The following is a 72,089-nucleotide window of genomic DNA, read 5'->3' on the forward strand; positions in this document are numbered from 1 at the left end:
ACACTATTTGGTATGGTTCATAAAACTGAACTTGAATTTGCAGTTCTAAGCAGCAGCATTTTTCTACACCACGCAAACTCGATTTCCCTTTAAACCCGCATTACACGCACTGTTATAGAAAGCTGCATTGCAATCAGTTCGGAACAACACACTACATGTCCCTTAAAGGTTACAGACTGTTTTGTATCTCTTTGTCTTCCTGTGCCCTTTCCTGGCAAAAAAATGGAGACATCATCTTGCCCAGAAGAGGCCTGTATTTATGAAGGTTTTCTGACAAATAGGCAGGCTGGCCACGCTTGGATGGCTGCCTTCATTCCGCACTTGGCTTGTTTACATAGGACCAGCACCATTTCCACGGATTAAACAAATCACTGTTAGAAGGAGACATTTATAATCCGCCAAGTGGACCACAAGGCAGTTAAAAATGTGTGTGATTGTATAAAGAAAAATACAAATGTCTATGCCCGGAGTGCAGGAATGACCTTTGATACTGTAATGCAGAAAACACATGGAGAAAAAAATACCAACCTTGCTTAACACACTCATCACCCGGAAGTATTTCCTGAAACTTGTTCAGTACAAAGCAAAGCATTTTATTTTATTTTCCCCCAAATACAGTTGTCCATTTACGATCTCCACTTCAGAAAGATAGATGGTAATGGCTACTAGCTATAAGAGGAAATGTTGCTTATCATCTTCTGTCAGCAGCCACGACAGTTAGATGGGACTTTTATGGCACATATCATAACAGTGGGGGGGAAGGAATTTCTACAAATAGAGAGGCTTTCGAAGTGGATCAGAAAAATATTGAATAAATTCCCTTCTAATTTATTTGATCATTCCACATTACGGGACTATGAATTGCTCAAATTTGATAACAAGTACTCAATTCAGCTCATTATGTAAGTTAAATTAGACTTCGATAAAATTTCAGTGGTGCGCAGTGGTTCCTCGAATGAAATGTAATTTGTGAGAGAATTTGTTGTATCTGTCACAAATATTTCCAATTAGCGGCCGTAATTATTTGATAGTTTCTGCAATTATGGCTTAAACGGGTGAATTTGGAACTGTGGAGGACCCTAATTGGCCTAAATTTGATATTTTGCATATTTGCATAATGAGGAAATTGGTAGAAAATTGTGTTCATTCATTTGTAAAAAATCCTATGAATTTTATGAATTTGAAAGCTCTGTTGATGCAGCTCATGACTTTGCCTACTGATCCCAGAGGAGCTGACGGAGAACGCGCTAGAATGGGGCGGGCATGGAAGGCTGTTTGCTCCTCCCGAATTCAAAGGCAAGTAGGCGCGTGCCAAGAACACAGCAATAAACAAGTGGAAGTTGTCCGAGCCATCGCCGCGTGGGTGCGCGCTTGAGGGCAGTGACGTTAGTGAGCGGGAATTGACACGTGACGGGGCCAAGACTGTGCACACTCTGAGGCAAGCAGCTTTTCCCATTTTCTTTGTTTCGTTTAGCATTCCATCTGCACTTATTTTAAAGCAGTTACTGTTCTGTCAGTATATTCAGTTGCCACTAGACTGAAATTATGTGAGAGTTTGCTTCTGGTTTCGAACTTTCAGCACTTTTTATTACCATCGTAATGTTCCAAGGTGTCCAGGCACTTGGTATTAAATTACATTTAAATGTTTAATAATTGGCGTATATGGTAGATACTATGCAACACTTAGCTCGGTCAGAACGAAACTAATTGCTAGATCGATATATTAGTCCTCTCGAATTTTAAATTCCAAGACGCATTCCTCTGGTGCGCTTTGAAGGCCCACTTACTTATCACGGATTAGTCTAGTTACATAAAACGACAATAAATTGACGGATTTTGAGTAACTGTTAGTAAATGCTCATAGTGCACTAACGTCATTAAGACTAAATGGAGATTGCGATCTAGAATTTGCTTTATTGTGTCTTTGCTGTAACCAAATAAAGCTGGTCTTGGACAGCTGTCGGATGCTACTTAATTGGGCATTAAGTGGACACATCGATTCCAAGGAAACTGGCAGTGTACTTCCTTGGTTATACAAAGTCTTGATGTGGTGGTGGGTTTAGGGGGAGAGGGGTCTTACCTTATAATTCTTAAAGCAACCACACACTAGAGTCACTCTGAGCACTGGTCTTGATTTAGGGGAGCCTTTTGTAATACCATTCTTACAGTCTTCCAGCAGTGTTTTGTGGATATTCACTCTCAGAATCACATTAAAAATGAAAGTAACTGTTTTTTTTTAACATTAGACTCTGTAGGGTTAACAATTATGAGAAACCAACATGGTAGTGGGAGTACTTTTTGTAAGTATTTTGTGAAATGTGTTATACATTTGGCTTTTGCAAGTTCTTATTATCTCCAATACAGCAAAAATAAAAACTGAAAGGCTGCAGGTATAATGAAAGCAACCATTTTTTCTTTTAATATCCCAAATGCAATGTATTAATTTCTTTCAGTCTCGATTCCTGAAGGGAAGAAAAAATACTATATATGCTTGTGTGCGCGCGTGTTTTTCACCTCTTATTTACTGAGATTTTTTTCAGTATGGTAATGACACAAAGTAAAATGCATTATTTTTATGACATGCCAACTAATATTTCAAACTACATCTGGTTAAGTATATCTAAGATATATTATACTTAGGAATCATAGTGAAGAGAGATGCTACATCTTGACAGTCCAAGTATTTTTAGATAGTGAACCAATTTCTGACAGTGTCACAGATTAGATCACATTATCAGCGGCTTAAAATAAACTTACTTGTATTTTCAGTTATAAATATAAGCTTTTTATATAATAACAGGAGAGAGTTTGTGAACCAAAAATTCAACGTGCTTCAACTTCCTATGTCATCTGTAACTGAAGAAGTGTGTACTTTCAAGGTTTTTGTAATAAGGGATGGTGCATCTGACTACAAAGGTAAAACTTAACATGGATTCTCCATAGCAACATAAGATTTACAGTCAGAAGCCATCCCTGGTTAACTTGGTGACATAAATTGTAAAGCTAAACAAGATATGTTTGTATGGAAAAGTAAAACTTGTACGATATGAAACCCGTTAAAAGTAGGTCTAATTAAGGATTGGCATTTATTCATCAAATAACTGAAGAGATCCCCCACACTGTTGTCATCTGAACCTTGAGGCACAGCCAGTGTGAACTCTAATTCCATATTCATTAGGAGATCCAGTACAGTCCTTTAAGCTACGAAGTACACATTTATAAGGAATGCAGTAAATATAGATATACGCAATAGTCCACATGCAGCATGCTGCTTATAGTAAGAATAAATATTGCTTCTCATCCTTCATTTCACACTTTGCCTCTACTGGACTTGGCTCAGCTCACAGTCTTTTCTTTCTTTCCTTGGAAAATCAGTATATTAGCCATATCATCTAGAAAGTATTGAATTCTTATTCCACTCACTCCTAAAATTATTTAAAAAGTTATTGAAAAACACATGTCTGCTTTATCCTATCATATGGTGCAGTAGAGACAGAATCTACTGTTGCAAACAGTGGGGCAAGGCAGATGACCTCAGGTGAGAGGTAATGAATGTTGTGTTAAGCTTTGCTAACTCTTGTACCTTTCTGCTGCCTGATTGCTGTTTCAGTGATGTGAAATATAGAAAGTAAATGATGTGATGATTCTTAACAGCATTTTCGGTGAGACAGACAATTTGAAAATACTCTTTGAGCGTGTTTCTTTCTAGGTATGGCTGGTGAGATAAGTCAGATATAGTGACTTGTGTTATTGAAATTTTACAGAATATATAATGCCACATCATACAATGCAAAAATGAGCAGGCAGATGGGGTGATTGTGCAGTGCACTTCAAATGAGGTGACTTTTAAAGGGAAGGAGGCGAATGCAGAACAGAGAAATGAAAGATACCTCATTTGACGTTTAAGAGGAATGGAGAGCTACTAGTTCCAATAGATACAACTGGAGTGAGTGCTAAAGGGCAATGACAACAAAGAAAGAAAATTGTGTATTTAGATTATACAACAGGAGCGACTAATATTTTGTACATATAGTAGCAAGAGCAATAGTGCATTCTGCAAAAAGATTCCTGTAACAATGAGAAACATTTTTGTCAGGATGCATAAATGTAACAAATACATTTAACCATTTTGTTTGAGAAATGTAAACTAACATACTGGCAATTGTCATTTTTTTTCTTTGCTTCCAGTCCTGCAACAATCAACCCTCTACAAAGTCTTTGGTATAATATGTTGTGTATAACATAAAGGTATTACTTCAACCAGGTCAACAGAGATGATATTTTGTATATTGCTCTGCAAGACAGGTGACACATCAGCTGTAATGATTTTATTACATACAGTAAATTGTGTCTGATACTAAATTAAATAAGAAACAATAATTCATATTTGTAATAATGGAGAATGTACCAGTGGCACTTAATAGGAAACCATAAGTTTTACAGCATCATATGGCAAGATAAATGACAGTTTGCTTGAAACAGTAGTGAAGAAAGAAATAAGCGTATCATGTGTTTGGAAGAGCCTGTTGCATTTTATGAAGTAATAGAAAATACAAGCCATTATTTACATAATAGTAAATCAATTACTGCTGTAATTTTATTTCTAGAGAAGGCACTTGAATCAGGTTTCTACATTTTTCAGTGGTCCGTTCTAATAGTATAGCCAGTAGTAATATTCTGATGACATAGCTCAGTAAGGAGCTTGTTAATAAATGCCAGATATAATGGTCAGTGGGGATCTATCCTTTTGTGCTGATACCAGTAATTTGCTGCCTCGGGTTCAGTCGAGTATTATTGTGGTCATTTTATATATAAAAAATACATAAACCAAAATGTTTTTATGTTTTAATTTCTGATGAAATTAGAAAATGAAAAATGAAGATGAAATATCTATCTCCATAGTACACCCTACATGCGCGCGCACACACACACACACACACACACACACACACACACACACACACACACACACACACATTTTAATCAGGTAGGTGAACTGATTACCATGGGCACTTTTCAGCCATGATGAAAGTAAATGCAGTATATATGGAGAGTTTAGAGTAGCCAATCAATCTGCACGTTTTTGGGAGGTGCAAAGAAACTAGAATAGCCTGAGAAAACTTCCACACACATGGGGAAGTCTTGTGAACTGCGCTCAGGAGACAGTGACAGAAAGTTGAGAGCTTGATATAGTGATGCAGAGCTATTGATACTGAGCTACAGTGCTGCCCAGATACACAACAGCATTGAACATACCATAAAATTAGCCAGTGACTAAAAGGTTACCCTTATACGAGAAGTTCACTGCTTTATTCTTTGAAATAAATCACCTCCACACAATGGAAAAATTATAACATGTTTTGTACTCTGTGGGAAGAACTTAGGGAAGTGATGGCTGCAATACTGCTGATAGACCATTGTATCCATGTGGCTTTGAGTGTTACCAACATTACCAAATATGTGCTTTAAATAAGTAGGGAGGAGACAGGAAATGGGAAGCGATGTGTAGCTTACGTACTTTGCCTATGTTGTTTATGTTTTTGTATGTATGTGTGCATATGCAGAGATGTTTAAATAGCAAACTATGCCTTTCATATGTCACCCTTTTATTACTAGTATCCGCTAGTGTTTTGGAGTCCATCCTTGAAAACTGTATCTTCACTGCTGTTATAGTTTAGTAATGAATTCCTAAATAATTTATATGAATCTGTTTAATTATCAACTCTGCCATTTCAGTCCATTTAGCAGAAAGTTTTATATCAATGCAGTAGTCATACTTTATATTTTATAAAATATTGTAGGCTCAAGTACTATAGTAAAATAACACACTTTTAAGACCAGAAATAAAAATATGTACATCGAAGGTGACTTGGTATAATGCACTTGCCAACCATATGTCTGTCTTCAGTTAGCTAATGGTCTTCAGAGTTAAGCTTGCAAAGCCTAGCTACCTCCACACTTCCACAAGCTAACAAAAAATACATAAAATATATAGTTCACAAGCAAAGTGTTTTATCTTATTTTAAATGGAGACATAAACCATTACAAGAAGTATGTATTTTAGTTTGGGTTCTGATAACAAAACTGAGTATAGGATTGTGGCAACATTTTATCAGACTGTCTGGTGTACATAATTAGTTTAGAGTTCTTTATACTCCAAACTTAATTCTAACACTGTGGAACCTTTCTCCTCAGATATGCATTGATCTAGTAGTTCTAATGGATTAGCGTGACTTTCTCAGCTTACAAAACGAAATGAAATAAACAGATAAATAAATGCTACTACTACACTATTCAAACATCATATGAACTGCTGGAAGAAATATAAAGAACTTATTTCAGTATGAGTAACTGTGGTGTCTTATTACTGACTGGTCACTTTATGTGGTTGCATATGTACAAGGAAGTGGCACGGCTCACAGCATGTATTAAGCTTGTGGTACAGACAGAATAACCGAGGAAAATTAGAATGGAGAATATTATTTTAATAAGCTAACTACACTTATTCTAACTGAGTTTTAGAAAAAAGTAAAATGGCAGTATGGAAGATAAGGAGCATTTTCAAAAGCATGGTTTGAGAAGGTATGAATAATGGTGATCATATCTGCAGTAACATGGCATGCTGTTTGTAGGAAATATTTATAAAAAACAGTGACATCATCAGAGGATGGCCCCATTGTGTCAGCAGTCTATATACTTGCATCAGATGTTTGGGGTACTGACACCCCACACAAGTTATGTGGAGTCATACTCTAAAGCTGTCACTATAGTACTATGTATGAATATGAGATACTGTATACAAAGTGCCAACCTTCAGCTAACAAGCTATGATTTTAGCTGCTTGTCCTTCCAGTTTTTGAGGCATCTATTAAAGCTTTTGTAGCTTTATTTTGGACAAGAGTGCACATAGCATGTATTTGAAAAACACAGATAACCTGACAGATTAGTAAACAGTTAGTACTAATAACAAAATGAGCTATACTGTGTCCAGTGGAATTTTGTACCAAATGTATTTTAACTGTATAACAATTTTTAAATAGCCTATCATTTCTTCAGAGGGTTACTATTGTATACAACACTGGTTATATATTGTACTTTCAAATATGTTATATACATAAATGGTTCAGATAAACAAAATTGCTTGCTTGATATAACACAATTAACTTCCACAAATGTGGTATTCATATTATCTCTAATTGGTTGATTACAATGCTGAAGGCAGCCATTTTGGTAAATGTCTCTAGTTTTTATATTGCATTCAAAAATTTTCATAAGTTGTAAAGCAGTGTTCTTAGCGTACTGAAACTTGGATGCTTTATGGACTCTGGTGGGAGAGTCATGATCATTTTCATGTTTTACATAGTAGAAACATTATTATGTACTGAAAACTGATGCATCTCCAGGGTAAACATTAGGAACCCTACTATCTCCAATAAATAAGAAACACTTTAGAAGAGCTAAGTACATGCAGTATTTTAAGTGCTTAGTTTGTGCATTCAGTGAAAATTGAGGGAGCTGCAGAAATTCATATTTATAGTGGCACCACGGTCTCATCTGTAGGGGAAGAAGGCAAGATTTTAAGTAAGAGGTATAATATGTTTTTCATTCATTAGCACTTAAATATGAGTAGGGAGCAGTCATAAAATGGCATCAGTTTGTTTCTAGCCCTTGCTCTCCCAAACAGTGCAACAGGTAGTAATGTGAATTAGAGTACAGAATTCTTACAGAATATTGGGAACACAAGGAAAGAATTGTGGTAAAGTAGGAGAAAGATAATGTGTACATGGTTTAAGCAAAACAGGAAATGGAAGACAGTGAGCATGAATGCCCATGGTCTTAATAGAAAGTTGTCTGAATTAGTGGCTTGGATTGAAGAACACAGTGCTGACCTTGTAGCACATATTGAAACACGGTAGACAGACAGAGACCCTGTAGTGGGACATAATGTACCAGTATACATAGTTTATAAAATTGATCAGGGTGGGGACAAAGGCCAGAGGTACAGCTCTGTGAACAAGAGAGGACCAAAATCACCACAACTAATGAGAAATATGGAGGAGGGTAGCCTTCTGGCAGTGTCAGCAGTAATGGTTCATAGGTTCATAGGTTGGTACTAGGCTATCAGCCCTAGGGCCTATACAAGCCTAGCCATAACAATTCCCTGGCTATTTCTTCCCACATTATTTACTTTCCTGGACCCCTGTCTAGCAGGGCGACTGACGTGATCCCTGGGGTGAATTTCCTTTCTCCCATCCAATCGTCAAGGTTCCTCTTGAAGAGGTCCAAAGAGGCACTCTGCTTGACATGTATGGGCAATCTATCCCAGAGTCTGGGGAGTCCCTGGGTCAGGAACCCATCCCTCCAGCATGTTTTGTTTATTGTCATGACAAGGTTTAGATCCCTGAGCGTGTAGCTCTGAGGGATTGGGATTTCTTTAAGTGTAGCATGTCCAACAGCTCTGGGTTTGGCATGGCCTTGTATGTTAAGCAGAGATCGCCTCTGAGTAGACGATATGCGACAGAGTATAGCTGGAGTTTTTTAAGGCGGTCAGCATAGGGCATCTGCTTTAGGCCTGTGATTCTTTTAGTGAGGTATTTCTGAGGCCTTTCCAGTTGTTGAAGATGTCTTGAGAGGTACATACCAAATGGGGCGTTATATTCTATAATGGGTCTAATGAGGGATGAGTACAGTGGGACAATGACCTCTTTTTTCTGGATGAAAAGCCCTTCGTGATGAGGTGTGCCACATAGAAGGATTTCCTGACTGTTGTGGTGATGTGGTTATCGAAGGTGAGACCACTGTCCACCTGTGTCCCTAAGTCTCTTATCACACTTTCTGTGTTTAGTGTACTGCCACCTATATGGTAATTCATGGATACATGTTTTTTCCCAAAGGGATAACAATACATTTCTTGGCATTGAGCTTGAGCCCATGGCTCTGGCAAGCATCTGTTTCTGTAAGGCCCTTTTGTAGAGTATCCACATGATTTGGGGATTCAATAATAGCTCCCAGTTTGCAGTCATCTGCAAACTTTGTCAGCCAGAGTCCCTTAGTGTTGACCTGTACTTCAGAGAAGTAGATGCCAAACAAGATGGCCCCAGGACTGAACCCTGAGGTACTCCACTTGTCACTTGTCTGGAGCTGGATTTGGAGTCGGCTACTTTTACAGTGTGGGTTCTATCAGTAAGCCATTTAGCAACCCATTGGGTGACATAGGGATTAATGCCCAACTTAGTAAGTTTATCTATGATTCCAGAGTGGGGGATGGTGTCAAAGGCCTTGGCAAGGTCTAGATAGGCTGTGTGTACCACCTTACCCTTGCCCATGGCTCTGGAGACTGATTCAAAGAAGTCAATCAGGTTCAGGAGACAAGATCGGCCCTTCACAAACCCAAACTGGGTGGGGTCCAGTGTTTGAAGGTTGCCAATGTCTTTGTTTATAAGTTCCATGATAATACGCTCCATGGCCTTGCAGATAAGGCTTGTCAGACTGATGGGACGGTAGTTTCCGGGATCCAAGGTGGATCCCCCCTTGTGGATTGGGATAACTGTAGCTCTACGCCACTCAGTGGGCACGAAACCTGAGGTGAGGCTATGATTGCATGCACAAAATACCACCTCATGGGAGGAAAAGGATACAAAGTACGATCTATGGAATGGCTAAGGAGGATGTTTAACATGCCATGTTTTTTTTGTAAAAGTGTGAGAACAACAAATCTATAGGTATTAAGCTATCAGAAGTGAGGTGTCTAGATTATAGGTTCATAGGTTCATACTAGGCTATCTGCCCAAGGGCATTTATAAGCCTAGCCCATAGTTATGTGGCTTTCGCCACCCCTTTAGTTTGAATAAAAACTATGCCTATCATTTTTCTGTGCCTCTGTCAAGCAGTGACACTGAAGTAATCCCTGGGGTATATCTGCGATCTCCCATCCATTGGTCAAGATTCCTCTTGAACAAGGCCAGCGAGGTGCTCTGCCTCACATGTACCGGGATTTTGTTCCACAGCATAGGGAGTCTCTGGGTGATGAATCTGTCCCTCCAGCACGTTCTATTTATAACCGTGTCAAGGTTAAGTCTCCTGCCCTTGTGGTTCTGAGGGATCTAGATTTTTTGAGGTGAAGCATATTCATCAAATCTGGGTTTGACATGGCCTTATATGTCAGGCACAGGTCACCTCTGAGCAAGCGGTATGAGACTGAATAAAGCTGGAGTTCTTTCAGTCGGGCAGCATAAGACATATTTTTGAGACCCTTTATCCTTTTGGTGGGGAACTTTTGGGCCTTTCAAGCTGCATCAGGTGTCTGGTCAGATACATTCCCGAACGGGCATTGTACTCAATCATAGGTCTAATGAGTGATGAGTACAGGGGCGATGACCTCCTTGATCTAGATGTGAATCCCTTCATGATCAGGTGGGCGATATAGAAGGTTTTCCTAACTACTTTAGCAACATGAGTGTCAAACGAAAGACTACTGTCAACTTGGGTCCCCAGATCCCTGATGACTTTTTCTGTGCTCAGTGGATTGTCACCTATATGGTAGCTAGGGGTAACCTTGTTTTTCGAAGGGTATGACTATGCATTTTTGGCGTTTAACTTCAGGCCATGGCTCTGGCACCAGTTATCCGCTTCTGTGAGGCCCTTCTGGAGGATATCTGTGTCAGATGTGTTTCGACTATGGCGCCCAGTTTGCAGTCATCTGCAAACTTTGTCAGCCATAACCCTCCTGTGTTTGCTTGTACTTCAGAAAAGTAGATGCCGAACAAGAGTGGACCCAGGTCTGAGCCCTGTGGGACACCACTTGTGACAGGCTTTGAGTCTGACATGGCTCCAGCAACTCTGACCCTGTGGGTTCTGTCGCTAGCCAGTTTGCAACCCATCTTGTGATGTATGGGTTTACATTCAAGCTGATGAGTTTTCGATGATACCTGAGTGGGGTATTGTGTCGAAGGCCTTTGCCAGGTCAAGGTAGGCTGTATGGACTGCCTTTCCTCATCAATGGCCTTGGTGACTGTCTCGAAAAAGTCAACCAAGTTTAAGAGGCAGGATCTGCCTTTGACAAAGCCAAACTGGGTTGGATCCAAAGTCTGCAAGTTCCTATGTCTTTATTTATGAGTTCCATTATGATCCTCTCCATGGCTTTGCAGATAAGGCTTGTCAAGCTAATGGGGCGGTAATTTCCAGGGTCTGTGGAGGCACCGCCCTTATGAAGTGGGACCACAGTCGCCAGGCGCCACTCCTTGGGTACGTATCCTGAGGTGAGGCTAAGATTAAACAGCTGTCCTAACTGTGGGTTTAATGTCCCGATGAGTCCTCGATGCATACTGCCGTGGACATCTTCCGGTCCCATGGATGCTGTGTTTTTGCCTTAGTGAGGGCAGTTTTCACCTGGCGTTGGAGATGTTTGGGGGCTACAATCCTCTGGAATAGATATCTCTCCTTTGGGGAGGGGGGAATAAGTTAGCACTGAACCTGTCAGCCAGTATGTTAGCAATGTGTGTAGGTTCAGTAATTTTCACATAATTTTGAACTAATTCTGAGCATATCTGGGAGTTTCCTCCTAGGTTTCTAACATAGCTAAAGAAGGCCTTATGATTGTCTTTAGAGTCCTTGGCGATTTTTCTCTCAAAATTTGCCTTGGATGATTTTATGAGAGCTCTTAGTTTTTACTTATAATGATCAAAGGTGTCTTACCTTTCAAGGATTTTGCTCTATCTTGTAGTAGCTTCCTCCTTTGTTGTAGAGCTTGTTTATGGCTGGGGTCCACCAGACTGGACGCTTGCCTTTGGTACAGAGAGTCTTAGTTTTGTTTGGGATTGCCTGATCCATGCAGTCCTGTAGGTGCTGGTAGAAGGCATTTGTAAGTGATTCAGCGGTTTGAGTAATGTTTACCACTGGCTCAGGGGCCTTAAAGGAGACCACACTAGTTTTTAGAAGTGTGAAATCGGCTTTTGAGAAGTTTTTCACTGTGGTCTTTTTTGTTTCAGGTGGGGCGGGATGGGGACCTCCAGCGAGATTAGTTTATGATCTGATCTCACCAGTGAGGGGTATACTTCGGTGTTGAACATTTTGATCCCATGTTCGTGATGATGAGATCAAGTATGTTTTCACCTCTTGTGGGGATGGTGACTAGTTGTTCCATGGCATTTGAGTTTATGAACTCCAGGAATCTTTGGGTTAGAGTGTTCAGGCTTGAGTAGTGTTCCCAGTCTATATTAGGGTAGTTGAAGTCACCTAGTATGATGGTGTTTGGAGATACATTTATCCCTCCAATGTTTTCAGGAAGGCCATGTGAGGTTCCTGAGTTTGAGAGGGTGGCCTGTAACATGCTACAAATTGCAGAGCAGTCTTGCCTATGGTTAATTGCACCTGGATGGTCTCCGATGCATCGCGCGTTGCCACCAACCTTGAGGTGTGGGTGTCCTTTATGAATATGGACACCCCCCCTCCTTTCTTGGTGTTGTCCGGATTTTGGGGCCGGAACGTATGATATGAGGTGAAACCTGTTAGTGCTGGGGTGCTCTCAGGAGCCTTGAACCAGGTTTCTGTCACAGCACAGACATCGATGTTCTCCATATTGAGAAGGGCCTCGAGTGCGTGCATCTTGAGATTGAGACTTCTGGCATTGAGCAGCATTACCCTTAGTTTTTTCCTTTTGGTGTTCTAGGGTGGTAGGTTTAGAATTTGAGCCTTGCCTAAAAAGGCACTATGGGGTGGCAAGAGCCTTTGCCAATATCCGAAGCCCAGGGTGACAGGTGCAAGCCGTCCCTTAGAAGCAGCGTGGCTTGTCCAGCATGTCATCCCAGGCAGACAGACATTGATCCCCTTTGAATGACACCAGAATTTAAGCCAATTATTAAAGCTGATCATCTTATCACTGTATTGTGGCATCATTCTAGGTGAAGGTAGGATACTGCTCAAGGTCAGGGTCATACCTGCCTGGGCTACATAATCAGAGAGCTCCTCGACGTCCCTTTTCATGTAGTCCAAGGAGGCGTCTCAGGTCGTTGACACCAGCGTGGACAATGACTGAGTCGTACTTGTACCTGCTGTTGAGAGACCTGAGTGCTTGCGTTATGTGGCGGATTCTAGCGCCCGACAGGCAGCTTACTGTGACCTTCTCCTTACTCAGTCTGGTGAGCGGACGCCAGTGTGTCTGACTATGGAATCACCAATGACAAGTGTGTCTGGCATTTTGTTTGGCCTTAAGGGCTGTGACTGTTTGACACTCTGACTGTGTGGTCTATGTGTTGCATGTGTTGGGTCGTGAGGTGGTAGTTGTTTGGGTGTCTGCTTTGGTGGCCTCTGCTGTTTTGGTAAATTTTGACCAGAGCCTCTGAGTATGTCTTTGTGTGAGTATGTGTATGATTTGAAGTTGTGATGGTACCATGTGTGACTGGGTATGTATTGTGTGTGGTTGCCTTCTCCTCCTGTCTGGTCTTGCCAGTCCTATGTTGAGAGAGCTCAGCCTCCAGTTTGGCCAGATAGTTGCATCTCTCGCATGTATTTGTGTTTTGTGGGAGAAGGAGAGGATTGTTCAGGTACATGAGGCAATTGTAACATTGCCTCAATATTCCCAGGTTCACCAGTTGAGCTGGAGAGGACACTAGCAACTGATCCCTCGACATACTAGAAGTAGTAGATAAAGAACTTTCAAAGGACTCCGGGGAAGTGGGTTTTGGGCTGGTGGGGTACTATCTATAATAAGAGTGCTTTATCAAGGTGCAAGTACTGTAGGAGTAAGTGCTAGGCTTTACAGATAGAGAATAGTCTACTTGGGAATCAAGTAGAGATGAACTTTTCAGTTATAGGATATGCTGGTTAGATCAGCAGTACAGTTTAGCGTGTTTTATAGCAGTGGGCTGAAGGGAGCTAGGAATTGGCCCAAAACGACCAATGGACTACTAGTTTCTGGCTGAAACTTCACCAAATCGGACAAAAGGGCGCTCAGTGCTTCCCACTCCCACTGGTAAGCAAAGAAACTTCCTCCTTCCTAATAAGGCAATGGATCAGTAACAGGAACTAAAAACAAAGCCCAGGGATCAGCAACTCTGAAACTGGACTACTCTAGTTCAGTAAAGTGGGAAAACAAGAAATTTTTTTGTTTTATTACAGAGATAAGGAAAAACAGACAGTAAATGCTATAAATGCTGTAAATCATAGCGACTTTAGTGTGTAGCCTACAGAAACAATTTGCAACAATTAGTAACTTAAAGTGCAATAAACAGTGTAAAATGCAGAAATCACTTAAAGTAGCAGTAAAACAGGCGAAATGCAGTCGCTAGCTTAATAACAGTGGGAAAGCCACAAAAATACTTATATCTGGTAGAAAGTCACTCTTTTAGCTCTCTGCTGCTTGGATCACTCTGCAGGCCACCACGAGGATCTGTGCAGAGTTGGTACAAGCTGGAAAACACGTGTTTAGCGTGTTTTATAGCAGAGGGCTGAAAGGAGCTAGGAATTGGCCCAAAACGACCAATAGACTACTAGTTTCTGGCTGAAACTTCACCAATTCGACAAAAGGCTGCTTAGTGCTTCCCACTCCCACTGGTAAGCAAAGAAACTTCCTCCTTCCTAATAAGGCAATGGATCAGTAACAGGAACTAAAACAAAGCCCAGGGATCAGCAACTCTGAAACTGGACTACTCTAGTTCAGTAAGGTGGGAAAACAAGAGATTTTTTTTTTTTTTTTTACAGAGACAAGGAAAAAAAACAGACAGTAAATGCTATAAATGCTTTTGGCTAGCACACTTGAGTGTGTTAGCCTACAGGTAAAATTAAGCAACAAATAACTTTTAAGAGTGGAAAACAGTTAATCAACACAAAACAGTTTAAATAGAATGCAGAGCTGTATAAACAGGCTAAGATGCAGTCGCTAAGCAGTAAATATTCAAAAAGCCAGAAAAATACTTAAATCAGTTATAGCAAATACAGTTATAACAAATGCTCTGAAATATACTGTATATTTCCAATATGTTTGAGAAGGACAGTCAGAACACAAGAAGGTTCAGGCGAAGTAGAAAAAAAAGTTTTGTTTTACTTTTTGAAAAGGTAATAAGGAGAAACAGAAGGCCTTATCAAATGTTCTCTCTGTATTAAGAAGAATGAGCTAATGACACTAGACTGGGAGGTGTGTCACAGTAGGGCAACTGCAAAGCCACCAGGTAAAAAAGCAAGTCACCAACAGGGGGGGAGGGTGGGACAAAATAGCCTAAGACAACAAGCTATGAAAGTTTTTAAACAGAAAAGATTTCTGAAGATTCTGAATAGACAAAGTGCTTTATATATATTAAATTATAAAAACAGTAATCTGTTAAAATAATCAAAAAATACTTATATTTTGTAGCTCAGGTAGGGTCAAACAACTTCTCCAGCATGCACCAAAGACCAGAACAACAACTTTTTTTTACAAGAACACAAAAGAACCAGCCCCACTAGCCAAGAGATAATTACACAGAGTAAATGTTTCAGTTTATACAATAGCCTAAGACAACAAGCTATGAAAGTTTTTAAACAGAAAAAGATTTCTGAAGATTCTGAATAGACAAAGTGCTTTATATATATTAAATTATAAAAACAGTACTCTGTTAAAATAATCAAGAAATACTTATATTTTGTAGCTCAGTTGGTCAAACAACTTCTCCAGCCTGCACCAAAGACCAGAACAACAACTTTTTTTACAAGAACACAAAAGAACCAGCCCCCACTAGCCAAGAGATAATTACACAGAGTAAATGTTTCAGTTTATACAATAGCCTAAGACAACAAGCTATGAAAGTTTTAAACAGAAAAGATTTCTGAAGATTCTGAATAGACAAAGTGCTTTATATATATTAAATTATAAAACAGTAATCTGTTAAAATAATCAAAAAATACTTATATTTTGTAGCTCAGTTCTTGGTCAAACAACTTCTCCAGCCTGCACCAAAGACCAGAACAACAACTTTTTTTACAAGAACACAAAAGAACCAGCCCCCACTAGCCAAGAGATAATTACACAGAGTAAATGTTTCAGTTTATACAATAGCCTAAGACAACAAGCTATGAAAGTTTTAAACAGAAAAAGATTTCTCAAGATTCTGAATAGACAAAGTTCTTTATATATCTTAAATTATCAAAACAGTACTCTGTTAAAATAATCAAAAAATACTTATATTTTGTAGCTCAGTTATGTGTCAAACAACTTCTCCAGCCTGCACCAAAGACCAGAACAACAACTTTTTTTTACAAGAACACAAAAGAACCAGCCCCACTAGCCAAGAGATAATTACACAGAGTAAATGTTTCAGTTTATACAATAGCCTAAGACAACAAGCTATGAAAGTTTTTAAACAGAGAAAGATTTCTGAAGATTCTGAATAGACAAAGTGCTTTATATATATTAAATTATAAAACAGTAATCTGTTAAAATAATCAAAAGATACTTATATTTTGTAGCTCGGTTGCGGTCAAACAACTTCTCCAGCCTGCACCAAAGACCAGAACAACAACTTTTTTTTTACAAGAACACAAAAGAACCAGCCCCCACTAGCCAAGAGATAATTACACAGAGTAAATGTTTCAGTTTATACAATAGCCTAAGACAACAAGCTATGAAAGTTTTTAAACAGAAAAAGATTTCTGAAGATTCTGAATAGACAAAGTGCTTTATATATATTAAATTATAAAAACAGTACTCTGTTAAAATAATCAAAAAATACTTATATTTTGTAGCTCAGTTGCGGTCAAACAACTTCTCCAGCCTGCACCAAAGACCAGAACAACAACTTTTTTTTTTACAAGAACACAAAAGAACCAGCCCCACTAGCCAAGAGATAATTACACAGAGTAAATGTTTCAGTTTATACAATAGCCTAAGACAACAAGCTATGAAAGTTTTTAAACAGAAAAAGATTTCTGAAGATTCTGAATAGACAAAGTGCTTTATATATATTAAATTATAAAAACAGTAATCTGTTAAAATAATCAAAAAATACTTATATTTTGTAGCTCAGTTGCGGTCAAACAACTTCTCCAGCCTGCACCAAAGACCAGAAGAACAACTTTTTTTTTTACAAGAACACAAAAGAACCAGCCCCCACTAGCCAAGAGATAATTACACAGAGTAAATGTTTCAGTTTATACAATAGCCTAAGACAACAAGCTATGAAAGTTTTTAAACAGAAAAAGATTTCTGAAGATTCTGAATAGACAAAGTGCTTTATATATATTAAATTATAAAAACAGTAATCTGTTAAAATAATCAAACAATACTTATATTTTGTAGCTCAGTTGCGGTCAAACAACTTCTCCAGCCTGCACCAAAGACCAGAACAACAACTTTTTTTTACAAGAACACAAAAGAACCAGCCCCACTAGCCAAGAGATAATTACACAGAGTAAATGTTTCAGTTTATACAATAGCCTAAGACAACAAGCTATGAAAGTTTTTAAACAGAAAAAGATTTCTGAAGATTCTGAATAGACAAAGTGCTTTATATATATTAAATTATAAAAACAGTAATCTGTTAAAATAATCAAAAACTACTTATATTTTGTAGCTGAGTTGTGGTCAAACAAGTTCTCCAGCCTGCACCAAAGAGCAGAACAACAAGTTTTTTTTTACAAGAACACAAAAGAACCAGCCCCCACTAGCCAAGAGATAATTACACAGAGTAAATGTTTCAGTTTATACAATAGCCTAAGACAACAAGCTATGAAAGTTTTTAAACAGAAAAGATTTCTGAAGATTCTGAATAGCCAAAGTGCTTTATATATATTAAATTATAAAAACAGTACCCAGTTAAAGTAGTCACAGACTACTTATATTTTGTAGCTCACTTGCGGTCAAACAACTTCTCCAGCCTGCACCAAAGACCAGAACAACAACTTTTTTTACAAGAACACAAAAGAACCAGCCCCCACTAGCCAAGAGATAATTACACAGAGTAAATGTTTCAGTTTATACAATAGCCTAAGACAACAAGCTATGAAAGTTTTTAAACAGAAAAAGATTTCTGAAGATTCTGAATAGACAAAGTGCTTTATATATATTAAATTATAAAAACAGTAATCTGTTAAAATAATCAAAAATACTTATATTTTGTAGCTCAGTTGGTCAAACAACTTCCCCAGCCTGCACCAAAGAGCAGAACAACAACTTTTTTTACAAGAACACAAAAGAACCAGCCCCCACTAGCCAAGAGATAATTACACAGAGTAAATGTTTCAGTTTATACAATAGCCTAAGACAACAAGCTATGAAAGTTTTTAAACAGAAAAAGATTTCTGAAGATTCTGAATAGACAAAGTGCTTTATATATATTAAATTATAAAAACAGTAATCTGTTAAAATAATCAAAAAATACTTATATTTTGTAGCTCAGTTGGGGTCAAACAACTTCTCCAGCCTGCACCAAAGACCAGAACAACAACTTTTTTTTACAAGAACACAAAAGAACCAGCCCCCACTAGCCAAGAGATAATTACACAGAGTAAATGTTTCAGTTTATACAATAGCCTAAGACAACAAGCTATGAAAGTTTTAAACAGAAAAGATTTCTGAAGATTCTGAATAGACAAAGTGCTTTATATATATTAAATTATAAAAACAGTAATCTGTTAAAATAATCAAAAATACTTATATTTTGTAGCTCAGTTATGGTCAAACAACTTCTCCAGCCTGCACCAAAGACCAGAACAACAACTTTTTTTACAAGAACACAAAAGAACCAGCCCCCACTAGCCAAGAGATAATTACACAGAGTAAATGTTTCAGTTTATACAATAGCCTAAGACAACAAGCTATGAAAGTTTTTAAACAGAAAAAGATTTCTGAAGATTCTGAATAGACAAAGTGCTTTATATATATTAAATTATAAAAACAGTAATCTGTTAAAATAATCAAAAAATACTTATATTTTGTAGCTCAGTTGCGGTCAAACAACTTCTCCAGCCTGCACCAAAGACCAGAACAACAACTTTTTTTACAAGAACACAAAAGAACCAGCCCCACTAGCCAAGAGATAATTACACAGAGTAAATGTTTCAGTTTATACAATAGCCTAAGACAACAAGCTATGAAAGTTTTTAAACAGAAAAAGATTTCTGAAGATTCTGAATAGACAAAGTGCTTTATATATATTAAATTATAAAACAGTACTCTGTTAAAATAATCAAAAATACTTATATTTTGTAGCTCAGTTGCGGTCAAACAACTTCTCCAGCCTGCACCAAAGACCAGAACAACAACTTTTTTTTACAAGAACACAAAAGAACCAGCCCCCACTAGCCAGGAGATAATTACACAGAGTAAATGTTTCAGTTTATACAATAGCCTAAGACAACAAGCTATGAAAGTTTTTAAACAGAAAAAGATTTCTGAAGATTCTGAATAGACAAAGTGCTTTATATATATTAAATTATAAAAACAGTAATCTGTTAAAATAATCAAAAAATACTTATATTTTGTAGCTCAGTTGCGGTCAAACAACTTCTCCAGCCTGCACCAAAGACCAAGGCAGATTTTTTAAGAAACTGGGCCAGAAGTTTATATATGAGCTAGCAAAAAGTCATAGTGATGATGTGGAACAGCAATGATCTGCCATGGTGGAAGCAATAGACCCTTATGCAGAACAGATACATGAAATAAACACACACACACACATATATATATATATATATATATATATATATATATATATATATAGAGAGAGAGAGAGAGAGGTAAGTACATCTACGGTTATTTTGTCAAATTCTGTAAGTTTCAAATAGTAGTCTCATTTACTGTTATTGTGGTGTGGTGGCTGTGCATCTATGGATGTAAGTGGGAATTTCTTTTAATGCAGAAATGTTTGGAAATAGCAAAAACTTTGGCATTAGTAGTAGGAGTGTTTGTGAGTTAGGGTTAAATTTAGGGCTAGGGGAAGGAATGTATTTATTTTTTTTTTCAAACATTTCTTTATTAAGTTTTCCAAGTAGAAATAGTAAAATAAAATAAAATAAACTTCCATTATGCACATCATTCCAAATGGAAAAACATACATTTACAATACAAACAAAACAATAACAAAAATCTGAATCAACAACCTATATACGTTATGTACAAAGAAGTCACACTAACAGCCAACTTGTTAGAAAGTCAGTCTTAAGTAAAAAGAGAGGATCTAGGAGTACAACCAGTAGTTGGATGTTGCCAGTGGGAGGGAGGGGGAAAAAATAAGGAAAAATAGAATGTATCCTATATATACAGGATCGATCCTTATGCAGTCAGTTAATTACCAACAAACTAAAAAAGATGAGTTCTGATTAAAATTTCTTACCAGCTTCTTATAATAAGGAGATCTTTTCTAACATTAAGTAATATTTTTCACTTCTTAAGGATGACATCCAGCAAGTATTCCCAATATTTGCATAATATTTGTGTTTGGTGGTTATATATAGTAATTTTTGGGAAGAGATGTATTTAATGGCTAAATTGCTGAAGCGTTCCCACGAAAGGGGGGAAGCAAGAGTCCATTTCTTTGAGATGTAGAATTTAATAAGAGCACAAATTGTGATGAGAACGTGCTGTAGGAGTTTTGGGAGATTATTTGTATTAATGTGTAGTATAACCGTTTCCCATAACAGGGTGCTCTTTTCGTAACCCATTTTTTCAAGCCTAGCTCTTAATGAACACCATAGATTATGGATTTTGTTGCACTCCCACATAACATGAAGGATATCTGCTGATTGACTAGGACAATGCGGGTATTTAGGCGAGTGATTAGTATTGAATTTATTAATTTTTTGTGGGGTGAAATAAGCGTCATTATTAATCATTAGCTAGGTGTATAGTAGCTTTTTGAATGGAGTAAATTTGACTGTATTTTCAGTGGCAGTCTTTATGTTTTGCTCATTAACGTGTTGGGATTTCCCTTGCCAGAATGCAGAGAATAATAGAAGATTCCGACATTTTATATCCAGTACCAGTTTGTATACTCTAGAAATTGTTTTCTTCTTAGTCGTCAGGTTATCGAGAATTAATTGAGATAGATTTACATCCTGCATAACACCGTTATCTGGCATGAATTTACCGTTATCTGCTATGAATTTGGCATTTATAACCTATTGCAGCAAGTTAAGAATGCTTACATATTTCTTTGGAAGATTAAGTTGCATTCTAAGTTGTCTTAAATCGTATTCTCTCCAATTGTAGATTTCCCAAACTGTAAGGTCCCTTAATAACAGATACCCTTGTAAATTTATAAGTTGATAATTTCGCCTCAAATTTGGATTAAGGTGAAGGGGCTGGAGGAGGGAGAGGGACTTGGATAGTTGTACTGAATTAAAAAGCTTTTGAGTGGTTACCACCATGTGCTTAATAACTGGATGTAAATTCTTTACATATTCAGACTTTTGGTTTAAGTAAAGAAAGAGGAGATATTTGGGATTGTACCCAAGTGAGTTAATTTGTTGAAAATTTTTGACCATAGGGGGGACCACGTTCTCATAGTTGGGTCATAATTTATTATCTGTTGTAATTTGTATGATGTAATAACACTATAGTATAATTTAAAGTTTGGTAATCCTAATCCTCCCTTATATTTTGGAAGTACAAGTTTGTCATATCCAATTCTGGTAGTTTTAGGATACCAAAGAAATCTAGATATATTTTTCTCCATATCTAAAAAGAATTTTTTGTGAATATTTAAAAAGGTGGCGTTTAGTTGGAAAAGGATTCTTGGTAACAGATTCATCTTTACTATGCTAGCTTTTGACAACAAGGACATTGTTCTTCCATATATTTAAGTCATTGTCAGTAGCGTCCCACATACGGTTTAAGTTATTTTTAATAATTTCCTCAAAGTTCAGGGTATATATTATTCCTAGATATTATTCCTAGATATTTCATCTGATAAGTTAAACTTAATCTTACTTTCAGGGAAGTAGTAATCCTTGTGTCCAAGAGGATTTAGAGGAAAGAGATTGGATTTGCTAGGGTTTCATTTATAATTGGAGCACTCCGAGTACCTATTGATTGCTGTAAGTATTTTAGAGAGATTGGGCAAGGGGAGTTGCAGGTAAATATTTAAGCCATCAGCAAAGGCTGAGAGTGTGAGTTTAATGCTATGTAATCTTGGGATGTGGTGAAAGGCTTTTTGTGAAATAAAAAGGAGCAGGGATTCAAGGTATAAGTTAAAGAGGTAGGGGAGAGCGGGCATCCTTGTCTTGTGCCATTTGAGATTGGGATAGCTTTGGTTCTACAGTTATTTATCTGAATGGAAGTGGAAGCCATTTGATAGAGGACTTTAACTTTTTTTATAAACTCTTGAGGAATACCAAATATAGGCATTACATTGAATAGAAAGTTTAAGTTAACTCTGTCAAACGCTTTGCTAGCATCAGCGGTAATAACATATATGTGATTTTTATGTCTTAAGTAATCTAATAGCTTTGTCCAATACTAGGGCATTGTCACATGTTTGTCTATTTACCATGAAACCCAATTGATCTTGAGATATAAATAGAGGGGAGTATATTTTTCAAACGATTAGCTAAAACCTGGGCTAGGATTTTCAGGTCAGTATTTATGAGTGCAATTGGCCTGTAGTTAGATGGATCCATTGGGTCAGAATTTGGCTTGGGTATAAGTATGTTTTTTGAATTATTTATGTATATAGTTGTATACTTTTAATAGAATTTTGGATACAGGTTCTGAGAATAGTTTATAAAATTCAGTGGTGTATGCATCTGGTCCTGGCGATTTTCCCAATTTGAGCTTATTTATTGCAATTTTTATTTCTTTTAGATGCAACGGTGCCCCTAGAATTTTTTGTTGGTTTTGGGTAGTTTGTGGAAATTTTAGATTTTGCATATAATCTTGAAATTTTTTATTTGAGGGAGGGGCATGTTATACAGTTTTTTATATATGGTCTCAAACACATTTAGGATGTCTTGATCCTCATGATTTACCCGACCTTCATAGTGTATTTCTTTGATTCTTGGTGGTCTGTTCTTTATATTTATTAGTCTGGCTAAGAATTTTGAGGGTATTTGCACCCATTCTGAATATTGGTATAGGGGCCTGCTTTTTAAAAAGGTTAGATTTTCTAAGTAATGTTTATGGAGCTGCTTTTGCCATTCAACCGTTTTTTTGTCTAATTCTTCTGAGTATTTGCATTATAGATCTATCTCAGCTGAAGCAATCTGAGATTCTAATTTTATTCTAGTATTAGTGTATTTTTTTAAACCAGGCCGATTTTTGTATTATAACATCTGTAATTACTGCTTTAGCTGCTTTCCATTGCTTGTCATAAGGTATCTGGGTGGATATAAGGTCCACTTCTAACTGTACTAGTATGTTATTTATCTCCTTTGCTACCTCCTTAATTGAACAATTTTAGGGTTTAATGTCCATTTATTAATATAAGAAATGGTCTGTTTGGGGCTTAATGAATTTATGTAGAGACTGATTTTTGAATGATCTGAAATAGATCTAGGGGAAATGGAATACCTTAACCTAAATGACCGAAAATGTTGAGTTATTAAAAATGTGTCTATCCTTGACCAGGATTTATGGGAGGATGAGAAGAAGGTAAATCTACATATTGTTTTGTCATGTTGAAAGTTAGTATAGGGATCAAATAGATCAAAAGAGTTTATTAATTCATCAAAGGCCGTTGTAATACGATGGGATTGTCTGGTCTCTTTGTGGGTCTAATGGAGCATTCCAGTCATAGGTTCATAGGTAGGTACTAGGCTATCGGCCCTAGGGCCCATACAAGCCTAGCCAAAAAATGTACCCTGGCTTTCACCACCCAAGAAAATTATTTTCCTGTGCCCCTGTCGAGCAGAGCCACAGAAGTGATCCTCGGGGTGAATTTCCCATTTCCCATCCAATCATCAAGATTTTTCTTGAAGAGTGCTAATGAGGAGCCCTGTTTGACATAGATAGGTAGTCTGTTCCAGAATATGGGAAGTCTCTGGGACAGGAATCTATCCCTCCAGCATGTTCTGTTTATTGTGGTGACAAGGTTTAGCTCCCTAGAGCGTGTAGCTCGGAGGGATTGGGATTTCTTTAAGTGGAGCATGTCCAACAGCTCTGGGTTTGACATAGCTTTGTATGTTAGGCAGAGATCGCCCCTGAGTAGGCGATATGCGATGGAGTAAAGCTGTAGTTTTTTGAGACGGTCTGCATAGGGCATCTGTTTGAGGCCAGTAATTCTCTTTGTGAGGTATTTCTGTGGTCTTTCCAGTTGTTGTAGATGTCTTGTGAGGTACATACCAAAAGGGGCATTGTACTCTGTAATGGGTCTAAATGAGTGATGAGTAGAGGGGAACAATGACCTCTTTTTTTTCTGGATGAGAATCCTTTTGTGATGAGATGAGCCACGTAGAAGGATTTCCTGACCACTGTGGCGATGTGATTATCAAAGGAGAGACTACTGTCCACCTGTGTCCCAAGGTCTCTTATCACATATTTGGCATTAAGTAGCCTTATCCCCAATAACATATAGATGATTCGGGTACTCAGCTAGAAGATTAAATATTTCATATATACAAGATTGCTGGTTGGAGCAGGCACTATAAGTGTTAATAAAAAAGTAAGGGTTTGTCTATATTATTGTAGTGAAGGGAGCCCATCTACCCTCTGAGTCTGTCTTTATGGATAGATTCTCCCCCTGGTAGGATCGATTTATTATAGCTGCCACCCCTCTGGAAGAAGAGTTATAGCCTGCAGCTATTACCTGTTTGATCCAGTTCCTTTGCCTTTCCCCATCCCAAAGTTGTGTGGTCATGTGAGTTTCTTGAAGAAAGGTTATTATTGATTTATTTTGATATGTGATATGCATGCAAGACTTCTTTTAGCTTTATCTGAGATCCCCTTCACATTCCATGAGTCTAAAGTTATCATTTCAAGAAGTTAAAATGATAATCATAGTTTAATGATACTGAAGTAAAGTACATGACTAAAGATATACACAAGTTCTGTTGGCTATTTGTGGTATGTAATATATTCTCTATAGTGACTTCTACTCTCCTTCCACCCTTATGTGTGCCTACACACCCATCCCTCTGTAATGGTAAGTAAGTGTGAGATGAAAGTATATAAAGTCTTTGAGTTTGGTTTTGAATATATTGTTCATGAATTAGAGGGATGCTAAAAATACCTATTATGTTCCAAACATACACAAGCATCTGTACTAACACCCACGGGGTAGCTTCCCCATTCAAAAAAATATTAAAGGAAAGATATGTATCTGACCATAAATAAAAATATTTATCTTGTCAGCTCTTACGAGAAGGAGAAACTTAAGTATTTCTACTCGAAAAGCACTAAAGGGTATATTTGCAGTTAATCGCCAGCTACATTCCAAAATAGCTGTAACTAGTCTCAGGTTGTCAGCTGATTTAAATAGTATATAGGTCACCAAGTGGTTTTAGTAACAAAATAAGTAACAAGAGACTAATGTTGTGTTGTGTCTTTCGGCTTTTCCCGGTTAGGGGTCGCCACAGCGGAACTCCGGTCCGCTAATGATTGGCAGTAGATTTTTACGTGCAGAGTTGCCAGCCCTGACACACAACCTTCAACAAAGGTACACCCATTCACACATGTCTCCACACAGAAGATGCTCTAGCTGAGAATCGAACAGGACAACGTCTTGCTGTGAGACGACAACGCTACCACAGCACCACCAATAACATGTAATATAACATTATTCAAACACTGCTATTTGCTTAAAAGAAGAAGGCAGTACTGGTTATTTAGAGCCATCTCTGTCTCATAGGCAGGCTCAAATAAATTAACTCAGTCTTGTAGCACATGTTTTTTATGCATGCTTTTTAACAACTGTCCTTTTATCTTACCCCCTTTTTAGACTGGAGGCTATACAGCAGCCAGGAGTGGCCTTAGGTCAACTGGTGCACTAGACAAAAGGGCTCCTCGGCACCCCCTACCACACCATCTGGTGCCCCCATCCTGGTCTACCTACACCAAATAAATACTGGAAAAGCACCCCTGCTGCAGCAGTGCCCTAGGCGGCCACCTAGTTGGCCTATGCCTAAGGCCGGCTATGACAGCAGCACTGCAAAATAGTTTAAATAGAGTAAACAACAACTATAATTTGTAAAGAGTCTCTATAATCTATCATTTGAATGAAAAAACAAACTTCAGTACTAAACCATTTTTTTCCTCTCAATAAATAGCATAATGTTAAGGATCTCTGTGAGAAGGGAACACTAGTTTTAATAACAATTATATGTGCCACTGTATCATATGGAAAACATAACATGAAGTTCCACTACTAATTCTATGGTCTCTGTCCAATAGATTTAAACTGTGAAATGTGAGTGTTTCTATTATTTATTTCATTTAGTAGATCAAGTTAGCATTCTTATATAAGTACCAGGCTAAAGTGACATACTTAACAGAGAGAGGTATAAATAATGTCTGCAGATTGTGTCTAAGTTAACTGCATTAACTTTACATTCTTTATGCATACAGTGTACCAGTTTAGATGTCATTCAGCTTACAAATAGCCATTTAAGTCCATTTATTGCCAGTAGCAAGCCACCTGAGGTTATTTTTAGATGAAAGGAGGAGTTATCTTTTTATAACTAACTCCAAAACAAGTTCATTTACTTCTAAAGCATTTCCAGCCATTTAATCCATTCCCAGTAAAGCATGGGGCTCCCAGAAGGCTGCAGATGGGTTATTGAGTTGAAAAGTGAAAGGTTACTGCTACCTCTTGTATTCCAGTGGAATTATGGGTAATGGAACGTCACAACTCTACTGGACCCCTCAGCCTGTTCAGAAAATGCCAGAAAAAATGGATTTTACTTCTTACCTTAAAAAAGAGCCAAGATAAGATGGATTTGGGCTTAAAATGAAGAAAACGCCGGTCGGAAGTCTCAGAAAGGTTGAAACAGTATTTTTCATGCTGGATTTACTTTAAATATATGAATGAAAATGGATTTTGCCTCTTCAGGTGTCTCAATGGATATTTTTTCAATTTTGTGATAAAAAGTTAATGGGGCAGGATACTTCGTTTTAAAGCGTATGTTGTTTTCTATCAGGTAAGAGCAGTATTTACTCAGTTTTTGCTGGTTTTGTTTGATTTCAAGTGGAAGGTCTTGGCTTATGATGACTTTATGTCCTCTCCAAGTAAAGTTCTTTTTGGTTTTGTAAGCAGAGAGTATTGCTTGAACATGTGCTGAGTTTAGGATTCTAGCATAAATTTGCCTTGGGTAATCTGTATTTTGTGAGCATCTTAGGGATCTGTGTGCTCTTTCTATAAAATTATCCAGAAGGTCTTTATTGTTTAACAGTGTACTTAGTACTTCTTTAATTATTGTGTTAAGTTGAGAGCTTTCAACAGTTTCTGGAATACCTCTGATAATAATGTTGTTGCATCTGCTTCTAGCTTCCAAATCCCACACTTTTTGTTGTAGTTCTTTAATGTTTTTCCATCAGTCTACAGATTCTTTTCAAGATCTTTTATTTTCACTTCATTTTCCATGGATTTTGCCTCATTCTGTTCCAATCTGAACATAATTTGACTTTGCTAGAACTGAAAGTAGATAGTTTGTGTGAGAATCCTTGTACTTCTGCCTGAAGTGGCTGTAAAGCAGTTTTAAGATCATCACGCGTTGTTTGTTCTTGCTTTGATCTGAGGGCTAGTTTAGTAGATTCTGACTGAAACTTACTAGTTTTCTGTCTTTTGGATGTGATATCTTTTTCTGGAGTGACTATATTAGACAGCTTAGACTTGGTTGTCAGAGTTTCCATGTGCTCCGGTTGATTATCCATCTTAATTTTCAATTTTGAGAGCTATTTGGAAGAGCTGGTATATAAGACAGAAGATATAAAATGTTTGATGAAACTTTAAGTTGAGAAAATCTTCTTTTTTCCTTTCATCTACCCCTTAGGCCTGTTTGCCTGCAAGAATCCCCACTATGCGTTTCAGGGATCTGTTTGTAGTAAGTATTATTTTTCCAAAAGAAGAGATTTCTGACAAAAAATAAAGCTTGCATAGGTATGTAATCTTCCTGTTGCCTTAGTTTCTGTTGAAAATGTGAGTTTTTTCCTCAGGATGTGCAGGCAGAAAGTCAGATATTAATGAAAAGATAAGGAAGCTGCACAGCTAGTGTGTTTACAGGCTATATATTTAATGCTTTGTGTTTTGTGTTTTTTATAGGATGTGAGTATGTGTGTGTGTTACTGGGTTAAGGTTAGAGCAGGTCTAGCTAAGGTGAGAATTTGAATGTTTTGTGTCTGTGATGGTGTATGCATTGTGTGTGTCAGAGTGTCTTGTTTAGTGGTACTGTAGGGAAAGGGTTTTCAGTAAGGTAATGTTTAGTTTTGGGGTTGGAGGTAGCTGCAGGGTTAGGGTTAGCATGCACAAACCCACACATAACCTTAATGAAAACCCTCTTATTAACAGTATCACTGAAGAGCTTGTTAGGGTTTTGTTTTTTTTTTTTTTGTTTGCTTCAGGCAATCACAGGATAAGAATGTTTGTTCTTTCTTGTAATCAGATTTGGTTTTGACTTTTTTGGATATTCATTTATTTTGACATGAAAAAAAATCAATGGAATATGCATCAATTTATTATGTTTAAACAAATGAATATACAAACGTACAACTTTTTTGATTCACACGCATGCACATATGCACACACACATACAAAGTATATACATGCATATATAAATATATATATATATATATATATATATATATATATATATATATATATATATATATATATAGATAAAGATGTGTGTGTGTGTCTGCATGTGTATTTCTGTATTTTTTTCTCAAATAAGGTGATGCCAAAAATTAGAGAAAACACGCAGGAAGTAAAGAGTAAGAATAAAAGCACAACAAATAAATGAGAGCCAGTTTAGTCAAAATAGTATATAATGTTCATAGGTTCATAGGTTGGTACTAGGCTATCAGCCCTAGGGCCTATACAAGCATAGCCATAACAATTCGCTGGCTATTTATTCCCACAATATTTACTTCCCTGGACCCCTGTCTAGCAGGGTGACTGACGTGATCCCCGGGGTGAATTTCCTATTTCCCATCCAATCATCAAGGTTCCTTTTGAAGAGGGCCAAAGAGGCGCTCTGCTTGACATGTATGGGCAGTCTATTCCAGAGTCTGTGGAGTCTCTGGGTCAGTAACCTATCCCTCCACCTTTGGAGATACCTACGAAACAAAGACAAGCAGATATATTACTATAGCGAAGATTAACAAAAATAATGCAGAGTGGTAGATCGGGAAAGCGAAAAAAATCAGTACTGCTACAATTCTTCTGCTGAATATTCACTCAAAATGTAAAGGGAGATTTAGAGCAAGCCAGTCATTAGAGGTGCCTGGAGTAAAGTAGTATTTACAGAAGAAAAAAATCTCAAAATAAATAAAGGTGACTAGGCAATGGGGACTGTTCAGACTCACCTTAGAATGCAGAGATAATTGAGTACAGAACTGATAGTACCATTTAAGCAACTGTCAGCATGTTAGATTTTATCTCATCTGTACAGAAGATGATTTTTATCACTGCTGAAAGAAAGGATTTTTGGAATATCTCCAACATTCAAAGAAACCAAGGCAATGAGAGGTTCACATCAGGAAGGTCATGTCAGGCTAATCTGCTTAAGTTCTTTTAAACACCATATACATGTCCCTAGCTTTATGTATACTTATTCATTTCTTGTACAAAAGCAGTGATGTTTTTTTTTATTTTGTCTTTGTCCTTCAGTAAGTAGAAGATTATTAGAATGAACTATTCTACAAAGGCTTTGGTGCTGTGTTTGAAAGAACATGCTACAATAAGCACCATGTTTGAAGAATTAATCTAAAAGAGTTCTTTTCCAAGGTAACTGGGATACTAGATCAGGCAGTAACCTATGGACAGGCCTTACTTAAATTTCATAAAGATGATATGATGTTACACAACAGGGTAGTGAACAAGTTAGGAATACACAGTGTATCTTAGGGTAGTATTGTGGACAGAAACAAGATTAGCAATAGGACATAGAAGGTCAGATTACATGGAAATCACTGAAGTAGGTTACAATGGCAGTGATAAGTAGGATGCTCCAGGAAATCAGAACTGGGGTTGGTCCTTGTCATTATTTTAAGCAAAGCAGCATTGTAAGAAGGCTGAGAAGGAAAACTTTTTAATTTTTGTTGCTCACAGAAGATTATGAAACAAGGCTTATAAACAAGGAGATGCAACAGTACAAAAAGACACACAAATACTGGAGGGCCAGCCTAAATATGATAGCTTAAAGTCAATGCAGAAAATGCAAAATAACATACAAGGTGAAAACTGGGGGAGTATACACAACTGTAAGGTCAAGAAGAAGAAGCACCAAAAATGAGGAAGAGACCTTGGGATAATCATGTCGTATTACCTGAACGTGATGAAACAGTTTGTGAAAGAAGGAAATGCCGCTTTCAGAATATTGGAATGCAGAGAATGAGACACCAGTAGTAGAAAATAAATCGTTATCCATTTTAATAGGCAGTTAATGAAGGCCCATCTGCACTACTGGATACAGTTTTGGATTCCTTACTATGTTAGAGATATAAACTGGGTATAAGCAATTCTGAAAAGGGCAATAGGCAAGGTGTAGAGACTGTACCAAAAGTCATGTGGAGATGTCAAAAACGTAGCACATAACATCTTGAAGAAAGAATAAAGAGCAGAAATAGCACATCTTTAAGTACCTCAAGTATATAAACTGAATTCAAGTGGTAATCATATTAAATGAAAGCAAAATAATGCAATCAAAAAAAGCAAATTGAATAACAATGGGGAAGATGATGAAGGGCTGTTTTACCAGAAGTGCAATACATTACTGAAATAACCTATTTAAGTACCGTCAAAAACAATAGCACAGTTCAGGAAACCATCAGATAAATATATTTTTTCTGATGGTGGAAACAAATATTTTATTGTTAAGTAGGCTGTGTAGCTTGTCCAGCAGTTAGAAAAATTATCCGTATAATGAGGACATTCACACATGTGGACAGTACAGAGATATCAAACTGTAATCACACTACATGAAACTGCAGGAGAGGTGAGCTGATACTTAAATATGCAGAGTTGTCGAAAGTAAGACAGATGATAAGCGGTTCAGATCAAGATGCAGCACAACTGACCCAATGTTTGCAGTGAGGCAGTGGGGGAGAAGCTGGAGGTGAGAAAATAGTCAAACTGCTCATTTCTAGATATGAAGAAAGCAAATGACAAGGTCCCAAGAAATCTGATTTGGGCAGCCACATGATAATTAAAAGCATTCAATACTGTTTCCCATAAGCACCTTCTAAGTCACCTCTCCAACCTAAATCTCTCCCAAAACAATCTTTCCTGGTTCTCAAGCTATCTGTCGGATAGATCTCAGGCTGTGAAATGGTAAAAAGGCACCTCACCTTTCTTACCCACTCCTACCAGAGTACCACAGGGGTTCAACCTCGGAACAGTGCTGTTTAATATCTTTATCAATAACTTTCACTCTGCTATTCCTATTGCCAAAGTCATCCAATATGCAGATGACTCTACACTTGTCTGCTCTGCCTCTAACCTCCCTGAACTCCTATCTAAAACTCAGACTGCCGAATGAGTTCCAAGATGGCTGCCGACTAGATTAGTCCCTACTCCTTGAGCTCCTCACAGCTATTTAAGTTTTGTTTTTTTTTTACAACTTTGTACCAAACTTTTTCCTCAGTTTTTTTTTACAAAAAGATTTTATAAATCTTTTTCTACTCATTTGGATTATTTTTTTCTCTGAATTACTTATCCTGGGATTTATTTTACCTCAGAACAGCTCTGGTATCACATCTTCTTGGACACCTGCTGCTTCAGTCTATTCCTGGATTCTGATATCCTGTCAATTGCACTTCATCTCTGGGCATGGCTACAAAATCTGACTCCATGGAGACTCAACCTACAAAGGCCAAATTCTCTTCAATGCTCTCTCCTGAAAAAGATTCCAGTTCAAAAAGATTAAGGACATCTAAACAATCTACTGAAACTTCCAAAGTAAGTAATAAAGACTTAAATGATTCAAATTTTCACTTAGATGAACTAAAAGTAGCATTAAAGCCTATCCAAAGTGCTATCCAAAACTTCGCAGAACAATTTGCTGATTTTAGTAAAACTTTAAAACAAATAAATGACAGAATGGATATGATTGAAAATAGAAATACAGCTTTAGAGATAAAAACTGATTAATTGGAAAGTGACCTTAAGTCTAAAGATAAGATTATTTCTGATATACAAGCTAAGCTGCTGGACTTGGAAGCCAGAAGTCGAAGAAATAACATCATTATCCGTGGTTTGCCTGAATCTTATGACAATAAAAACTTGTTATCTGTGGTTAAAAACATCTTTGAAACATTGTTAAACTGTGATACATCCTCAAAATCTATAATTGTAGAGAGAGCACATAGAGCATTACGTGCAAGACAGGATTCTTCCTCACCAAGGATTATTTATACTAAGTTATTAAACTTTCAAGATACTTTCCAAATCCTGGATGCAGCTAAAAGTAAAAAACAATTTATATGGAAATCTCATAAATTGTCATTTTCCCAAGATCTTCCTTCTCAAATAAAATTAAATAGACAAAAACTTGCCCCTTATTGTGCTGACTTGATAAAAAGAGGGATAAGATTTCGTATGTCTTATCCAAATACCTTGTCTTTTACAACCAATGACAAAAGGTTTGTGTGCTCTGATCCCAAAGATGCTAAAGATATATTTTTTAAAACATTTAAAAAGCTTCCTGACTCTGTATCATAATATGTTACTTTTAATATATTTCAAAAGTGATATTCTTCTGTTATTATTTATGATTTAGAATGTACATGTCTGTTACTGCCTAATCTTATTTTTTTTTCTTTCTTCTATAAGTTGTGTTGAGAATATTCTTTATTTAATTCTGGCAAAACCTAATATTACTGTGATAATTTATGCTTTACAGATTTCTAATATTGTTATCTGACTTTCAAACAGTCATATAGTTATCTTTTTCGCTTTTTACGAATACAGTGCATTAGTTTTTTCTAGTTTTTAGATTGCAGTTCCCTGTGCCAGTTGTGTGATTTGTGGAGGGAAAAATTTCGCCTCTCGAGACTATCCGAAGAGAAAATCTTCAGCTTGTAGCACCAGCTGCATCTGTATCCGATCACGCACCTCTTACGGACTCTCGGAGACTGATGGTGACGTCATCATTTGCTGTGGAGATCTGCTAGCTTCACTTTCACAGTGGCGCTTCTCGTCAGCACGTATTAGTCTTCAGGAAGGATTCTCATACCTTTTTATTCACTTTTAGAGTGTCTGTGACTAAGCGATGACCATTTCTTGCATTAAATAAGTGATCTTTGCACAATACCACCAGCGATTCTTCACATGTTTTTCTCGCTTTAATGCGAGTAATTGACTTTGTCTACTAAGGCGGAATTTATTCATAAATCAACAGGACAGGTTAGTCTCATTCATTATAAGGACACAAGAAGGGGCAGACAAGAAAATACATATTTTGAAATATAACCTAATGTTAAATTATATATTTTATCTACACTGTTTGCTTGTTCTTTTAAGAACTTTACGCAATTTACTATAAGCAATATGAGGGGATTGTAATTGTATGTTATGTTTAGCAAGCTATTACACAGATAAATTGTTGTAAAGTTTAGATGGAGTTAACTTTAATCTCATTGGGTATAATATACATGTTTATGTGTAAACTGTTTGACTGTTTTGGAATTTAGCTTATATGTTTTGCTTTATTTGGAGATTCTAAAGAGAGTGCATGCAAGTTCTGTATATTTTACATCCTGTTGCCATACTGCTTCCTTATATTCTAAAGGGACATTACAACCTTACAACTAGCAGAGCTATTGATTCAAGCATTTTAAAATTATTCTTTCAAAATACATAAATCTACATTAGTATCCTTTTAATCTAGTGTATATACTGTGGGTCAAGGTATTGTCCAGTAGTTTTTATTTGTATTCATCTTTTACCACTAGATGGCGGCAAAGTCTATTCATTATACAGTAAACTACTGAGAGATATTGCTATATAAACTCTTTTAGTTTTACTCTGTGTTTTCTTTACAGCATCAATACTAACATTCATTTATATGGGATTGTTTTATAAATTTAAGTCTCTTAGGGGATAGTCTTCATTACATTTGGAATATATTTAAATGCTTATACTATAATTTTAGACATTTTTTGTAATAGTTATTCTCTATATGATTATTGACACGTTGTTGTTGTTTACTGTGCGATTACTTAATAGTGCATAATCTTATTTTCTTTTGCATTATTTATAGCTATTTTCTCTATACATAATTAAAACATCATTTTATATATGTTACGTTTATTACTAGTTTCTCATAGGGTTATTCATATATATAGTAATGTTATTATGTTTGTCTCTTAATATCAATATATATTATTTTACATATGTTTTGTTTTCATCATATTATTTGTTATGCTGTGATGCTTTTTGTTAGTTAATATTGTTTTTTTTTTCTCCTTTCTTGAAATACTTGAGGAAATTCATTGTATTATTATACATTTTTACTTAATAAAAGGAGCTCGTAGTTTAATATATTAAGTAGGGATTGAGTATGTTGGACATCTTGAAATTAGTTAGTCTTGTATATAGGTTTAGTAGTGTAATACTGGTTTTAATTTTTGTTAGGCTATTATTGAGTTTTCTTTATGTTAACCTGATGCTTTTATTATCTAAAATTTCAACTTCTATTTTATTCGCATCTGATCTTCCTTTATCATTAGGTGTTTGGTGGGTAGGCACTAGGGTCAGGATAAAGGATATAAATAAATCGTATTTTACTCTTGATATTATTTTTCTTCTACATGTGATATTTGTTGATTTGATTGTATATTTAAATTCTGTCAACTCTAAACCTGTTTTTTTTTATTGTTTTTCGGATGTACTGGTTTAAGTGCTGTTGGGATTTTACTCTGTGTTTTCTTTACAGCATCAATACTAGTTGTATGCTTTGAATATGCCAGTTGATATAATAGTAGATTCTTGGAATGTTAGAGGTATTCAAGGCAAAGCAAAAAAGTCATTATTGTTTCATTTGATTTTTAAGTCACAGGCCAATATTTGTTTTATTCAAGAGTCCCATATTCCTCGACTTGATTGGAATAAAGAGAGGAATAAAAAATGGATCAAGAGGATTGTAGCCTCAGGGGACTCATCTAATTCCAGAGGAGTAGCCATAATCATTAAGCAAAAATTCGTGGGGGACATTATCGATGAGAAATTTGATAATGAGGGTAGATGGTGTTTATTTACCACTTCTATCCATGGTCTTGATAAGCCTCTTTTAGCTTTAAACATATATGGCCCATGTAATTTACAGCATTTGTTCATTTTAAAATTTCATAATATTCTCACATCATATAAAGACCACTATATTATAGTAGGTGATGATTGGAACGCAGTAATAAATCCAGAAATTGATCGTTCTAACTCCAATGTTTCTTATAACTATCAATCTACTATGGCTCTTAATGATTTGATGATGGATTATAGTTTAATGGATCCACTACACACTGTTAAAATCTCAAATAGAAATGATGTTTATACCTATTACTCTAAGTGTTATCGTTCATGGTCCAGATTGGATTTTTTTCTAATTTCTGATTGTATCTCAAAATATATTTTAGATTTTAATATTGAACCTAGATTTTTTTCGGACCATTCAAGAATTTTATTAAAATTAAACATAAATACTAATATTAAAAATAAATTTAATTTGAATAAATGGTCTTTAAATAATAATTTATTACTAAATTTAGAAATTTGTAAACAATGTTCCGAAATCTTACAGGAAATGGAAGGTAACCTGGGATCATCAGATATCCCTTATGACATACAATGGGCTGCATGTAAAGCGAGATTAAGAGGACTATTTATCAGTAAAGCGGCCTATTTCAAAAAACTTAGAGGAGTTCTTAAAATCTAGAATTCTATCTCTGGAAAATCAACTTAGAATGAACCATGACTATACTATAGAAAAGCAAATTCTTGAATGCCAAAAAGATTTAATTTTGCTTCATCAAAATAATCTATCTTTAGCTGAACAAAAGTTACTCGCTTCATATTCAGAATGGGCCCAGGTTCCCTCTAAACTACTAGCTAGAATTATTAAAATTAACTTTGATAGACCAAAAATCTCATCTTTGTCTTATAAAAATAGATTGTATAACACGGATGACGAAATTATTCAGCTCTTTACTTCTCTTTTTACTGATTTATATTCAAAGTCTTCTAATTTTAGTAATGATAATTACATAAAAGCCTTTTTAAATTCTCTGCATTTCCCTAAACTAAATGATAACCAACAAAGTTTACTTTCTGCTCCTATATCCTTACAAGAAATCTCGGATTCAATTGATAGTCTTAAATCTGGCAAATCTCCTGGTCCCGACGGTTTCACTCCGGAATTCTTCAAAACTTTTAAATTGGTAATTCTTCCCTTTCTTTTCAAAGTATATAATCATATAAGATATGATTCATTGGAATACATCTAAAACTCTCTTAATTCTGAAAAGTAATAAAGAAAAATCTGACCCAGCTAATTATAGACCCATTTCTTTAATAAATGTAGATATTAAGATTTTATCATCTATTTTGGCTAGTAGATTGAAACGAATTTTACCCTCAATTATTTCTCAAGATCAATCTGGTTTTATGTCCCGCAGACATGCCTGGGATAATACACTGTCCTTAGACACAAACCCAATATATGCTCTGATCATTGATGCATCAAATGCTTTTGACAGAGTCTGTTGGAACTTTCTCTTTCAGACTATGTCTTGTTTCAATATTCCTTTATTCTTTATAAACTTTTTAAAAGTATTGTACAAAGATATGTTTACTAGACTTTACATTAATGGTCACTTTTCGTCTCCTATAAAGATTACTAGAGGAACAAGACAAGGCTGTCCATTGTCTCCCTTTCTCTTTAATATTTATTTAGAACCTTTGTTGTTATATATTATTCAAAATACTTTTCACAATGTCCCTAGAATTCTTAATACCAAAATTTATTTCTCAGCCTTTGCTGATGACCTAGTAATTTACTTTCAATCTCCACTATCTGACTATAGAAAAATAACTAACTCTATTGATTACTTCTCTTCTGTTTCGAACTATCTTTTAAATTCCTCTAAAACCTATATATTTCCTTTAAATCATTTAGTACATAAAGCATTTCTGTTTTCAGATCATCAATTTCAGTTTACTTATAATATAAAATATTTAGATATCAACTTAGAACACAATAATAAATCTTCTTTTCAAAATAACATATATAAAGTTTGGAATTCAATATTATCTGATATAAACAGATGGGAACATCTAAATCTTTCACTTTTATCAAAGGCTGCCATAATTAAAATGAACATTTTGCCTAAATTCCTTTACCAATTCACGTTGTCTGACCAGATAATCCCGAAATCCTTCTTTGAGTCTGTAAATAAAGTTTTGGCTAAATTTTTATGGTTCCCCAAATCCGTTAGAATTTCATATTCCAGATTATCAATTTCTAAGGACAGGGGTGGTTTGGGTCTTCCTAATCTGCATCTCTATTTTTTGATTGTTTCATCTAATAAACTTTTCACCATATCTAATTTCAAGAATATTTCTCATATAAATCATTCTTTATGGATAAAAATATGGTATAATTACATCATTTCAAAAAATATAAACCCATAAGCTGTTCCTTTTATCTCTTTGGACACCATATCTGCTAAAAAATTGTCCATCTTTATTAAACAAAAGATTAAAGCTTTTCAAACTTTACTTAAACTGTGCAATTTAGATAGGATTTCTCATTTTATCCAACCAATTCATCTAAACCCAAATATAATGATTGATAACAAACCTTTTAACTTAACAAAATATCCTCTAATACAAAATTTAAAAGTTGGAGATATTTTGAAACATCTTGACTTATCTTTACCTGATTGGCGTAAGATTATGAAAGTTAACTGGATCTATTCGCCAATTCTTCGTCAATTAAGAGTAATAATTAAAAATAAGTTTTTATGTATAGACCCCATAGAACATCAAATGAATAATCTCAACACAGTTATCAAAATACTATCTTCATCAGATAAAATGCTTTCAAATTCCTACAAGTTGATAAAGAGCTTAATGATGGAACACAATTGTCTTTTATCCAATGTATGGTTAAATTACAATTCCCGGTTATCTGAGTCTCAGAAACTTTTGGCTATCAGATATACAAAGGAATTTATACCTTTCAAAAAACTATTATACACACAATTAATGATTAATAATGATGCCTATTATACCCCGTATAAATTAAATAAATTCAACCCAAACAAATCCTCAGCATGCTCATGCTGTTATAACCCCCAAGCAGATCTTCTTCACATTTTGTGGTATTGTCATTTTTCTCATAGATTATGGACCTCTTTGAAAGTCAGACTGCAGAGAATGGGGTACCATAAGTCTACATTGTCCTGGGAATTTGCTATTCTTCATATTCCATTAATTCATCTTTCAAAATCAGATACTCATGCTATCATCTTTATTTGCTCCTTATTAAAACTTTACATAACACAAAATTGGCTTGATCGCACAAAACTAAATTGGGTTACTTTTCAAAAAATGGCTTATTCATATATTGATGCTCAAAGGAACATAGTTAGAAGTAAAAAAAAAAGACATTGAAAAAGTTAGTATTAGAAAAAGTTTTAAATATTATCAATAGTTAATGCCTTCAATTCTTTTATTGTCTTACGATGGTATTTTTTTTTACATATTTTTTTTCTCTTTTCAGGATGCCTAACCTGTATATAGTGTATATATTTTGTAATGTTTTGTTATCAGTGCTATATGTAAACTCTCCTGAATGATTGTTTTTTTTTAGAGTTGCAATATGCTTATTCAATCCTATTTTTCATGTACAAAACTCCTAAATGTCTGGTTTTAAATACTTAATAAAAAAAATTTATTGAAAAAAAAAAAAAAACTCAGACTGCCTTCTCAACTACTGAGATCTGGATGTGCCAAAATCACCTTTCTCTCAATGCTAACAAATCTAAAATACTACTGTTCACACCCTCAAAATCTTTCTCTTTTGATAAAAATTCTTCCAAGTCCTTAGCCAATGCAACTCTCTGATCAAAGCTGTTCCCTTTGCCAAACTACTCAGTGTAACTATAGACGAACACCTCAAGTTCAACATCCATATACAGCAAAATATAAAGAAAACATACCAAAAACTAGGTATGCTATACAGGAACAACCACTTCCTCTTTTCTTCTACCAGGCGTACTCTGGCCTCCTCTTATCTCCTTCCCTCCCTTCTGTACAGCACCCCGCTACTAACTAACCTATCCTCTTCCTTCACTTCCAAACTTGAAAGCTGTTATAACAAAATTTCTAAATTTGCCACCAAAGCCAAACATTCCACTCATCACTGTGTTACCCTCCAATCCCTCAGCTGGTTAGAATTCACAAATTACCTGGACTTTCTCCAGCTCACTACAGCACATAGACTAATATTTAATCCAACCAAATGTCCCACTCTAACTAACATCCTTCCCCCATACACCCCAAATAGAACTCTCAGATCTGAACACCAAAACTTAATTACTGTCCACAAACCTAAACGTCCTGCTGGACAACTTCTCCTCTCCTTCTCTTTAGATAAGAAATGGAACACTCCCTTCCACAGTAAGGACAATGTCAAACGCAGACAACTTCAAAGCTCAGCTTTACATCTACCTCTCCTTCAAATGGAAATGTAACTGCATTCTTCCTACTTAGAACTATTTAAGAACCCCCCCCCGGGAGGATATTCTCCTGAGTTCGTAAACACCTTCTAGCTGGCTTTAAACTTCTATAGCTAATTCCCATACAATCTCTCACACTCTCTAAATAGCTTTTGGCTTTTGACTTTAACTGTGTGAATTTGTTAAAATGTATCTGCACGATATTTTTCCACTATGGGCAATATTGCTCACGCTTTGTATTATTTGATATGTATTTGTACTTGTACTTTATTTTTACTGGACTGCAATCTTTACTGTAATCTGTTTCATGGAGCTTTTCTCCTTGGGCCTCCACTGAAAATGGGCTGTCTGGGCCAAGTGGACTTCCCAGTAAACAAACTGGAAATGTTGTGTTGTTGTTGTGTCTTTCGGCTTTTCCTGGTTAGGGGTCGTCACAGCGGAACTCCGGTCCGCTAATGATTGGTAGTTGATTTTTATGTACTGAATTACCAGCCCTGATGCACAACCTTCAACGAAGGTACGCCCATTCACGCATGTCTCTAAGCAGAAGACGCTCTAGCTGAGAATCGAACTGGACAGCGTATTACTGTGAGGTGACAACGCTACCGCAGCACCACCACCGCGGGTAGTAAACAAACTGGAAATAAATAAATAAATGATGATTCAGAGTCCTGGAAACATTGGTTGAATTAGGGCTTAACATATATATGTATAAATATGATATTTATGAATGTTGCTGAATTGATACAAATATCTGAAAATCAGTGGTAGTTAAACATAGGATAGGATATCATAGAGTTTTCCAGCACAATATAAGCTTTCATTTGATATACTGAAATACCATATAAACTCCTTCTGGTTTAAGTTATTAACAGAACTTTTAATATAACATATTAACATTTTGTCATGAAAATAAATCATACTTTCTCACGTACTATCTCATATGGTTTAGGAACCAGTCCTGCCCTGTATGCTGATATGTCCTGTGAAATGTTGTTCTGCAGTATTTTCAGATGGACAATGCTTAAGATATTTACATAATATTTGGACAAATATGAATAAATATTATATTTCTAATAGACAAGTATAAATATCTGCAAAGCTGTGGCAGGTGGACACCAAATATTGTTAAAAGTTTTCATGCATGATGATATCTTTTTTATTTCTTGCCATGACGTTCCACATAAATGCCTTAATTTTGCATGAAAATAAATTACACTCATTGACCACTTCTGTGGCTCAGGAGACATTTGTAGCCTGTGTATAGACTTGGCCTGTGAATGCTGTTCCACAATTCTAGCAAGTGGACACTGCCTAATATGTCTTACAGCTTTTCCCGGTTAGGGGTTGCCACAGCGGAACTCTGGTCTGTTAATGATTGGCAGTGGATCTTTATGGTGCTGAGTTGCCAGCCCAATGCTCAGCCTTCAAGGAAGGCACACCCATTAATGCTCGCACCTACCTGCATGTCTTTAACATCACTCGACCGTGGGGAGGACATGCAGACTCCACACAGAAGGTGCTCCAGCTGAGAATCGAATGGGAGAACCTCTTGCTGTGAGGCGACAATGCTAACCGCTGCACCACTGCGGCCAGACACTGCCTAATATATTTACATAAAACATGCAGGTAAGGATAAATGTCATACTTTTAAACAAGTACACTTATCTCTAATATGGTGGTAGATGGGCACCAGATATGAGTGAGACATTTTCCAGCATTATGGAAAAAACTCAGTTGTTACCATGAAGTACTGCATACCCTGCTTATTACAAGAAAAATAATATTGCATCTGTTCATAATTTTGCATGAAAATAAATCACAATTTCTCACTTACTCACTGACCACTTCACTTGGGACAGGAGACATTCCCTACCTGTGTGCTGACTTGGCTTGCGAAATGCTGTTCTGCAATACTTCTTAGTGTCTGCTGCCAGATATATATGCATTATAATATGCTGATATGCATAAACAGCATATGTACTGTTACACGCACATAATGTCTGTAAAACAGTGGTAGGTAGACACCATATTTGAGAGAGAAGTTTTACAGCCTAAAGAAAGGTTATCATGCTATACTGTGAAGAACCATGCATTTGAAGTAAATGATATCTTCTTATGTATTGCTTCTGAGACCTTCTGAAGGAATCTTGGTTACCGAAAGAATTTCTTGAAAACTCACAGGCTGAAATTTATAGTAAATCATGCTGCAGTATAACTTGTCTTGAAGTGATAAGTTGAATTGTACAGCATTGTCATTTACTGATTTGTGGTCACTTAGTGTTCCAAAAGGGCAACATCTAATTAGCTTGGAATTTGCATGAATATGAATCACTCCACTGTACAAATGTAACAACTACTTAGTAGAGCATCTGTTATCTGTGCTACCTAGTAACATAGGTAATAAAGAGCACCACCTATGGACAGTGATCGCAAGTCAAGACACACACACACACACACACACACACACACACACACACACACACACACACACACACACACACACACACACACACACACACGCGCACACACACTGATACAACAGATATTCATTCATAGATTCATTCACACACATTAGTACACAGATATACACAAGTATATACTCATATACAGCTAGACATTCCTACGTCACCTACCTGTGGAGTGTGAAGTGTCTCAGCTTCTCACCATTAAAAGTTACGGGCGTAAACTCTGAGAATGCTACACATATTTTCACCTTTGGATACCTGCCCATTACTTGCATATTTCAGGCATTGATAAATGTTGTACTTCACAAGTCCATTAACTGGTTGATAGATAGTTACTAGGCATGCAGTCAGGTAGCTAATTGAGGAGCTTAGGTCAGTTTCTCAGTTGCCCAAAACACCTTCTGGTTAAGTGACTTGCTCAAAATCACACTGGAAGCAAAGGAAGGCTGAAGGAACTAATTTGTAATAGCTATTACTGTTAATCCTAAGTGCTAACTGTTATGGAATGGTCTTTTACATAGACCTGTCCTACAGACTATCACATTAGCATGTGATACTCTGAACCTAACTGCTAAAAGTGTTCTATGGTAGTTCTATGCCGTGTAGGTTGTCTGTGAAATTCAGTGGTCTTTTGAAATATGCTCATCTTGCTCACTGTGAATACTGCCCACAAATTACAGAGACACAACAGAGAATGATTTTACCACCTCAAGAAAATGTGCTTTGTCAATGCATCTGAACTACAGGAAATAAATTACTGTGGTAACATAATTAATACAGGACTTCCCAATAAAGTTTTCCTGTAGTTATTTTTCTAAGCAAGACATCCTTCCTGAAGTGCTCACAAGCAAGAGATTACAAAGTATCATTTTTATAATGAAGTCAGCAAAAACAAGAACACTGTGCAACATTTGATGTTTTCATAGGCAGGAACCTTTCACTGTATTCGCTGTCACAGTGTCCTTTTTCTTTTTTTCTTTATATTCTTCTTGTACGTCAGTTTCCTCCACATCTGTCTAGACTGATCTTTGGTTTTGGCAAAATGCCCCATTCAGTGCACATTAATCACAATATTTACACTGTAACCTAATGGTCATACTGGGTACCTATGTGCTAAAAATGCACACAATTACTTTTATGGTATCACAATTAGAATGTGATTATACTGCACAAAAAAACGGACACATATCCCACCAGTGACATTAAAATGATGTCAAAATCCATTTTAGGAAATGGAATTTCTGTCACGCATTAATTCAACTATTTTAAGTTTATACAGACTTGCAAATATTGTTGCTAACATATTGATTTGCAGATTTATGTTACCGCCACTTATAGCTATTTGACAAGTGTATTGGAGTTACTTGTTTGGAAGTCCATTTTCCAGTTATATGCATTCTCGGGATTTGTTTTCTGGAGATTGTCCACTTACTTTACATTTAGTTCTCTTGATAACACTTGGAAATAGTTTTAAATTCAAAACAGTGTCATTCTCCCCTGACATTTTTTTCAACAGAGGATTTGGATAATAATAGACTGAAAGATTTCTTTTTGTCTAAATTTGAAAAAGAGCAGTGAAGCACAACATGGCCAAAAACTGCCTTATGGCAGGTTACATGACTCCTACTGTATAATGACTTGGCTGTGTGTTTAATTTATTAGAGACAGATAAGAATATATATATATATAACTGATACTATTCCAAAACTACTGACAATTCAATGGTTTAACTAGATAATTTACATATAATTATAATCAGTGATATATTTTCAGCAGCTATAAGTCATCACATGGCAATGTTTTTGCAAAGTTAGAAAAACATATTTCGATTTTGTCATCTAAGAAACATAAACAATTTATTTGTGATCATGATGATTATAACACCATGAATGGTTTATTAGAATTCTGGCACCAAGAACAAGAACGTTTGTTTCCACAGAGAAAGGAACTCTCTCCAATAATGGTGATGATCATTTTTTTAAGTCATACTATCTTTTTAATGATATCAGCACACTTGATAGAAAAACAACAGAGTTTGACTAACTAGTCAGAAATTACATCATACTCTTTATCAGTTGAAAAAGGTGGAGCTATTCCCACTTTATGGATAGTACAGATGTGGAATAAGTCATGAGCATGGCAGTGGAGGAAAGAGATGATACCATAATAGACGGAATTTAACCGGGTACAGTTAACTGACTCAGTTATGGGGATAGAGTGTCATACCTTGAGTTCTTTTGACTTCATTTTATTGTATTTGCAGAGATTAAAAAAAAAAGACTTTATTTTGTGCCGTGTAGAAGTGTGGACTTAGAACATTGTTAGAACTATATTTTGTCAGAAATTAGTTTGTCTTGCATGCCAAGCAGAAGTTCTTTCACAAGTGATGGTGCTTGCGTTTTAATTTTAAGTGGACTAATTATTTCAGTCCACCTTTCTATCCTACCTTCAAAGTTTTGAATCTGCACGTAAAATGGTTAGAGAGCACCATTTTGCAATTTGACTCTTAAAGAAATCAGCGTCTTGATGGAGATAAGATGTAATAATGAGTTTTGAGTAAATTGTGCATGATGACATTTGTAGTACTATCCTTATGGATCTAAGGTCTGCATTAAAAAAAATCAAGTTTTTATGCAGTGATTTATTTTATGAATTATTAAACCAGCAAAAGAAACACTCAAGATGGCTTATAGATGGGAAATAAATCCAGTACCTCTAATATCACTGTTTAGCTTTTGTATACAAAACTTGTTGTAGACTTCATCAGAACAGTGAAAATAAAACTGACACAAACTTTTATACCAAACCAAGTAGCTATAAGTGCCATTATTTAAAACAGACACTTAATAAATACTTAAATAATTTATTTATACATAAAAACAATTGTTAAAAATGGTAATGAAAAATATTTTATTTAAAATTCCTATCATGTTATTAGTAGACTACAATTTTAAGGTTATAAAATGTTAAGTTTTGATAACCTCCCCATTCATTTATTAAAAAAAATAATATTAATAACCTTATTTAAGTAAGGACATCTGTCAGCTTGTAGAGCAATTGCCACCTCATCTCTCTTCTTTCCAACCTATTTGCAAAATCACCTTTTCTTAAGTCCCTATCTTCATAATATATCACAAAAAATATAATTTTAACCTCACAATTCAATGAATGTTTATATAAGGCATTTTCATTATTTTTGGTTTTGATAGTGTAAATGTTTTCCAAAATACAATTTGCTACTTATCTAGTTGTCATACCAAAAACAAAACAAAACAAAAAAAAATGGAGAGAAGAAATTACTCTATAAACTATTACTTTAGATCTATAAATAGTCATATTTACTTCCTATTGTTTTCATAAAATGATGTAATTTTAAATATGGGTCTGCATAAACAAAATGGCATATATTTAAGTCACTGCATTTGTTTGACTTGTTAGTCAAACAAACAAGTCAAGTCAAACAAATGCAGTGACTTAAATATATGCCATTTTGTTTATGCAGACAGTTGGTTCACAGCATAAACCAGTAGTTGCCCCAATCAGCTGCAAGCAGTGGTCAGAGAAGGCTCTAAGGTCAACAGAGACCAGGCTGAAGACCTAGAAGTTGACTGGAGGGAAAGTACAGCAGTTCAAGGAATTACTCAGGGCTCTAGCACCCCAAGAAGAGGAGGAAATAGGTGTAGTTGAAGAAGAGTGGCAACGCCTAAAAACAGCATGTGTTAGGATTACAGAAAAGATATGTGGCCAAGCCGGGTATGGAAATAAGGTACATGAGGAAAGCTGGTGGTGGAATGCAGAAGTGCAGGAAGTAATCGAAAGAAGGAGTGCAGGAAGAAGTGGGAGATTGAAAAGACTGACCAAGCTAGGAAGGACTACTGGTTGGCTAACAAAGAAACTAAGAAAGAAGTTGCAATAGCAAGGAATAGGGCATCAGAGGCACTCTATCAGCTTCTGGAAAGTGACTCAGTAAGGGGCACAAAGAAACCTTACCAGGTTGCAAGGCAAAGACAGAAAGATAAAGAAGATAGTCAGACACCCTTCATAAGGGATTCCAGCAACAACCTGCTTACCAGCCCACAGGACATCAAAGGCAGATGGAAGGAGTATTTCCAGCAGCTTCTGAATGAAGAAAACCCCACAGAAGCGGTACTGCCCAAGAAACAGCCTACAATGAGAGTAGAAGAGGAGCCCAGCTTAGAAGAAGTAAGAGCAGCACTATGGAAAATGAAGTCAGGGAAAACAGCAGGTTCAGATGAGGTCACAGCAGATATGATAAAGATGCTGGGTGAGCTAGGGGAGAAATGGCTCCTGAGGGTACTAATTGCAGTGTGGAGAGAAAGGTGTATTCCAGATGACTGGAGAATAAGCATACTCATGCCAGTGTACAAGAACAAAGGGGACATCCACAACTGTGGACAGTACAGAGGCATCAAACTCCTACCACATTACATGAAAGTTCTGGAGAGGGTGATTGATAAACGGATACGCAGAATAGTAGAATGTAAGATGGGAGATGAACAGTTCGGATTCAGATCAGGATGCAGCACAATTGACCCGATGTTTGCATTGAGACAGATACTTGAGAAGAAACTAGAGAAGAGGAGAGAGTCAAACTGGGCTTTCCTAGACTTGGATAAAGCATATGACAAGGTCCCAAGAAAGCTGATCTGGGCAGTACTGCGGTGGTTTGAAGTCCCAGAAACATTGGTAGAATTAGTACAGGCTATGTACAAGGACCCAGTGACTGAAGTACGAACAGTGTTTGGCCTCACTGAGGGGTTCCCAGTGGGAGTGGGTGTACACCAGGATTCAGCTCTGAGCCCACTGCTGTTCATACTGGTAATCGACTACATCAGCAAACAGGTTGGAGGGGTCAGAGCAACAAAGCTGCTGTATGCAGACGATGTGGCAGTACAGGCAGACTCTGATCTAGAACTTCAGCAAAGGATAGGAGAATGGAATGCAAATCTGAAGGCACATGGGATGAAACTAAGCACAGATAAGACAGTGATAATGGCAGCAGATTGGGGAAATCAGAAGAAGCTGAGAATAGAGATAGATGGGAAGATAGTGGAACAGGTAAACAGCTTCAAGTATCTTGGAGGGGTGGTTGAGGAGAAGGGTAGCCTGAATGAAGAGGTCAAAGCTAGAATCAGAGGGGCTGCAGCCAACTGGCATAGAGTATCAGGTGTAGTATATGACAGAAGAATGCCAAAGAAGCTGAAAAGTAAGGTGTACAAGACAGTGGTGCGACCAGTACTACTGTATGGTACAGAAACCTGGTCAGTAAAGGCAGAACAGTTGAAGAAGCTAGAGGTGATGGAAATGAAGTGCTCGAGAAAGGTGGTAGGATACACACTGCGGGACAGGCGAAGAAATGAGGACATAAGAGCAGAAGCCAAAGTAGCTCCAATTGCAGAAAAGATCAAAGAAAACAGATTACGATGGTATGGGCACATGTGTAGAAAGCAGAAGACAATCTGGTGAGGGAGATTTGGGACAGACAGGAAGAAGGTAAGAGGAAGCAAGGGCGTCCAGCAAAGAGGTGGATGGATTGTGTGAAAGAAGATCTGCGACAGTCAGGCATGAGTGTTGAAGAAGGCAGGAGAGTGGCACTGAATCAAGAGAGTTGGCGACAGTTAATATGATACCCCGACCCCATGTAAATGGGAAAAAGGGGATGATGATGATGATGATGATTTGTTTGACTTGTTAGTTAAAGGTCTATTATACAAACCAAAACATGCTTAAGAATGGTAAAATTATACTCCATACTCCATTTATAACTTCACAATCACATGATTCACCATCAATTAACTGACTTTCATTTAAAGAAATATTCATATACTCATAAAGTCATTCCTAAAAACCTGCAATCTTTATATATATATATATATATATATATATATATATATATATATATATATATATATGCACACATTTTAAATACAAAAATAATGGCAACCTTTTTCAAAAAAATATATATTTTTCTACATCCTTTGAGCCATTAAAAACATTTAATTTTAATATGCTTATTTAATTCTTTTTTTTATCAGAAGCCAACTTAAGTTGCCATTCTGCTTCTTTGCTTTGTACTAATGTATTAAAATTGCCTATAAATTCTTCTAAATTAACATAATCCAGGATAAAAAATGGGAATTTCCTAAAGTTAAAACACTCACTCATTTGCTTGTTACTCAAATCATATTTTTAATAGCAATAATATACTCGTATATTGTTTTGGAAAGTTTTCCAACAGTCTTACCCACATAGAAATAGTCACAGGTTTCTCAAATGGCTATATAAACTATACTGCAAGAAGTAAAATTAGAATGCCCTCTTGTCCAAATTTCCTTGTGGAAACTCTGGACATAAGTAAACAATGTATCTGTAACATACCTGCAAAATATACACTTGTTACACCTTCTTCTTCTTTTGGCTTTTCCCAGTTAGGGGTCGCCACAGCGGATCACCTGTCTGCTCATTATTGGCAGTGGAGTTTTACGGTGTTAAGTTGCCAGCCCGGTGCCCAACCTTCCACAGAAGGCACACACACGCATGCACTCACACCTAGGGCCAATTTAGAGTGTCCAATCCACCTACAGCATGTCTTTGGGATGTGGGAGGAAACTGGAGCACCTGGAGGAAACCCACTTGACCACAGGGAGGACATGCAGACTCCGCACAGAAGGCACCCCAGCCAAAGATCGAACTGGAGAACCTCTTGCTGTGAGGTGGCAACGCTAACCGCTACACCACCGTGGCTAAACTTTACAGTCTCTATGTGATAAATTATTTGACTTTTTTAATATTGACCTTATAGTATTGTCACTTTTATAGCTGAATACTGGTTTAATATCTAATACTCTAGCCAAATCAACATTACCGAAAATGATTTTCCAATTTTAATTCAAAATATCTATTTTTTTGTACCATGTCCTTGGAAAATGGTAATGGGAAATGCCTTGTCGAAACTTTTGTTTTCATATTTGTCCTGTCATGTTTTACCATGTCATAATATTTCATTATATTTTAAAATAAATTTAAATATATATTGTCACTTTAATGTTATTTTTATTTTGATAATGTCTAAAATACATGTTTATAACTCCTTTCTAAAAAGAATTTAATCAGAATGTCTGTCTGTTAAATATACTTGATCCTCACTAGTTATTCTACTAAGTCTAATAAACTGACCCCTTATAACATTCTTTTTCATGTGTAAAGGATGCTGATTTGATTTATGCAAATAACTATTTAAAAGGTTTTCTTTCTAAACACTTACTTTCAATACTTTTTGTATTCAAATTAAAAATCAGTGTTAAATAAAGAAAATTAATTGACAAACCTTTGCTACCCAAAGTGAATTAAAAAAAGTACTATTATTTAACTAATTGAAAAATAATTCAAATTCATTGCTAGTTCCTCCCCAATAGAAGAACAAATTATCCATAAAACACTTATTAAAACAAATTTTGTTAAAAAATGTATGGTTCACCAAATATGTTTCTTTCCACCATGCCATAACTAAGTTTGCAAATACGTTGGCAAACATTGGACATATAGCCACTCATTTGATTTGTCTGAATTAAATGTTTTCAAATGAATTAGAGCTATTTTCTAAGACAATCTCTTTTAGTTTGCATAAGTTATTTAAATGTAGTCAAAATGAGTGTACTTGGACAAATAATTTCTAACATATTCAATCCCTTGTTCTTGATTAATAGAAGTATACAATATTGTGACATCTAAGGTCACCATAAACCCTGGATTATCACCAATGACACAGTTACACAATAACTCTAACAAGTGCCATGAATTTCTAAGAAAAACTTAGATATATAAATTGAGATGGTTTCAGTTTTATAAAAGTCAGCAGTTACAATTGGCCTACAAGGCAAATCTAATTTGTCCTTGTAAATTTTTGGAATACCAGATATTCTAGCCATCTTTAGATGATCAAGCTGTAACCCTGAATTAACAAATCATACAATAAATTATCTATTTTTGAAAAGCTGTTGTCAACATCGTATTTTTACTGACTTCTTGATAACAATTTTCATTGTGTAATAAATTTAACCTTGACTGGCTGTAGTCTTTTAAATCATGATAACAATTACATGGCTTTTATATGCTTATATATGCTAATATATGATGCTTGTAACATTGCCTGTCTTCTGAAACTAAGAAGTTTGAGACGGTAACTGGTATTTTGCTTGAAAATAATTCTATTCATTTTAGCTCTACAATATTTTAGAGAGATATACCCGGTTGATTATTCCGTAATTTTGAAGTTTAGTCTAACTTTGTCATTGTTTGAGTCCAACAGTTTAATGCCTTCTGTATAATTATTTATAACAGTTTTGATGACACTTTAACAAACTTGCAGCTTTTGTATTTAGGTTTTATGAACACGTTTTTTCAGCAAATGTTTCTTTAAGAATTTGACTTACTGGAGGTGTGGTCATCACATGACATGTCTCAATTACTTATAAACTACTGTTTGAAAATGTGTATCTTTCTGAAGAAGTTGCCACATTACAAGCAATGAAAAGCACTTCAATAAATTGTTTCATTTTATATTTTTTGGATTCCGGATATTTCCTGTGGTAGGTCTTGGTGCTGCTGACTTGTTTTTTGTGTTTTAGTAGTTTGTTGGCTTCCTTTCCCTGGTTTACCTGAAGTATACAGTATTGTGACATCTAAGGTCACCATAAACCCTGGATTATCACCAGTGACACAATTACACAATAACTCTAACAAGTGCCATGAATTTCTAAGAAAAACTTAGCTACATAAATTGAGATGGTTTCAGTTTTATAAAAGTCAGCAGTTACAATTGGCCTAAAAGGCAGATCTAATTTGTCCTTGTAAATTTTTGGAATACCAGATATTCTAGCCATCTTTAGATGATCAAGCTGTAACCCTGAATTAACAAATCTTACAATAAATTATCTGTTTTTGAAAAGCTGTTGTGAACATCATATTTTTACTGACTTCTTGATAACAATTTTCATTGTGTAATAAATTTAACCTTGACTATCTGTAGTCTTTTAAATCATGTTAACAATTACATGGCTTTTATATGCTTTCATGACATGAATCTGTTTGCTTGTAGTTAAATTAATTAATGGTTCTCTTTCATCCTTATGTAGATTATAAAAGTTATTATCACTATTGTTACCCCTTTTCTCTAAGTTCACTTTCACACACATCAATAAATACTTGCAACGTTGAACATAACACAGGTGTATAAGTGGGATGTTTTTTAAAAATTGTTTCATTAGATGAAAAACATGAAACATTGTGCAGTATATATAATGCATATTTAACTTACACATGCATAGTTTCAAATCTATCAGTACATTAATTAAATTAGCCTTATAAGAAGATATAAAAGAAAATCCCTTTTCAAGTATTGATTAATGACTAGAATTTAATGTAAAGTCACTTAAATTGAAAATAACATTATGGTCAAGTTATGTTTTATTCCTCTTTGCTTTCTCATTTCTCTGAAGTTTCTCTTTTTGTGGATAAGTCTGTGTTGAAACTGGACTACTGATGGGAAAAGGAATGGTGGAAGAAGTGAAAGCAAATCGATCATCTTAGCCCTTAGAAACAGTTTGTGCATAAGTGTTTTTTTGTAGAAACCAGAATGTCCTTCTTCAGATGAAACATGAAATCAATCACATCTTTGCATTCCTGTGTATGATTAACTAAAATGTTATAATTTGAAGATCTATTTTGAGATGACTTTACTTTGATAGGATGTACAGTACCAGTGTGATATGCAAATGTATCTCTTTTTAACTTTTTTCTTTCCTTAAGATTACAGTAGAAGCATGTCTAGTAATCTTGGCTGAATGCCGTTATAAATAATTATACAATGTTGAAAAAAATCTTTCTTAATGTTCAAAACTTTTATTTCCTCTAACATGTCATTAACTTTCTCTTTATAATCAGCTACACATAATTTTAGCATTTCAAGTCCTGTTTTGTTAAACAATTCAATTAAAGTGTTATGCAGTCTGTCCCCCTGGTTAATTCCATTTGGAAACTTAAACAACAGTAGACTAAACAGGACTTGTTTAATACTGATACCATATTCTAGATAACAGATTTTGCATTGCCAAGTCTGAGTTTTAACATCTTTGTTTCAAGTTCTAAAATGTTTCTTTTACATTGAGAAAATGAACAGTTACCTTGTACGTTTGTATCACTGGCTGCATCAAGTCAGCCTTTATCAAAACACATACAGAAATCACAGAAGGGGTTAACTTCCATATCAAATCATTTTTAATGGAACTATTTGTCACTGTCTTCAAAGACTAAAGTGTACTCGCTGTTTGAATGCAAGGAAGATAAATCAAGAAAACTAGTTGGTTCTGTTGAACCAATACAGTAACTTGGTGTGAGCTCAACACTCTCTCCATGTTCTAGATAACTGCTTCTGGTTCTAAGTTGACTCAAAATACACTAGGCTTCATTTATAGCAGCGACACGTGTCTGGGTCAATGCAATTAGTTTGGTTGGTAAAGGATGAATTGTTAAATCCATTTTGAGTTAAATGAATTAGATAACTCATTAGCATTTTCTATGGTCATGGTGCCAAAGTGCACTCAACAATAACAATTAAATAAACCAAAAGTGCTTAAGATCTGAAAATGAGACTTAAAACACACAAAACATTCTCTGTTTATAACTTCACACTCACATGACACATCATCATAAATTAACTGACTTCATTTAAATAAATATTCATATACTCATAAAGTCATTCATAAAATACCACTACACACACACACACACACACACACACACACACACACACACATATATATTTTAAATCCAAAAATAATGGCAACCTTTAAAAATATATTTATTATAAACTTTGAGCCGTTAAAAACATAACAAACTCATCCATGCTAATGTTACTTCTATATCATTGTATTAATTTAACCTTGCACCACTGTTCTCAACCACTAAATATCTAAATATGCTCACATCCTTCTCTAAGCTACTGTTTAACATTTGTTTAGTTTTTTTTTTTTTTTGCTATTTTGTATGTAAAATTTGCTGAACTTGTTTCTGTTTCCACTATGCATTGTCCATTATATTACAGAGATTATACTATGTATTATTGGAGCTTTTCTCCCCGGGCCTCCACTGAAAACCCAGTGGACCTCCCCTGTCATCAAACTGGAAATAAAAATAAATAAATGTAATGGTAATATGCTCATTTAATCATGTTTTTGTTTATCAGACGGCTGTTACAAAACTTTCCAAAAGAATATACAAACATATTGCGATTAAAAATGTGATTTGAGTAGCGTCTTAGCTATGTTCCTATAGAAGAATTTATAGGTAATTTTAATACATTATTAGAATGCAAAGAAGCAGAATGGAAACTTAGGTTGATAATAAACATAAGTGTATCTTTACATAATGACATTTAAAATATTTGATAGGATTTGAAGGTAGTCCATAAGGTTTGTGACCTATTAGCCTATTAAGACATATGACGCTTGAACATTCCTAATAATTTAACCGCAGAACAAAACAAATTTGGCAAACATCCAAGCAGAAACTTGTAGATTTAAGATTTGTCAAGTCTAGTTATATTATATTGAGAATCTGTCATGAAATATCTGTGATACATATAAGATCCGAAGGCATAAGCTAATGTATGCTTGAAATGGTGCTATATAGCAATAACCCATGCCTGGGTGTGGGTAATGCTGGATTTACCCACGGTTGGTGTGGTTTGGTCACGAGAGTGAAGCCCGAGTGGCCAAACAAAGACAACCGTGGGTAAATCCAGCATTACCCACACCCAGGCATGGGTTATTGCTATTATACAATGACATTATTAATGACATTATTTAAGAAAAAAAAAATTACTTTTCTTAAATAATGGCATTGTATAATGCCTCCTTGCTGCACTTCCACAGCTGTCTGGTATTCTGCGGCAGTTCTGATGTACTGCGCATGCCTACGCAGTACATCAGAGCTGTGGGCAAAAGCAACGGAGAAAGCAAGATCTCTGTTGCTTTTTAAAAACTGTTTCGCTATGTTAAATGAGTTTAACATAGTGAGACAGCTTTAATAAAAGCAACGGAGAATATCCGTTGCTTTTTTAAAGCTGTCTGGCTATGTTAAACCCATTTAACATAGCGAGACAGTTTTGAAAAAAGCAACGGAGAAAGCAAGATCTCCGTTGCTTTTTAAAAACTGTTTCGCTATGTTAAATGAGTTTAACACAGCGAGACAGCTTTAAAAAAAGCAACAGAGAATCTCCGTTGCTTTTTTAAAGCTGTCTCGCTATGTTAAACTCGTTTAACATAGAGAGACAGTGTGAAGCAATGGAGATCTTGCGTTCTCCGTTGCTGTAAAAAAAAGAGTTATAGTGATGGAAAAAGTCTGGGTGACTGGACCTTTTTCCATTACTATAACTCTGATTTACAACGTGCATGATGACCAATCACCATGCACGTTTTTGAATATTTAATGGGGGGGGTCGTTGTATAATAGTATTCATTGTATGCTGTGATGTACACTGGAGTAATATATATCCACAGCTTGGTCTTAAATAAAGCAGGTTCAATTTTTTGACAAAAAGGGGAAAAATGTATACAATTGATAAATGTATCTAGTTTTTCATTTGCTATCATGTACATAATCATATTATTGTATGTATGTATGTATGTATTTATAACTTTTCTCTGTATCTTCACTGAAAATTGGGTCTCCTTAGCCGGGATATCTCATTTCATGAATGTAAAGAAGAGATATCAGAAAGGTTACCTTTAGAGGAATAACTTAGAAGATGAACTGGTGAACTTGCTAGTTAGAGATGCAACTATTTATATTTCTACTTTCTAGAATGAATCACTGGGCTATAGGGTATTGCCATAATGCTAATAGTGAATTATTGCAATTGAAGAAGCCTGCCACAAGTGACATTATCTAATAAAGTTTAATGAAAGAAAGGGTATTCATTTCCCTGGTGTGTTGGAGGAAGAATACAAGACAGCTGGGCATAGGTCCAGCAGATTTGATCACATAGAAAAATAGGGCATCTTCATAAGCATGATCATAAGCAAATACATTTGTTAGATACTGACCTTGTGAATATTACAGTCTTTGGGCAATTACAGATAAAGGAAGCCAAAAACTTTATCAGTGTCAGACTTGTGGTCCTTTGGAAAGCATATGAGTCAATATTTATAATATGCATTGATGTGAACATTTATAAATATGTGTGTGTGTATCTATCTATCTATATAAAAATCAACCAGAAAAATCCATAGACAAAATTCTAGAAAAGATTATATACATATCTCTATTTTCTCTCTCTCTTTCTTTCTCTCTCTATATATTATATATCTATATATAATATATATATATATATATATATATATATATATATATATATATATATATATATATATATATATATAAGCAAGGCTGGCTTTAGGCGAAATGGAGCAATAGAAAAAAGGACTCTAGGGCCTTCCCCTCTCAGAAGAGTAACATGGGTGGGACAACGGTGGAAGCCATCCCAAGTTCAAGGTGTTAGGGGCATGATTGTCAGATCAAATTTTTTCTTTAATTTTTTTCTCCTTAAATGTAACATGAGAACAGGCAGTAGAGCTTGAGGGTTTAAGGACTTGGTGCTACTTTTCAGCGAGGAAGGAGTGACAGATCATAGAAGGGACTTTTTTGCACATAGAATGTAAGGGCGGTAGGGCATTAGGATCTGGAGCCCTCATTAGGAGAGAAGGGAGGACTGCCAGACTGGAGAATAAACCTTTATTTATTTATTATTTTATTTTATTTTACATTTGTTGACCGGGCTAGTCTAACTGGATATATGTCCATTTTCAGTAGAGGCCCGGGGAGAAAAGCTCCAAGCATGAACAGTAACAAAGTTAACAATATATAACAAAGACATGTATAATAACAGTACAGAGGTAGCACTGGTGAAAAGAAAAAATATAGTATTAAAAATATAGACTATAGACATTATGCTAAAAGTTAAACTAAATAAAAAAAACAAGTATACTAAACACAAGTTGGGTATGAACAAATCAGAATAAAGTCCTTATATTTTATCCTATTACTATGGGGGGAAAAAAAGAGAAGTAACTAGATTTGGAGGCCTAGGTTAGGGGAGAGAGGAAGGGGTATGAGCAGGAGGGGAAAAATATTTCAGTCTGGGTTAGCACAAGGACAAAGCCACTGAGTTTTAAGATGTTCTTTAATATGTTTTTTTTTTAATAGAGAAGTAGAAGCTAGGGTAGATAGTTCAGCTGGGAGCTGATTCCACTTTTTACCTTTTTTTCATCATAGGATTATGGGACACCAGATCAGGGAGTGGAATATGGAGCCAAATAGGCCAGCTACAGCCCTGCCCCCCCCATCCACTAGGTCCTTCTTTACCATCCACAACATCTTCCTCCTCATCCTGTGTTTAACCCTCTACATATCTCCCCACACCATCCAGACATAGCAAAATTAGTTATTTTTCTCTGCTTTTTGCACTTTTATCTTTCTTTTCGTGTTTCCTTCATCCTTTCTATGTAGCTTAACTTTCCAAGACTGCACTATATTAACTCTGTAGGAAATAACTGAATTAAGCTAGAAGACTTAGTACCTACTGCACTCCAAAAGCCATAGTATTCTAGGTACTGTGTAGTGCATTTCAGAGCATTTTCCAACTTTTTGTGCCAATGATTGCCCAACCAAAAATCATGAGTAATGAGTTATTTATTTATGTGTTTGTTTGTTTCAAGGAAGAAATGCATTATGTTCTAGGCTTAATGCCCATAGTTGATAAAATAGTAGTTCTCAGTAAATTAAAAGACAGACACTTCTGAAGAAGCTTAAATCATACATGGGAAGAGTCAAGTGCAAATAAAGATGAGGAGATATGGCATTTGTAGTTAATAGTGCGTCACAGCAGCTTGCCCTGCACAGGTAAGCTGAGTTGCACTAATAGTGCATCACAGCAGCTTGACCTGCACACATAAGCTGAGTTGCACTAATAGTGCATCACAGCAGCTTGGCCTGCACAGGTAAGCTGAGTTGCACTAATAGTTCATCACAGCAGCTTGACCTGCATGGGTAAGCTGAGTTGCACTGCAATACTATTCAGTGATTCACAGACATGCACCTTACCTGAAATGCAAAATTTACTCAATAGGGAATTTGGTTGACTACAAATCAGAAATCTGCATAGTGGAAAACTGTTTAATGAAATGTCCTTCCGACCTATGTTGTTAGGTAGTGCATTGACCTTGCAGACCACATACCTTCACACATTTCATTGGCCCTCTCCAAGTAACATAGATATACATACATTACACTAACAGAATGAGACACACACACTCTCACACATGTGCACTATGCACACAATCACTTGTACATATACACATAAACACATACAGGGACATACATAGTACATGCATACTGTTACCTATTGCAGTTGCTTTTAGAGAAGAGAAGCTAATTAGGGCAAAACTGTGACCTGTCACTGTGCTGTTATAATTAACTTTTGTAGTCTAGAAGTAGAGATCACACACAGATGCACACTCATGCACCTTGTACCGATAGTCATACACTGATTCAGATATACAGAAAAGCACATAGACATGGACATGCACACGGATGTACACCCACCAACTACATGCATGCTGTGCAGCCATGATGTACCTATGCAAACCTGGAATGCATCATCTCAGGCAAAAATCCAACAGCTCACAAGTACAGATTCATATTTATACTTAGAATACCAAGCCACGCATCTACACTTGCAGACTACTTATATATACTGTCCATGCACCCAGACACACACACACACACACACACACACACACACACACACACACACACACACACACACACACACACACACACACACACTTTAGCTTAGTATTTTCATATTGGAGGGAAGAAATGAAGATGAGAGCATGGCAAAAATCCCAAATCATAATGTCCACTTATAGCCTAATTCAAACTAACATCACAAGGAGAAAGATTAAAGAACATGATGCACAACTAATTGGTGAGATCTCAGCAGTAACATGAAGAAACATATATTCTTGGAAGGGCAAAGACATTAGTAAACAGCCATCTATGCCTTCAGCATTCTTTCAAAATGTGTGTGTGTGTGTGTGTGTGTGTGTGTGTGTGTGTGTGTGTGTGTGTGTGTGTGTGTGTATGTGTGTGCATGCGCGCGCACATGTGCACGTGTCCAAGTCAGTATATACACACTCTGTGAGTAATAAAGCCAAGTTTAATTACTAGCTACTCAATAAAGAAGTAGTTGGCAATGTCCTTTAAGCACAGAACTGTCTGGCTGCCCGTCTTTATGTCTGAACATAAGTGTACTCAGGGCGGCAGTGTGAGCACTTTTGTAAGCAACAATACTGTTTTAACAAAAAGAGAAGCAGTGACAAATATGTATCTGTGATTTAAGCAACTCTAAAACTCATGTCTTGCTAGTAAGAAATTTTCTTGTATGTATTTTTAATTATGTCTCTGAAATGAAGTTGACAAATATTCGCTCACTTTGCCCAAGCATGTCTTACGTTGTTTCCAGTGCACATTGTACATGGTGCCAGAAGCGGTAATAGCATGCAAGCACTTCTAATTATCCAGTATTCTTACAGCAAGGGGGACATATCGTCATAAAAATGAATTTGTATGGGTACACAAATCGAAGTCTGCTGTCAGGGCAGTGGCAACGTTATCATAGTCTCAGTGAGCACTCCATTCACCAGGGTCTGACAAAAGAAAATACACACACACATATGCACACTGTAAAGCTGCACACAACTGCTGCAGTGAATCATACTCCCAGTTAGCACTCCATTCACAAGGCTCTAACAAAGGAAGAACACACATGCATGCTGTAAAGCTGCACACAACTGCTGCAGTGAATCATACTCCCAGTGAGCACTCCATTCACAAGGCTGTAACAAAGGAAGAACACACATGCACATATGCACACTTTAAAGATGCGCCAAACTGCTGCAGTGATTTTTTTTATTTACTTAGCAAAACAAAGGCATCTGATTGGCATGCAGCAACAGTGCCCGCAGCCAGTAGAGTGACAGACCAATGCAGTGAAGGTAACTCAGAGGATATGGTAGGATGCCACAGATGTGAACAGGGGCACTATATCCATGTTATTTTAAAGTGAGTAAAACAGGAGGGAGCAGCTTAATAACTGAGACAAATCAGCTATGACTATCAGCAACTTCTTGAATTAAAATAAAAAATAAATAAATAGAAAATTTCCTAGGGCTGGAATATTAACTTGGATGTTCACCTTGTTTGTATTTGCCTAAGGCTTGCTCGGTATAGAAGTGTATTGTGCCTGGATTTTGTTATCTAGTATTAATAGGAATACACCTTCCTTTATGAAAGACGTACTGTTAAATGCTTGGTAATATCTCATTCCATGAAATAAGCTACATTTGTTGAATTGTTTTCTTCTGATTCAAGTCTGAGTATAACATCAATAGAAAAACATAGGATGTCATGTATTGGATTTCCTGGATGTAGTGGATATATTCAGTTCAGATTACTGCAGAAGAAATTTGTCAAGATTATGGAATTTGGCATGGAATATTTCTTGAGCAATATTAGGTGGAATGGTTTTATATGAATGGACTTCAGAGGTGATATTTTGAATTTAATTGCTCCCTTTCTTTTTTGAGGATTTGTTTAACTTTTGCTGATAGACATTTTATATCAGGTCAATCATAGTTTCAAAACTCATGTAAGAGATTAAAGCATAAATTGTGCTGAAAAATAATTTATCATGATTCAAAAGAATTCTCTGAGAGGTGGACCAAAGGCTGGCCAGTCAAAAAGGAAGAATAGCAACAGTTTGTTTATATTTTCTAGCCTCATTCAAAGAGTTTTGGAAAACACATTGATTGCTCCATTGCTTAAAATGAGAACAGGAAGCAGGTTTATGTTGCATTTCTGTTATTACTTCTTTAAATGTGATAAAACAAGGGTAAGAACCAAGTTGGTGTAGACTTCAAAACCACAGTTTTATTAAAAATCACACCCAATTGCTTTCATCTCTATGACACATAAAGACAAATACTTCATCAGTTTCATGTCTTTATATGTTATAGATATGAAAGCAGTTATCAGTTTACTATTTTTAATAAAAGTGTGGTTTTGTAGTCTATATCAACCTGTTTCATACTAACATTTTATTATAGCTCTTCATTTGAGAATTTGTTTTAACTTGGACTGTATTTAATGAAATGCACATTTTTTTATTAATTTATTAAATACCCAGAGGTGGTATTAGGGTACCACATGCATGCAGTACTAACTCAGAAAACCGATAAAAGACAAAACATAAATATTAAACTGGAATCTTATTCTACACATATGGAGGAAAAAGATAGGATTTTTATTTTATTATGATTTAACCAGGTTAATCAGAACAAGAATGAGTTGAAATTATGAAATTAAAGAAACATGACAAATGAAATTTGTACTGGGCCTTCTCAATAGAAAACTTAATCTTCAAGAAGTTATGGCATCAACTGCCATAATGTTAATGATGGATATAGCAAGGATGTATTTTAAGGAAGTGAAAGGAGGCATCAAAAGTTGTTGATCAACGTAGAGGTCAATTAGAAGGAAAACTGAGTTTAAGGATCACTGGAAGAATACAGTGTTTTTGAATACTCATTGAAGGAGATCACTGTCACAAAATAAAGCTAAGAAAAAATGGACAGCATAGCAAGAGTCTGGCACTGTGTGATGCCTAAATCACTATTACAGTGGATGGAAATGAGTTACAGTATTTGAACCAAGAGAACTGAACATTCACTTAATGAATGTTCTTCTCATGGTGGTGCTAATTAGGGTAGCATAATATCTCAATGGTAAGATTTCTGTTTCACACTTCCAAGGCCCAAGGTTCAATCATGACCTCATACCGCTGTGTTGAATTTACATGCCCTTTCTGTGGCTGCATGGATTTTCTCATAGTGCTCCAGTGTCTTCCCTCCTTCCAAAACTATAACTATTGATTAATTGTATGTGTACATATTCACATACACAAAGGCATGCATCTCATGCACGCATGTTAACATACAAAGGTATGCATGTATATCTGTCTATATATAGAAATATAAATGTAGATGTAGATATATATAAATATATATGGGTGCCATGACCATAGCTGAATCACAGATGGTTAGCAACTTTTTCAGTAAATTGAACTCGGGAATCATGAACCATCATTTGATTTCTAATGGTAAGCAGGACTTTCCCCTTGCAGGACCCATGGTGGTGCATGAAAGGTAGTTTTACTGGGTCAAGTTTTGGTGAAATATTTCCAATGATTTGTAAATTAATGTTGTGTGACTGAACAAATGACTATATCCTCACCTCTATCTTGATGAAAGTGGTTGCATTATATTACTGTTGAACTGCAACAGTTTGTCTGTAATATGCTTAGGGAATTTTTGTCTTTCTCTATGGCTGTGTAACTGTGGAGTTAATATATTTAATTTTCATTAAAGTTTTTAGTCATTTTACTTTATCACTTATGTAATGCATTGGATACATTTGTGAACACTTCAGTTAGATGTTTTTGCTTTTCAATCATAGTGATTGCCAATTAACTGACATGTTTGCTGTCATTTAAAGTTCATCATCGATCTAAATATACTCATGCATATAAAATATATATTCTATATGTACACACACACACACACACACACACACACACACACACACACACACACACACACACACACACACACACTTTGCTTTTATCAGCTGAGAGGCTTATCTTTCATTAAAGATAAACAAGATTTGTGGAGTTAATCCAGAGGTCAAAATTCACCATTACCTGTGTCTTAAGAATGTTGAAGTAAAATGCATTTTGCTATACCATGAAGTTTTTATCAGTTTTCAATATTACAGTTTTGACAGTACAGGGCCCTGAGTACTTCCAATGACGATGACACGTAGAGCCAGCAGCCTGACTACTTCCAAGGATGGTGACATGTAGAGTCAGTAGCCAGACTACTTCCAAGGACAGTGACATGTAGAGCCAGCAGCCAGACTACTTCCAAGGACAGTGACATGTAGAGCCATCAACCATATAATTTCAAGGATGGTGACATGTAGAGCCAGCAGCCAGACTACTTCCAAGAGCCAGCAGCCTGACTACTTCCAAGGATGATGCACTGAAGAGCCAGCAGCCTGACTACTTCCAAGGACGATGACCTGAAGAGCAGGCAGCCTGACTACTTCCAAGGACGATGACCTGAAGAGCCGGCAGCCTGACTACTTCCAAGGATGATGACCTGAAGAGCCAGCAGCCCGACAACTTCCAAGGACGATGACCTGAAGAGCCAGCAGCCTGACAACTTCCAAGGACGATGACCTGAAGAGCCAGCAGCCTGATTACTTCCAAGGATGGTGGCATGTAGAGCCAGTAGCCAGACTACCTCTAAGGACAGTGACATGTAGAGCCAGCAGCCAGACTACTTCCAAGGGCAGTGAGATGTAGAGCCATCAGCCAGATCATTCCAAGGATGGTGACATGTAGAGCCAGTAGCCAGACTACTTCCAAGGAGAGTGACATGTAGAGCCAGCAGCCAGACTACTTCCAAGGACAGTGACACGTCGAGCCAGCAGCCAGACTACTTCCAAGGGCGATGACCTGAAGAGCCAGCAGCTTGACTACTTCCAAGGACGATGACCTGAAATGCCAGCAGCCTGACTACTTCCAAGGATATTGACATAGAGCAAGCAGCCTGACTACTTCCAAGAATGATGACATACAGTCAGCAGCCTGACTACTTCCAATGACGATGACCTATAGAGTCAGAAGCCTGATTACCTCTAAGGACAGTGACATGTAGAGCCAGCAGCCAGACTACTTCCAAGGATGGTGACACATAGAGCCAGTAGCCAGACTACTTCCAAGGACAGTGACATGTAGAGCCAGCAGCCAGACTACTTCCAAGGACAGTGACATGTAGAGCCAGCAGCCAGACTACTTCCAAGGACAGTGACATGTAGAGCCATCAGCCAGACTACTTCCAAGGACAGTGACCTGTAGAGCCAGCAGCCTGACTACTTCCAAGAAAGATGACATGTAGAGCCAGCTGCCTGACTTCGTCCAAGGATGATGACCTGAAGAGCATGTAGCCTAACTACTTCCAAGGACAATGACTTGTAGAGCCAGCACCCTACTTCCAAGGACGATGACCTGAAGAGCCAGCAGCCTGACTACTTCCGGGGACAATGACCTGAAGAGCCAGCAGCCTGACTACTTCCATGGATGTTGACATAGAGCCAGCAGCCTGACTACTTCCAAGGACGATGACATAGAGCCAGCAGCCTGACTACTTCCAAGGATGGTGACATGTAGAGCCAGCAGCCAGACTACTTCCAAAGACAGTGACATGTGCCATCAGGCAGACTACTTCCAAGGACAATGACATAGAGCCAGCAGCCAGACTTCTTCCAAGGACTGTGACATGTAGAGCCATCAGCCAGACTGCTTCCAAGGATGATAACCTGAATAGCCAGGAGCCTGACTACTTCCAAGGATGATGACATAGAGCCAGCAGCCTGACTACTTCAAGGACGATGACATAGACCCAGCATTGTGAACACTGGCTCTAGATGATCAGTGTTGCTGTAATACCCCAACTCCATGTGCAAAAATTGGAAAAAGGTGGCGATGGATGGATTTCTCAGGAAAAACAAATATATCAGTATTAAACATGTACTTTACCTTAACAAATAAAAAAAAAACAGTTTCTCAGTCCTTCAGGATCCTGTTTCCCATGACTAGGCACACACCAACATATTACAAAAGGTGTGTAGCAACTTGTAGAATTCATCTGGCTTTCATCAACATAATTCAGACAAGTTGCAGTCTGTTCCTCAAGAAAACAAGCTTTTATTTTGAACTCTTATAATGCCTTATTTTACACCAAATCCCTTACTTTCTCCCAGAATTCTCTCTAAAATTAGAGGTGAGCAAATTGTCTTCATTAGTGAAAGTGTAGTCTGAATATACTGAGTAGAACACATGTCCCTCATTAGCTTCAAGAGATGGTTCTGACCTGAGGGCTCTGTATCGTCCTTTTATTGGGCTTCAGCTAATGTATATCCTAGATTCAACAGTGGCATGCCTTTTTCCCCCATTCATTCCCTAATGTTCTGCACTGGTCTAGCAGGCATTGCATTACAACACCCATTGCTGGTTGCTCTATCACTCCTAGTTTCAAATGAAAATAACCCCAGTCATCTTGGCCTATCTCCATATGTTCCAAGATGAAGCAATTTAATATTTTTATTTTCTGTTCAATTAATCACTTCAGCTAGTGTAATATCTCTGTCAATTTAACACACTTCCTCTAGACTCAAGTCTTCATAATACATCCCACATTTAATTAGCATTTGTTGCCACCTTTCATATTATTCCTGATAATTCTTCACCTCAGTTACTAAGCAAAGCATTCAACTTCTTTGCAAGTCTATATATCAAAGGAGAACCACACCCACATATTCAAAAAAATGTTTATTTCATCATGGTTTGATGTTTACTACATTTTAACACCACTCTTGGACTATTTACAGGTTTTTAAATATTTTTAGATGTAATTTCTGAGTCTGACCCCATGGGGTCTGGCATCTTGAAGTAATTCTGATGGTTTAGTCTGCCTCTAGATATCCTACAGTGCACTGCTTGTCTGTAAAAATTACATCACACAGGCCTCTTTATTCCTAAAGCTCCTGTCACTGCATTGATTTTACATGCATACACTACTGTCTTTTAGTCAGTTAGTTTTAAGTAATATTTCATGCCGTTCAATGACTACTTAAAACACAAACAGTGCAAATGCCACAGAACATACTTTCAAAGTGCTTTTTACTGCTGCTTTTCAAAATGGCCAAACTGCAGTCTTTTGTAAAGCCTGAATTGTACTACTTTGACTCATCTCCCATTCCCCTTCACACATAACTTCCCTAGCTGTCAAAGTGCTAAGGGTTATTTGAGCTGTTACTTGCTGTGATTGACAGCTGACAGCAGGAGACTTGGCTCATGTACTGTTTCCTTGCTCTGGCCTTTACTTTCTGTATAGTTAGGAGAAGAACCAGGGAGCTGTGACATCACAGCATGGGTGGGTTTTTAGAACGGTAGTGGTGATGTCAGTTTGGCGAGGGGAAATGGCCAGAAAACTACCTGTATTCAGTGGCCTTGATGACATCAGTAAATTGGAGACTGCAGCAAGCTTTTCCAGGGCAGCACAACATTTTTTTGAAAGTGAAACCACCACAGTACAGTACTGTTCTAGTGGAGAGAAACAGTCAATTTAAAATATTTTAAATGCTGTATATTGTTTATTCATAGCAGTGGCAATAAACAGAGAAGTTGAGCATTTAATAATAGAATGCCATTGTTGTCCTTTAACTATATTTTGCACACTGATTTTTTGACACATATCTTATTCTGTTTAGGGGTGTGACAGAGCTGGAATTTAACCAGCAACTCAACAAAAATAAAATGAGAACTACTACTGGAAGCCCCCCCCCCCACACACACACACCTACCATAAATGTGCTACTAACTGCTGCACCGTTTCTTCCTTATTTACTATTCAGTGTTACTATTTGATCCTTAAGTATGTTACTGCATTTGTGTGCTTATGTACTATATTTCCCTTAACAATGTGCATCAATATGCTTCTTTTTTTATTTTTCCACTGCGTACCACGATCCCATCCAGAAGTCATTTGTAATACAATCCGTCTACTACCTGAAAAGCATACATTAGTAAACTGAAGTGGATTATGTGCAAAAAAGGCAACATTCTGACACACATATAATCACACTCATGCTTTGATAATTGAACTTGAATTTCTCATTCCATTCCATTTTATAGGCATACTAAAATTCCTTCTTTTGCAATGCATTTGGAGAATTTTATGCACATACTGCATGCATGTAAGGAAGTAATGGTGGCGTATGTTACAAGATTGCAGGAGAAAATGTTGAGAAAAGATAATCTTTCAGAATTTATAGACCGTTTTTTTACTGTATTTATAGAGAAAATGAACTGCCTGGATTTCTCATGACCTCTGTTCATGAATTCTTATGAAAAATATTTATATCTCACCAGAATGATGTCATTCAGAATTACAGATCTCGCTATTAAAAGAAGTTTTCAAAATGTTCACTACTTTGGGATGACTTCAAATTCGAATTGGTAAACAGAAAATGTAATATAAATAATACATGGCAGAAGTATAAATTCAAAAGGAAAACAAAGTAAATTATGTTTTATATGGTGGTCTGTGGTTACAGTATTTCAGCATTGTTTCATTTCTTTGGCATAATCAATCTATGGTACATATTAAAATGAGTAAGTGGTTTGACTACGTGTATGTGTGTACACATGTACTGTCAACTGCATAGGTCTGTGACAAGGAATAAAAAGTTTACAGAGAGTATGAGATCTGATAGGAATGAGGCAGAAGATTGAATTTTCTTAATTATTAGGTAAGAAAAGAATGATCATATTTATTTCAGATGACTCAGTAATGACACAAGAACTGACTGAGATCATTGCATGTCGAAGAAAGGCACTTCTATACTATATATTGGTTATTATATCAACCTTGGTCATTATTGCATGCTGTAGCCTGTATTGACACATGGCCTGATATTCGCAATGGATAGAAGTACGCTATCTGTTTTCTCTGGTATGTAAACTAGTGCAGGGTCTTTTACTGCTAGAAAATACTGTAGTGACATCTGTTAAGTATTGTGTTCTGTGTTTAGTCTAGACAAAGCTGTTCTGGAGATGAATAGGTCTTCTGTTATTGTAGGCAGTTAGCATCTAGCTTGGCCAACACTGAACTGGTAGGATTCCTGTTCTCCATTCTTTCATTATTTTTCAGAAATTGGAATAATTCCCTAATACTTTCTGTCCAAAATCCAATTCCACTTCTGCTTTCTGACATTTAGAAAGGATACCTGCAATAGTGGTGGTTTCAGAAATCTTTGCTTCAAAAGAGATCCTTCCTATACTTTGCAGGTCCATTACAGAACCTGGGTTCATGTCACTGCAGATGGAAATCTAACCAATCCACCAGTGAGTTAGTTGACTCTCAGCTTATGCTCAGTATGTATGCTGTAACAAGTATAAAAGGCCAGATTGTGGTTAACTGAGCTGCAAAATGAGTACTAGATGTCTACTGACCAAAATTGGTAAATAGATAAAAAGAACAGAAAGTGCAACAGAATACATTCCCTTGTCTTGTGCAAGTGCATTCTGGCAGCAGACCTCCATTTGCAATGGAAACAAGCAGGTCACTATTGCTACTCCTACATGGAAGAAGTTAATGTCTTCCTTTTTTCTCTTGGATTTTGGCTAAGATAAAACAGCGCTTGAGTAAACAGCCACTATTGTGAGCTAGATTTGTTTTAAACTAACAAAGGAAGCATAATGCTGATTCAGAGAAAAGAGAGGTGCGGTGTCCAATTATTCTTCAAATGGCCTGGAATTAGTGAGTGACCAAACTACAGAAAGATAAACTGGTGAAGGGGCAGATTGAATGACTTTAGGAATGACCCATGCTTTCAGGAGGTAGTTGACAATATGGATTACCACAGCAATGACTTTTGTGGAGTTTCAGGATAGCAGGACTCAGTCTGCTGACATGTTTATGAGGGTCACATGAAGATACAATGGAATTTATCTATGTGAGCTTACCCTCTGTGTGTATTATTGATACTTTGTGTGCATGGTTCTAGAGTTCACATTTGTGTTGATAGGGTTCAGCAGACATAGAAGTACACAAAAGGGAGGAGAACAACAAGACATAACCCGAGGGACAGTTATGGTGAAGTCTCTTATGTCTGAACTGTAGGACCTTGTCCTCTGACCCCACCAGAATAGGAGAGCAGTCCTCTAGCAAATCATTCTTCCTCTATCTGCCTAGAAATCAGCAACATATGGGCATATGAAGTTGTGTATTAGATTAAAAAAAAAATTGGACTCACACTGAGAAGTGACATTAAAGATATGTTAAAAATAAATGCATATATGACAAGCTTAGGATTTCAGTATTCAAAAGTATGAATTGTTAGATTACATTTGCCAAGAAATAGGCTCACAACTTTGATAAATTTTAATATTTTTCTCCATATTTTAATGACATTAGACTTGATTCCTTTCATTATCAAAAAAAAAAAAAAAAAACACTAACATTATTCACATTTTGTCCAGAATGACACTTTTCACAAAAATGTAAAATCCCCTTTTGGAATAAAAACTAGTTTGGCCAGCCTTTGAAAAATGACAGTTGACAGATTTCTGACATACTCTGAAGAAATGACTGTATTCCAAGTTTTTGGTCAAGTCATAAAAACTATGGAAGTTACAAGCCTGGGTTCACAAAATTAAATGCTTGCACATAACTATGACAAATTTACATCTATTGGCCTAGATCTTCAGTATATTTATTGGAGGGTCCTTCATTTTAAAATAAGTCATTGTGAAGATAGTTCATGAAAGGTTATTTTACAGTGAGTGTGAAATGCCACTTTATGAAACAAAACTGCACAGTAATTGTGCCATGAGTTGTGGTATATAAAATCCTTTAGAAGAAAGTCTGAAAAAATTTGCCATATTGTTACAAAATGACCATATTAAGGCCATTGCTGAAAGTGCAAACAGCAAAACAAGACATACAACAATTATTTCACCACAGGAATACGGCTACTGTACAAAAACAGGCAGCTTCCTACTGCTTTTTCTAAAACTGTATCTTCAGAATAAATGGCATTACTAAACTGCCTATCTTATAAATTCTTAAAAGATGTGAATGACCTCATGGTCAATTAATCAATTAAAACTGAAATACGAAAATTATGACAGACACAATTGACTTAAACACTAATTTAATCAAATTTACTTAACTTCATTTACTTGTCAAATATTAAATTTCCCATATTTTCTTATGTAGATCACAAATGAATAAAGGCATACTTAGACTAAATAAATGTAGTAGAAGTAATATTGTTGTGAATAAATGCCTAATAAGATATTCCCCTGCTTTGTCTGGAATTGTCTTAATCAAATTGTTCATTCTGTTTAATACGAAAGCTTTCATTTCTTTTCTATCTAATAAATCCATCATATTATATTTTCCACTAGATGACACTACAATCTTATATAGGCCAGCAAATTCAAAGCTCTTGCAGGTAAAATTAATATAGTCCATGAAGTGTTGTACTAATACATTTTGTTAGAATTGCATTCCTAAGGTCTTTTTGTTTAGCCACATCATAATTTTAAATACCTAAGTTCCCGTTCTTGCATGATGAACAATGCACTAACATTTTATTAGATAAGTATTTTTTTATTCTTACAACTAAGAACTCTATGTTTTGTAAATATGTAAGTTATAATTTACTTTGAACCACTTAATCATTTGTAAACATTGTCAGGATTTACTGGGTCTGTACAGCAGACACCCAACCAAAGTGGATCACTTGTTCTTCCTTTGTCTTGTGTCAATGTGTATCATTATCACAGAGCACATTTCTACACTTTACTCCACCTTGCAGTACTCTGGCAATGCCCATATTAAACTGTTTTCCAATTAAAGTGTCAGTTTTTCATAAGGTTTATTTTAGAGTTGTTATAGACATTATATGATGTTATACAGATTAAAGGTTCATCTTTCTACCATTATCGTATCCTTCTGTCATGTAAACATTCTGTCATATCCTTCTGTCATGTAGACATTCTGTCATATCCTTCTGTCATGTAAACATTCTGTCATACCCTTCTGTCGTGTAAACATTCAGTCATATCCTTCTGTCGTGTAGACATTCTGTCATATCCTTCTGTTATGTAAACATTCTGTCATATCCTTCTGTCATGTAAACATTCTGTCATACCCTTCTTTCGTGTAAACATTCTGTCATATCCTTCTGTCGTGTAGACATTCTGTCATATCCTTCTGTCATGTAGACATTCTGTCATATCCTTCTGTCATGTAAGCATTCTATCATATCCTTATGTCATGTAAACATTCTGTCATATCCTTCTGTCACGTAAACATTCTGTCATATCCTTCTGTCATGTAAACATTTTGTCATACCCTTCTGTCATGTGAACATTCTGTCATACCCTTCTGTCGTGTAGACATTCTGTCATATCCTTCTGTCATGTAGACATTCTGTCATATCCTTCTGTCATGTAAACATTCTATCATATCCTTCTGTCATGTAAATATTCTGTCATATCCTTCTGTCGTGTAAACATTCTGTCATATCATTCTGTCATGTAAACATTCTTACACCAGTCTTGAAAAATGTCTGCTTTATCTATTAGACCTCATCCTCATCAGTTTTTCTGTTATACTAATCACATTGCTAGTTCCTGGAGCCTGTCTATACCAATAAATACCCTGTAGTAAATTACATAGATAAGAGCAAACTAGAACTAAGAGCCCATTAAAACCTTCTATTCATTCTGAGCAGGCAAGCAGACTGGACCACAGAGAGACCCTTTTGGACCATAACCTCGTTTCAGTACTACAGTTACAACAGAAATAAGAAGAGAGATCAGACATAACACTACAGGGGAACTAAATAATAGGAATGCAGAAAATAAAACCAACCTGAATGGCAGGTTACTGTACACAAGCATATAAAAACACTATAGTAAGCCCAGACTAACATGTGAACCTAAAATAGCTAAGTGCTCTATGGTAATTGAAAAACTGCACTGTCTACTATTTTAGATGTGGATGAAGAATACAGAGCAGAAAAATCAGAAACATACTGTGTTAGGTTAGACTAACATTACATTAGAGGCAAGAGACTCCTACAGAGTAGCATTAAGGATCCTAAGTATAACAGAATTAGCAGTAACTGGAATTTGCCATTCAGGCCAATGTATAGAACAGAAGGAAAAGTGATGAACTTCATCTCATAGTAAAATATACATTCAGAGGAAGAAGTAAGACGTCAGCAAGAAGATCTAGAGTGGGGAAGGAAAAGCATGTTTTTGATGAGTGGTGGTGATTAAGTAACCCTACATAGATTATACAATAAAGGCTAATTGCCATTCAAAAACATGCATACTAATTGGACAGCCCAACCAGCATGCCTGTTTTAAATTGAGCATAGACCATTAGAATAAAGTCTATTCGGTAAAGTACCATTGATTAAGTATTAGGTTATGTTACGAAGGAAGGAATTGAGTTTCTGGTTATGTTGTCTTATGCTGATGATATTATAATAGATACTAAAAATACAGACAGAAGGAAGAGAGAGCTTTAACCCATATAGATGAATATTTAGGAGTAATAGGTTTACAATTGAATAAAGAGAAGAGTAAAGGTTTAGGATATATGGGAAAAGAGGAAAAATTATGATTAGTAAGGAGAATATTTCAGTTTTGGGTATACAGTTTGGTAAGTCAGACATAAAGGAACAACAATGCAAAAAATAATGGAAAAAATGAAACTCGCATGTAATGTTTGGAAAATGCATAAGTGATCCTATACAAAGAAAGTGTATTTAATAAATTCAGTATTATTAGTGAGAATGGCTTACTTAGCACGGGTATTTGGTTTATCTCTGGAATATGAAAGAGGGCTATATAATATTATATTCTCTTTTATATGGGGATCTCATCTGGACCCAGTTAAAAGAGGTATATTGTTTCCAAAGAGAAAGCAGGACTGGGTTTGATAAACCTTCCAGTATTTGCACCATCATTAAACTTGTATGGATAA

This window comes from Protopterus annectens, chromosome 2.part2 (genome assembly GCF_019279795.1).
Source record: "Protopterus annectens isolate FY-2018-M chromosome 2.part2, PAN1.0, whole genome shotgun sequence".
In the NCBI taxonomy this organism is placed as follows: Eukaryota; Metazoa; Chordata; order Ceratodontiformes; family Protopteridae; genus Protopterus; species Protopterus annectens.